The 72,089-nt window shown below is 32.2% G+C and overlaps 1 protein-coding gene and 1 pseudogene across 3 annotated transcripts; both read right to left on the bottom strand.

Moving 5' to 3' along the window:
- Window positions 1-11,557: 11,557 nt before the first annotated feature.
- LOC143082497 (uncharacterized) lies at window positions 11,558-13,609 on the bottom strand (annotated as a pseudogene).
- A 24,383-nt stretch (window positions 13,610-37,992) lies between these two features.
- LOC143082496 (ankyrin repeat domain-containing protein 49-like) lies at window positions 37,993-44,209 on the bottom strand. 3 transcript variants are annotated; one of them, XM_076258190.1, is made up of 4 exons: window positions 44,068-44,209; window positions 42,287-42,377; window positions 39,356-39,516; window positions 37,993-38,350 (listed from the first exon to the last, which is right to left on the bottom strand). In XM_076258190.1, the coding sequence occupies exons 1-4, from the start codon at window positions 44,119-44,121 to the stop codon at window positions 38,030-38,032; spliced, it is 627 nt and encodes a 208-aa protein (XP_076114305.1). In that variant the 5' UTR covers window positions 44,122-44,209; the 3' UTR covers window positions 37,993-38,029. The 3 variants fall into 3 exon arrangements, with proteins under 3 accessions (XP_076114305.1, XP_076114307.1, XP_076114306.1); XM_076258192.1 differs by lacking the exon at window positions 44,068-44,209 and adding an exon at window positions 44,039-44,058; XM_076258191.1 differs by lacking the exon at window positions 44,068-44,209 and adding an exon at window positions 43,485-43,691.
- Between the last annotated feature and the right edge of the window lie 27,880 nt (window positions 44,210-72,089).

Here is a 72,089-nt window from a genome sequence, read left to right as displayed (position 1 = left end):
ATTGTAAAATCGTCCTTCGTCAAAAATGTCTTCTCATTTTATTCATTGACTTTTTTTTATTATGAAAAAAAATATTGCTTGTTTGCTTTACGTCGAGTGACAAATAGCTTGTTCAGGAAGACAATACATGAACAATAGAAATAATAGCTATGATCAGCGAAAGGAAGTTTACCGGAATGGTAGGCTTGAATATTGGAATGCCACTTGATACTAAGGGTATGTTTGATAGGGATAAACAAAAATAATCCTTTGAACTAGCCAAACTTTCCAAAGAGTTGTTGTAAGGTTCCTATCATGAAAAGAATGTGGTACTCCCTCAACCCGAGGCATCGTTATTAGTTCCCCATTTTGTAGGACCTAGCTGTGATTTTTTCCTCCCGCACAGCCGAACACAGCCTCGTTTTGGCGAGGGTTTCACTGTCGGTCGAATGAAAATCAAGGGATGGTTATATTACTATACTCTAGTCAACTACTCTGGTCAATTTTTGAATAGGGAAGGCAATTTTGTCTATTCTTATGTGTGCACAAACACCCCTTGTGAATTTACAGACAAGGCGTATGTCATGACAGTACAAAAACACAATTAATTCTGCTCAGTCCAGCTACCAACAGATTAATTAGTTAAAACAAAGAATCAAAATATGAAAAGCTGGATCAAAATATATTCGCTGCTTCAGAGTGTTGGCAAATGCAGCATCAGCTGTTTGTTGAAAATCTCCAGACAATAAAGTAAATAAATAAAGTTAAGAATGGAAATTGGTATTATGTCAAAAAGACCAAAGAGCAGAAAACTGACAGAGGCCAGCTATGAGTCTTCAACATAGTGAGAAAATCTCACATCCGTGCTGCGCTTCAACTGAATTTTAACAGAAATGTGTACTAGTCCAAAGAAAATGGATGTAATACTAAACACAGAAACATTAAAATAAAACACACACACACACTGGACTAACAAGAACCAGAGGCTTCTAACTTTGGACTGGCGCAACATCGCAGCGGGTTTTAACACATTTTGTGATATAGCAACCATCCCCTTATACTTTTACCCAATGTATAATATAAAAAACATGGCATTACACACAGTAAAACTTATCATAAAAAGGTCCAGGACCGATGTTAAAATATATAAACAAAAGACTACTAGCAGTTACTAACATGCCAGCTACATACCTCAATTAAACTGATTGAAAGATTACGTTTTATATAAAAATATAAAATTAAGCACACTCCCTAACGTTTGGGTTTTAGTATCATATCAGCATAAAATACAATATATATGGTTTTAGAATAAATGTTTTTATTTCCGATGCAAAAACCCTATGAGTAAGTCAATATTAATTCCAAAATATGCCATCTTTCATAATCTAACATAAGTATCGTAACTATATCCCTTATGAATAAGTCTGTTTAAAGGTTTGGTAAGATTTTGTGCTGAATGAAGACATTTATGTGCTTTGTATAGCATATTACTATTTAAGAGTAGAAATACCTGAACGTATAAAAATGTCTGGATGTTGATTCATATATACGAATGATGACCTTGTGTCGATGATAGCATTTAGTAATTAGTTGATATAAGATGATGACAAGGGAACGTCACCGCCTGATTTGAATGATTAATAATAGGATATGAAAAATTATGGAACGCCACAGCTGTCTTATGTGGAACTCTGATATTACTTTATGTTGTATTACTATTACTTGATGATATTTTGTCTTTACTTAATATTGTTTTGACATTACTTAATGATGTTTCGATATTACACGTCATGATTTCATATTGACCTGATATAGTTTTGTCATTGCTCAATATGGTTTGTCATTACTCAATATGGTTTTGTCATTACTCGATGTGGTTGTGTCATTACTCGATGTGGTTGTGACATTAGTCAATATGGTTTCAACATTACTTGATGTGAATGTGACTTAACGTTATGTAGTTGTCTCATTACATGATGTGGTTTTGTTATTTCGTAATGATGATTTGCCTATTCTTTATATGATTTTAACATTACGTAATGATGTTTCAAAATTTGACGATTATACACAAAAGAGGGACGAAAGATACCAAAGGGACAGTCAAACTCATAAATCTAAAACAAACTGACAACGCCATGGCTAAAAATGAAAAAGACAAACAGAAAAACAATAGTACACACGACACAACACAGAAAACTAAAGAATAAACCCCACGAACCCCACCAAAAACTATGGGTGATCTCAGGTGCTCCGGAAGGGTAAGCAGATCACAACTTGATGTGTTTGTTTCGTTATTTGATGTGGTCGTGCCATTACTTAATGAGGTAAAACCACGTGACCAATTAGGAAAAACCTGTTCTATTTTTAGATAGATTTCCATGTTGTATGTGCCTTGGATGATTATGGCCATCCATCGAATTAGAGTTCAAATTAAAGTCCGGGTTACTGTTGAGTTAAACTTTGAGTTAGTCTTCGAATTCGAATTCAGGCCATTATCAGAATTAAAGTTCTTCTTGGCATTGAGTTTCGAGTTGGACTTCTAGTTAGAGTCACATTTAAAGGTAGATTCTAGTTACAACTTTGAATTTGAGTCACTTTTTGAGGTAGAGTTTGTGTGAGATTTGAATTTAAGTCTCATGTAGATTAATTAAGATTTCGAGTTGAGTTCGAGCTATCTTGTATGAGTTTGTAATTAAATTTTCTATCGCGGACAAGGGCTTTTGCTGGGGCTTCCAAAAAGAGGGCTCTGGGGTATGCGTACAAAAGATAAACAATGTAACATTATACAAAACGCAACATATAAATTGAAATGAAGTTAGATGTGGTGTAATTGCCAATGAGACAACTATCCACCAGAGTCTAAATGCAGTGGGTATAAGAAATCATATATAGGCAACCGTACAGCCTTCAACACAGCGTATAGTCAGCTACAAAAAAACACCATGCACCATGTGAAGAAAATCAAACGAAAACACTTACGGTATAATTTATAAATAAACAAAACCTACAAAAAACAAATATGACACACATGATACAACGACGACAATTGAACGTCATGCTCCTGACTCGGGCAGGTACATACAGAAAGTGCACATGGCGGAGTTTAACATGTATGTGACCGATAAATCCTAAACTAACATCGGACTGTTACAGTAGTGTAACAGCACAGCATGAGAAAAATATGTAAACTAGACAAAGTGATACCCCCAGCACCCCTCTCTAAAGTAGCTGTATTATAACAAAGTCAATTTAGGACTTTCTCTGAGATATAATTGTGCCTGGGAGACACAACTGATGCCCCCACAGATGCAAAGAGTTATTTTAGAATAACTATAACATTTAACCGCTTATACCCCAAAAATGACAAAGTTTAACTATTTTCCAAAAGAGCAAATATTTTAAAAAAAAAAAAAAAAAAAAAAGACCACATGCACACCTTCAATATATGAACAAACAGACAGTAAAGAGAAAACTTCCTATAATTCAAATTGTAGGAGGAGTTACTAGTATGCGGAATAACTATATACTTTCAGTTGCAGGGGCATAAAAAAACGTTTCAATTGGCTGACTCAATAGATCGATATGATTGGGTAATACAAATGCATCGGGGGGAGGGGATATCGGGTGCTCAAGTGTTCAAGAAAGGTAAGGAGATTCTGCCCAACGAGTGGCACCCGTCGGGTAATTTTTGAAAGAACAAACCCAGTGGTTTTATTTGGTAATTCACATTGGAGGAAGAGATGACAGTATTTAGGTTACGGAAAAATATCCGTCGTCACATGTGAAACAGATATTTCAAACAGTTTTTTTTTCAATTAGTGCGAGGTAGATCAGAAAATTCAATTGCTAAAAATAAAAGATTTATTTTCGAATATGTTCAAATGATCATTCACACTATAAAACATCGGAGAATTCTTATTTTATAGTATTGATGCTTTGTTGATTAGTCCGAGCCCAACCCCTTCCCTCCCCCTTTTCCCTGTTACTTTAGTGTGAGTTGATTTAAAGTGTCTAATTTGTTAACAATACAGTACAAGTCTTTTGATTTGTGTCCTCAATATCAAGAAAAAGCAGAAAAACTTTATTTTATTTTGTTTTTACCGATAAATGTATCGATAAATGTACAGCCGGTTAACATTACGCTTTTGCACTGACATCGACAATATCAGGCGAGACACAGGGTTCCGCGGAATATTTTACGAATTTATTATAATACTGCTTCCATTTGAAAACTAAGAGAGAAAAAAACGGCAGAACCAAGTTGTTAGGGGATATCCCAACTATGTCCGAAATACTGTAATATTTTTAGTACTTTTTTCCTTATTATTGAGCCAAAATATTATTCAAATATCAAAAACTGCTATTAAATGCATGTATCATATATTGTTTTATTGGGTCTTTGTTGATTTCAATCATAATAATACAGAAACAGGTCTGCAGTAAGTGGTGCACAGTTTGTCCCATTGGAATTCCGACAACTTGATGATATTCGGAGACTCCATTGCGAACAAAAATGTTATCTTGTAAAAACTCAAGTGCATGTATCGTATCAAAGCAAGCCCAATTGACATGGTTTTTTGTTGTTGTTGTTACTTGAAATTGGCCTTACAATGTTCATATTGAAAACAGTAACGAAATTTAAGTTATATATCAGTCTGCGTTAAATACTGATATTGTTAACTATAAATACTGAAGATAGCCTTTAAGTATAATAAGATATCAGCATATTTTGTATTATTTTATTTTGTAATAAGTACATTCATGTTTTATTACACAACATTTTTTATCTTCATTTTCAGAAATATGAACATCTAAATATTTAAAAAAAACTTATATTCCAGTGACCTATATAATGTTTTATTCAATGAACGAGATTGAAGAATTAGATTGAAAGCAGTTCGAGACCCACAGAAGGTTCAACTCTAATTTGCCATCTCTGACTCATTGTGGTAAATTGGTGAAAGACCAAAACATGTGTAACTGTGCAATAGTCATTTTTGTTTTTTTTTTCTTTCATGTCTGCTTTTGGGTTTTGTCTATTTGCCATTTTGTTTTTCTTTGTTGGGATATTTGGTTTATTTTTATAGTTATTAAGATTATAACACAATATTGACCGCTATTCTATTGTTTACATTTTTTTGTACACAAATATATAACGGAATTGTATACGACTGTTGCACAAGTTAAAAGTTAAGCTAGCTATATAACCAGGTTAAATTCACTATTTTCTACATAAGGAAATGCGTGTACCAAGTCGGGTATATGACAGTTTTTATCCATTCGTATGATGTGTTTGAGCTTTCGATGTTGCCATGTGATAAGGGACGTTCCGTTTTAAATTTTCAAGGGGTGTTGTATTTTTTATTCTTTTGTATATAACACAAATGAATAACAACTGATAATTTAGCAAATAATTATTTGAGTAAAATTAATCTACCAAATATAAAACCATTTCTTTACATACTATTAGATGGGCACTAGCTGTCAAATTCATGTTCATCTATTTGACTCAAATTCTAATATTTGATTTATAACCATGTTAAACATTTATATAAATTATAAAAAAAAGTCTGAACTAAACTTAAAGGGCATGGGCTCGATAATATTAAGTCTTGTTACGTGTGTATTTTAGTCTTGACGCCATTTCACTATCGAGTTGACCTCCGAAGACGTCCGATAGTTATATAAACAATATAAACATTATTAGAGATATAAAAAAGAAAGCAAACTCGCTTAATTATGTCTGTATAATTTCATATTATATATTGAAAATATATGTTAATCACCGTTTTTACCTAGATAAGAAGGATTTTAACCGTTGTTCATCTCTAGTTCAGGGGTTAAATTGACGTTCATATGTATACGGATTCATAAGGTCAAATTATTCACTTGCAAGTGAATAATTCAACAGCAATGTTTCTTATATTAGTTCGACAAAATTTAAACATACTGGCTGCTAAAAGCGAATTTGTATTTCACTATTTCACTTTCATTGATTATTGAACCAAAACAATCATACTTTAGATTTTTTATATCTCGTAGCAAGTGCCCCTTTAAAGAAAAGCTTTCATAAAGTAAAGCCATTATCTATAAAAATTGGAATCCAAAAGTCAATTTCCAGTTCCAATAACTGATAAGTGTACCAACAAAAAGTAAAATCACAAAAATTGTGAACTCCGAAGAAAATTCAATCGGAAAGTCCCTTATCTCATGGCAAAATGAAACGACAAAACACATCAAACGAATAGACAACAACTGTTATACTTCTGACTTGGTACAGGCATTTTCAAATGTAGAAAATGGTGGATTGAACCTGATTTTATAGCAAATGAAAATCATACATTACGTTTTAACTAATTGATTAACAAATAATATTAATCCACAATATGTAAGAAACAATACCCACATCATGATCAATATAGAGAGAATGTGCTATATATAAAAAAAAATGATTATTTGAAGGTAACTGGAAGAAAGTCACAAATTTGTTAGGAAATAGAAAACACAGTAGGTTTTTAAAAAAGTCACAAATTAAGTTAGAAACAATGTTCAATTTTATGTATAAAGGCAAAAAGTCTGTGAACAAAAAATTGATAACTACTAGAACATTTGTGTAATACAATGAGTTAATAAAAATTGTTTATTTCAGAATTTTTTTAAAATTATTTTGATTAAAAACAGTGTAAAGGATTGGTTTGAATGTCATACAGCTTTCTAATTTCAATATCAATAAGTTGTTTTAAGAGTCTCATGTTTTAATGTACCTGTAATTTTTTCTCTGAGTTAACTTATACAGATAGAAAGGCTGCTCTTTCATCTATTAATGTTTATATTGAATAAATTTATCGATCTTGTCTTGATCTTACTTAAATATGATGATTCATTCCATATACCAAATACAGCATTGTATTTGCTTATATGCAGTATATGAGAAACTGACAAGACCAAAAACATTTACATTGACATATAAAACATGAAAATGAGGTCAAGTTCGGTCGAAACTGACAGGTGAGTATGAACAATTACTATTTGAGTCATTCCGCACAACAAATATAGTGAATATGTTGATAATAGTATCTGATGTTCGGGTTTGGTCACGAAAACTGAACATTGATAACTGATCCATGAAATAAGATTGAGGTCAAGTGAACCATGTCTGACGGATATGTACACTTTGAAAACATCTAATATACACAATATATTACCCTATAACTCGCAATAAAAGAGTATTTTGCAGCGACAAAACAACTAAAAGTAGCATTCTGAAAGTTTTGCAAGTCAATTACCCTACCAACTAAAAATTCATTGTAATTCATTGTAATGGAGCAATTAACTTTGATCTATAACTTGTCACGGTGTCAAACTATACAATTAATATCAAATCAAAATATTCAAGCATGACAAAAATAAGTGTGGAAAACTGATTATTTGCCTGCATTGTCTAAGTCCAATAAACATTCGAAATAACCCTACAAACCAAATCGAATTTAGATTTAATCTCGAACTTGTAATGGCAACACTGTATACTAAATATCAATCTATATCTTCTTACATGACAAATGATATGCGGAAACTGATTATTTGCCTAAGCCAACTGAATCTTCACACAGACTATTATTTTATATCCCCCTTATTTATTGACACATGCAAATAACTTTCTCAATTCAGTTCTAAAATTTTGATCGAAGTAACTGTATATAAAGGGATTAACAATGTGGTTTAGAAACACAAAACGAGAAAGGTAGATAATTAGAAATGCTGCCTCTCTTGACAAAGAAATGTAATTGAAATCAGGGAGAGTATATACTACAATAAAAATGATACAAGTAGGAATATAAGATAAAACATAAGCAACAATAATGACAAAAAACATAATCGTTATTCTTCTTGTTGCTTTTTCCTTCCTTGTTCTTTCGCTGTCCTCTTTCTTTAAAGTATTTACTGATTTATTAATATCAAGATCAGCACTCAAAGAAGAGGAAACGTCAATGCTTGGATTTGAGCTAGATATTTTCTGGATCTGAATTCCTTGAAGTTTTCCTTTACAATTGTAGAGCTCTATATCTTTTGTTGAATCATTATTACTAGGTGTATTTCGATGTTTGAATGTCTTACGCCAACTTCTGAATTTCCCAAGAAAAGAGAGTTTTATCCTTTTCAACACTAATATGAACAAAGTTATGGTCATCAAAATACTGATAATAATTAGCAGTAGAAGACAGCTAATGTACGCTCTTATATTTGCTGTAATTTCTGCTGTGAAAAATTTACAGACTGTTATCTTTAGTGTATGATTTTGAAACGTTTTGGATGATGTTTTAATTCCTGATATTGCAAGAAATGGTGCAGATAATGCCAAAGAAAACAAGCATACGACAACAATGGCAATCCTTTTCCAGCGTGACGTCATCCTTGGTCCGTGAGGTTTGCAAACTAACAGATATCTTTGAACACCAATAATGACTAGTAGACTAGCCGATATTCCTGGCACAAGCAGCTGCAAAAAAATCAGAACACGACACATCAGATCATAGGGATAATTCAATAAAAACTTATTATCCATAATGTAGAACACAGAACTTGTTATACACGCAACTAAATCTACGACTGCCAACACTGGAATAAAATAACGCTGTCCTCGTTCCTGAATCCGAAAGAAGTAACATATTATAACTGAACAATTCCCTAGAATTCCAACAATACCTCCGATAATTGTCAGAATGGTACTGCTTACAGCGACGTCAGAGTATTTCAGTTCCCAAAGAATCTGAAGATAATCAGTGTTATTCGTCATACCTTAATCACGTTTGTGTCAAATAAAAAATATGGTGAAATATACGATTGTGTATTTGTTTTACATAACTTTGTATCCTTTCTTAAAATATTTTTTTTATTACAACTTCCGAATGATTTCACTTATTACAGATTGACGGATGTAACGAATAGAAGATTTGTAAAAGTAGTAGGAGAACAGTCGAAAATCTAGTACATTTTTTTGTGTATGTTGGTATTAGTAGGTGTATGTTCCGTTATTTTATTGATCTCATTTTTTCAGTGGGCAGCTGCCAAAAATTTACTTTATATTTAATATACGTTGTTTTCAGGATATTTCCTTAAACCTCATTCTATTATTTAACCTGTATAAAAAGCAACACATAACGTACGAATCCATTTGAATGTGGATTTGTCAGTACAAAGATTAATTATATTGCACAAATGAATCCTAACACACTATATAGTTTACAATGCGATAAAAAAAAAAACACGCAATTTTTCGTTACACAAACTAGCTTCATCAAGCATGCATCTTTCCAGTTGAAATCGGATGTAGATAAGAAAGTCATTGTAAATGAGTTGAGTTGCCTTGTAAAGAATTCAAAATTTGGATGACCTTCACAACATAGTTGGTTGGAGTTTGCAACGTCCATTTGCCAACATTACAGGATAAATAGGAAGCTGATGTGTACATTAGTCTTTATCTTTCCTGAATCTTTTCTCGTCTTTTTTATTAAGATCATCAGGTTCTGAAGTGTGGAGCTGGTGGATCCAAAAGTCTTCTCTTTTCATTTTCGCCGTTGTGTCCCACTCGGCGTTGACTTCTTTGATTTGGAAAGTAGTATTATCAATTGTTTCTTTGAGCGATGATAACTTGTGAGAGAACAGTTTTTGTTGGTTTTGCACCATGAACGATGGTTATTTACTAGCTGGCTATTAAAATTTTCAATTGTTTCTCCTACATACAAGTGTTAAATATAAGTATCTCAATTGAGTTCTTCATCTTAAGTTGGAATCTGAGTAAATGGTATATCCATGTTTTTTAAGAAGTTGATGAAAGAGGAAAGCACCTGAGGTTACCCCCAGTTTTAGTATTAAGTTTTCTATGTTGTGTCTTGTGTATTGTTGTTTGTCTGTTTGTATGTTTCATTTGTGGCCATGGTGTTGTCAGTTTTATTTCGATCTATGAGTTTGAATGTCCTTCTAGTATCTTTCGCCCGCTTTTGTGATGGTAGCTTTACAACATAAGCAATTCCTTTTGTCACATTATTTGTAGCAACCGAGAGGTTGCTTGTTTATGCAGCTGTCACTTATTGATTTTTAAGTTTTTTTAAGGTCATCACTGGTGGGGAGGAACATACTTTTATTTCAAAATGGGGGTCAGCTATTGTACATGTCCAATGCTTTTGATAAATGGATGAAACATTTGTAAGATCAGGATGGTAAGTACAAGAGGTGTTCTATTGACTCCTCTTAACTTTGTACTTGTCGACAAGTTCCGTTTGTTCTTTTGAAAGCTGTTTCAGGGCTGTTTTTATTGTATCCTCGAACAACTAAATGTTTAAGTAGTTATCTAGGTATAGCATTTTGTTTATTTTCAGTAGAGCATAATTATTCTTTAGTTTTGCAATGCCTGGCTGAAAGGGATACCATAGAAGCAGTGTTTATGATGGCAAATTTTAGGAGAGATAAATTGATGTTTTTTTTCGATTCCTTCGTATGGGGATTAGCTATAATGGTTCCATTCTGGATGCAACTCGTAGTATAAAAGAGGGACGAAAGATACCAAAGGGACAGTCAAACTCATAAATCTAAAATAAACTGAAAACGCCATGGCTAAAAATGAAAAAGACAAACAGACAAACAATAGTACACATGACACAATATAGAAAACTGAAGAATAAACAACACGAACCCCACCAAAAACTAGGGGTGATCTCAGGTGCTCCGGAAGGGTAAGCAGATCCTGCTCCACATGTGGCACCCGTCGTGTTGTTTATGTGATAACAAATCCAGTAAATAGTCTAATTCGGTAGGCCACATTCATGAAAGGGAAGGGGATTGTAATTACGACGTAAGGAACATTTCCGATATCATTTGTGAAACGCTTATTCCATAACGGTCAAACAACTCGTGATGGCGTCCGTAAAATTAACGAAGGGATGATTTCAACTTCACCATTTGGAACTCTTGGTTTAATAGCTTCCTTGTGAGCAGCAACCCTCTATAAAAAAAATCATGATAGGAAATGCAAGCACGGGAATATCGTATCAATTGGGAGATATATACCCCGTATGTAGGTGCTGCTGGAATGTTGCTACTTAGAAATGGAAAGTTCACCATCTCTTTTGTCGTAAAGTTTTGTTTTCAACCAACCCTCATTGTCAATTTCTAGATGTAAGTCAAGATATGAGGCCGACTTAACTGTATCTGTAGTATCATTTATCTCTAGTTTGATGGGAATGATGCGTTCCACATAGTCACCAAATTTTGAATTATTTAGTGAAAGAACATCATCTATATAGAGGAAAGAAGAGTTAAAGGATATTGCTAACTTCTTGTGAAATCACAAAAAATACTGAATTCCGAGGGAAATTTAAACTGGAAAGTCCCAAATGGCAAAATCAAAAGCACAAACACATCAAACGAATGGACAACAACTGTCATATTCCTGACTTAGCAGAGGCATTTTTTTAAGTAGAAAGGGTTACATTGTTTTAGAAATTCATTCAGATAGTCTTGTGATTCTGTCCATTTAAAATCAATAAAATATCATAAATGAATCGAAAAATTACTGGTACAATTTTATGAGAAAAAGATGATAACTCTGTCCATTTAAATTCAATATCGTCAATAAATAGTTATTTAGAAATCAATATCATCAATAAATCGAAAAAATTCTTTGTACAATTTTTTTGAGAAAAAGAAAATAACTTGTACAAATTATTATTCTTCCGTGGCATATTTGATGTTCACAACTATCTTTCCCTTTAAACAAATAATGTATTACTATTTGTAAAGGTATACAAAAGTGTGGAAGCTGATCAATTGCGTGCAAGGACATTTACTCTGCCCATTCTTCATAATTTTTCACAAAAATTAGTGGTTTTTTTTTGTTTTTTTTTTTATGTTAAAAACCCTTTACATCATAGTAAACACTGTAATCTAATGTAATCATGATTGATTTACAGAAAGTAATCTACTGTATTAAAGGTCGTCGGTCACTTTTTAGGAGTAAATGTAATGTTATTTATTTCATGAGATTAGCAAATTAATTGTAATTTTATAAATTACTTTTTAAAGTAATCAACAACATTCCTGACGAGTATTCGCACCAAAAATCGAACCATTGAGTACAAATTCAAAACTCGGATACTCGAATAAAATGTTCTCGACATACCTCTCACAGAAATATCTCCAACTTCATTTTTTATTGTTTGAAATGATTCCCTTAAAGCAACATAGAAAGAGTTAACGTAAACGTTGACAGAAAGTTGGTTATGATATCAAAATAAGTCAAAATGCGTCCAACAAATTAAGCAGCGAAATTGAGTAACTTTAAATTTTGTTAACGTGTTTATGATTGATTACATTGGCTATTTTTTTTCAATCTAACTGCGTCTTTACATTTTATTTATCATTTTGTACTATATAGTATTTTTTACTATAGAGTTGTATATGTAAATAACTTTCTCAATTCTGTTCTAAACTTCTCATCGAAGTAACTGTATATAAAAGGATTCACAATGTGGTTTAGAAACACAAAACGCGCAAAGTAAATAAAAACAAATGCGGATTCCCTTGAAATAGAACCGGTACCGATATTAAGATCGTCATCAGCATATATTACAATCAAAGTTATCAAAGAAGGAATATAAGATAAAACATAAGCAGCAATGATGACAAATAACATAATTGTTATTTTTCTTGTTGCTTTTTCCATTCTTGTTTTTTCACTGTCCTTGGTTGTGAAAGTATTTACTGGTTTATTATTATCCAGATCATCTATCAAAGAAGATGATCTATGAATGCCCGAAATGGAGCTAGATTTTTTCTTGATCTGAATTTCAGGATTTTTTTCCTTCGTATTTTCCCAGTTCAATATCTGTTGCTGACACCGAATCAGTATTAAGTGGTGTATTTCGATGTTCACTTGCCTTACGCCCACTTCTGAATTTCCCAAAAAAGGAGAGTTTTATCGTCTTCAAAACTGGTACGAACAAACCCATGGTTATCAGAATAATGATAATCGATAACATAAGAAGGAAACCTAAGTACGCTGTATTCTGAACTGAAGTTTCTGCTGTTGAAAACTTACAGACTTTAATTTGTACTGTATAATTCTGAAAAGTTTCATATGATGTTTTAATTCCAGATATTGCAAGAACCGGTGCAGAGTAAGTCAAAGTAAACAAGCATGTAACACCAATGGAAATCCTCTTCCAGCGTAAAGTCATCCTTGGTCCATGAGGCTTGCAAACTAACAGATATCTTTGAACACTAATTATCAGTAATAAACTTGCGGAAATCGCTGGCACAAGCAGCTGCAAAAAAATCAGAAGACGACACATCAAATCATAAGGATAATTGAAAAAAAATGTATTATCCATAACGTAGAAAATAGAGCCTGTTATACAAGCAACTAAATCTACAACTGCTAACACTGGAATAAAATAACGCTCTCCTTTGTCCTTGATACGAAAAAAGTAACATATAATAACTGAACCATTTCCTAGGACTCCAACGATACCTCCAATAATTGTCAAAATTGTACTACTTAGAGCGACATCGGAGTAGTTTTTATCATAAAGAACCTCCACATAATTGGTGTTATTCGCCATACTTTAATTTACGTATATATATGTAAGAACGAAAAATGTGGTTAAATATACAATACCGATTATATTTGTTATAGATGTTTCCTTTACTTTAAAACTTTTTAAATTAGAATTTCCGTATCTTTGACTGATTATACATGTAACGGAAGTATAACGGACAGTAGATGTGTAAAATTAGTAGAAAAAAATCGGCAAACCCGTGTAATCAGTGCCCTTTTGAATAAAAAAAACTTGGTAAAACTTTTGTTTACTAGCTGCTACGTAACCTTGTGTTTACAGTTCTTTATCCTGCAATCGACGTTTCTACTGTAGAGGTAACATTTTGACAGACAAGGAACATGAAGCTTTACACATATTGGACTATCAATGTATTTGTTCAACTGATAACGTTTAAATTTCGATAAGGACAGTCTATTTGAAGATGTGTGTTAAAGGAATGATTCTTGCTATATTTATTTTTTAGCTCAGTTGTAATCAACTATCAGTTTCACCTAATGGATATACAATTAAAGAACTGAGTACGAGCTGGAAAAGAGAATATTTCGAAATTTATAAGACTAAAAACAAAACAAAAACATTAAGGTCGAGATATCATTTGCCACTTATCCTTGTGCCCCTCCAAACAAAGCAAATCCATTTGGAATGAAAAGGAAAGGAACAAAGTATATCAAAACCTTACAGAATAACGACTTATGCCTTTTAACTATCGTCGTCATAGTTATACTTTCATATACACAATTTTCAGACTCCGCTTTACAAGAATATAAACGACTGTGTCTCCTATTTACTTTGCGAAGACACATAAATTGTTTAAATGATTAATCGGATCAATGACAATAACTAGACATGTCATTGATGAGTTTATCACAAAACACAAGTATATGGATAGACTAGTCAAAGAAAAGCGAATCGGTTAAACCCCGCCAAGTCATGTGAAATTAATCAAGTACTAGTTACAATTATTTAAGTCTCCTAGTTACCCGTTCTTGTATAAGCGACCGGTTATTTTAAAATTACTGTTTATTATACAGTTCAATTTCATGTCCTCTTTCCTGTCCGCGATCAAAAGTCATTTCGATTTCACTTCATATACCAATTCAACGTTTAGATTGGAAAAAACTTAAACATCTAAGTTCAATGTTAAATTGCAGTATCAAATTAAATTTAGTAATTGTGCAGGGTAAGAAATTTTAAATTTTCCGGCACTGCATGAATATTGTATATGTAAACTACGTGAGAATATATAATTAAAGTCTATTATTTCTATAACGCATGTAAAATATGTACATTGGTTTTGAAGTGTTGGGAACACTGTCGTTAAACTAACATAGCAATCGAAAACATTTACGTCTTTAATCTTGAAATAGCTAATAATTGTTGGATAATTGCTTTAATTTTATTAGGTGGTTCAGTTGTATTTCTTCGAAAACCTTGAGAATGGAAAAGATTACAGGTTATTGTCATATAATCGTAGTAATGTGACAGGAAAAGGAATGAATACTTTAACAATTCACAGAATGAAATGTGTGAAATAAAAATATATCGATAAGAAGAGAAATTTCGACAGAAAGAAGTAAAAATGGAACATCAAAATTTCTTTAATACCTCATTCTATTATTATAACCTGTATAGATAGCATCACATGATATATAGAAAATATTTAAGTGTGGATTAATCAGTACAAAGATTATTTCAATTACACAAATGAAATTATAAATTGCCTAACAATGTAATTTTGACACACTATTTAGCAAGTACATATCAGAAGGTTTAGATTGAAATTAAAATAAATGCATAATTTTGCTAGTCAAAGTTGAAATCGCATGTAGATAAGATACTTTTGCAGCTCAGTTTACATGGATTTAGCTGCCTTGTAAAGAATTTAAAATTTGTTAGTTACAAAATTGGTGATTGGAGTTTGTAACGCCCATTGGCCAATATTACAGGATAAATAGGATGCTGATGTGCACTAAATTATGCTTTATCTTTCCTAAATCCTTTCTCGACATTTTCATTGAGACTGTCAGGTTCTTAATTGTGGTGCTGGTAGATCCAAACGTCTTCTGTTCTCCTTCTCACCGTGGTGTCCCTCTCGGTGGTGTCGATTCCTATGATTTGGAAAGTAACAATATCATTTTTTTTCTTTGACCGAATTTGTCAAGTGAAAATACAGTTCTTGTTGGTTTTGTACCATGAACGATGGTTATTTAGCCAACTGTTAAATTTGTCTTTTGTATCTCCCACATACTGAATGCCACAAGTGTTAAATGTCAATATATCAATTGAGTTCTCCATTTTAAAGTTGAAAATCTGATTAAATGGTAGAAATTATTCATTTAAGAAGTTGATGAAAGATGAAAGCACCTGGGATCAACCCCAGTTTTAGTAGGTTTCGTGGAACTTAGTATTTAGTTTCCTATGTTGTGTCTTGTGTACTGTTGTTTGTCTGTTTGTCTTTTTCACTTTTGGCCATGGCGTTCTCAGTTTGTTTGTTATCTATGAGTTTGAATGTGCCTCTAGTATCGTTCGCACCTCTTTTGTATTGGTAGCTTTACAACATAAGCAATTCCGGGAGGTGGAGTAGGTTGTTTGTTTATGCAGCTGTCACTAATTCGTCACGGGTGATTTAAGGTCTCCTTAATGTCATAACTGGTGGTGAGGAAAATATATTTGTTTTTAAATTGGGGTCAGCTTCTTTAATTTTCCAATGCTTTTGAAAAATGGATGATACATTTTAAAGATCAGGATTGTGAGTACAGGAGGTCTTCTATTGATTCTTTCATTTTGTTTCATTGCACTTGTCGGCTAGTTCAGTTTGCTCTTTTGGTATCTGTATCAGGGCTGTTTTTATTGTATCCTCGAACAACTAAATGTTTAAGTAGTTATCTAGGTCTAGCATTTTTTTTTATTTTCAGCTGAGCATATTCTCTAGACTTGCAATGACTGGCTGAAAAGGATACCACAGTAGCAGTGTTTAGGGTGGCAATTTTGAGAAAAGAAAAACTGATGTTTGTTTGATTCCTTCGTATGGAGATCCGCTATAATTGTTCCGTTCAGGATGTAACTCGTAGTAAAAAGGAAATGTGTTTTCTGTGTTGTTTCGTGTGTAAAATGCATTGAATCGTGCAAAAACAAAATCACAAAAAGTACTGAAATGGAAAATTCAAAAGCTCAAACACATCAAGCGAATGGACGACAACTGTCATATTCCTGAAATTTTCTTATATATAGAAAGAATTACACGTGTTAATTTCATTCAGATGGTCTTGTGATTCTGTCCATTTAAAATCCGTATCATCAATAAATCAAAACAAATTTCTTGTACAATTTTTAGTGAGAAAAAAGATAATAACGTGTACAAATCATTATTCTTCCTTGGCCTATATCATTTTCAAAACAAATCTTTTCCCTTCAAACAAATAATTTATTTTGTTTTGTAAAGGTATACAAAAGTGTGGAAGCTGATCGTTTGCATACAAGGACCATAACTCTGCACATTCATCAGATCAGAACAAAACTGCCTAAAGTTTTCTCTATAACAAATTAATATATTTCAGGCAAAGTTTAGACAAATAATACTGTAAAGAACTTTATTAATAATTGTTATAGATATCAATTTTATTCAAAAATAGTTTCTTCCTTAAATATACGTGGTAGAATTAATGTTCTAAATGCTTAGTTTTATGTACACTTAACCTACGCAAGGCCTACATTGACTATCGACTGCATGTAGACTAATTTAAAATGATTCAAACTGCATGTACAAATTGCGTTTTATCAATGGGAACGTAATTGTGTTTAGTTTACGTGTGAGTTACACTAACACATCACCGAGTTTAGATCAATGTGAACACGGCCTTAGTTAACTTGTTTCAAATAGAATAATTAAACTCACTTTGTTAATTTAGCTGTGTCTTCACATTTTATTTTTCATTTTGTACTAACCAGCATTTGTTTATCTGTGTTAATAGCTTTCTCAATTCTGTTCTAAACTTATCATCGAAGTAACTGTATATAAAGGGATTGACAATATGGTTTAGAAACACAAAACGCGCAAAGTAAATAAAAACAAATGCTGACTCCCTGGATATAGAGCCGATATTGAGATCGCCATCAGCATATACTACGATTAAAGTTATTAAAGAAGGAATATAAGATAAAACATAAGCAGCAATGATGACAAAAAGCATAATTGTTATTTTTCTTGTTGCCTTTTCCTTTCTTGTTCTTTCGTTGTCCTCGGTTGTGAAAGTATTTACTGTTTTATTTATATCCAGATCATCTATCAAAGTAGAGGATGATGTATTGATGCTTGGGTTTGAGCTGGATTTTTTCTGGATCTGAATTTCAGGAGTTTTTCTTTTGTATCTTCTAAGTTCTATATTATGTTTTGGCACCGAATCATCATCAGGTAGCGTATTCCGACGTTTTCGTCTGAATTTCCCTAGAAAGGAGAGTTGTATCTTTTTCAAAACAGGTATGAACAAACTTATGGTTATCAGAATACTGATAATCGTTAACAGAAGAAGAAACCCGAAGTAAGCTGTTGTCATAGCTGAAGTTTCTGCTGTTGAAAATTTACAGACATTAATTTGTACTGTATAATTCTGAAAAGTTTCATATGATGTTTTAATTCCAGATATCGCAAGAACCGGTGCAGAGTAAGTCAAAGTAAACAAACATGCAACAACAATGGCAATCCTCTTCCAACGTAATGTCATCCTTGGTCCGTGTGGCTTGCAAACTAACAGATATCTTTGAACACTAATTATAAGTAATAAACTTGCGGAAATCGCTGGCACAAGCAGCTGCAAAAATATTAGAATACGACACATAAAATCATTGGGATAATTGAAGAAAAATGTATTATCCATAACGTAGAAAATAGAACTTGTTATACAAGCAACTAAATCTACAACTGCTAACACCGGAATAAAATAACGCTCTCCTCTTTCCTGAATACGAAAGAAGTAACATATAATGACTGAACCGTTTCCTAGGATACCAACGATACCTCCGATAATTGTCAGAATGGTACTGCTTAGAGCGACATCGGAGTAGTTCTGATCATAAAGAACCTCGACATAATCGGTGTTATTCGCCATACTTTGATTTACGTTTATATGTCAGAATGAAAAGTGTGATTATACGATTATTTTTGCTTTTTAATATAGCTTTGTTTCCTTTCCTGTAATACTTTTTAAGTTATAATTTCCGTAACCCTTTCACTGATTATACATGTAACGGAAGAATAACAAAAAAGTTGATTGATTTTAAATGCTGGTAACTGTTCCGTTGTCTCTTTTTTTTTAAGTAGGTATAAACCAATTAACCTTTCGGGATTTTAATGATGTCTGCTATTTGGTCGGGTTGTTGTCTCTTTGACATATTCTCCATATCCAATCGAGCGGTTTTCATTTCACACATCTCTTTCTGTGAATTGACAACAAATTCTATGGTTTTGAATTTAAACTGGAGTTAAAGTCTTCACCCCTTTTTCCTCACACTATGCTTATCTGTCATTAACCTGTCATATTTTCCTTTCTCAAGTTTTTCAGAGAAATATAGCTTAATCACATTTGTTTAAGTAGGTTGAAGCCAAATTAACCTTTTGAGATGTTTATGTTGTCTGATCTTTTGTCGGGATGTTGTCTCTTTGACATATTCCCTATTTTCTTTCTCAATTTTATTATTATTATGTAAATATCACGGCTGGTAATCTACACACGCAGAACATTTGGTTCTGCAATGAAAACCGTGAGAGGATTTTCCGGTTGTGCTTGAGTGGAGTAATTGTCACCGCTTCAAAAGGAATGTAAATTTCTAAATCTCAATTTTCTTATTCAACTGATCAAAATATTGAAAATCAGAGAATGCTATGCTGTGGTGAATACTTTAACGAAGAAATACATGTATTATTTACTGTTGTACGTAGAGTTGAACTCTTAGAAAATCAGTTGCCCCACGAGAAATCGCCTAAAAAAGTGACATTTCAATTTTAAAATGGTTCTATTTACAGACCTACAAGTTCAAATTTAGTTTTTTTTAGGGCAATGGGTATGAATGTTGTTTTTGGCGGCGTGTACGCTGTCCGGTGTTGATAGACGTCTTAATAATTCCAAAAACTACATTTTTTCATTAAGTCATGCGTGAGGGGATCGGTTCTGATTGAGGACATCGTGAATGCGTGAGGGGAAGTACAGAAATTTTGTTTAATCTTTGGCTTTGTGACTTTTGTTGACCCAATAAATGTGATCAATGCTGATTAAAAATCATCACAGATTTGTCCTTATACTTTAACAGATGTAAACTGATCACTGATTCAATGAAATCAAACTATTTAAAATTGTTTGCTCAAATTCAGAAAATGCCATTATTCAAAGGTAAAAGGAAAAGAAGACTAAAATTGACTCTCTACAAAAAGCCATGGAGATAAAAGTTATCCCCGCCCTCGAAGCGAACTAAACCCTGTGGGAGTAGTCCTGTCGTCAAATATACGTCACAGAGATCACCACATATATTAAAGAAAAGTATATCGCCGATCAAAACTTCAACACCTATATATATTAGACGTAATCTGTTCACCCAAAATCACGAAATTTTCGAAACAAAAAGGGCAGATATACAGAATTTATTATTCACGAACATCGATGTAAGCCAAGATAATCTCGAGGAAGACCATAAGGAAGAGCATGTATTAGACAACGAAGAAGACATAGAAGAAGACCACGTAGTAGACCACGAGAAAGACCACATGGAAGACATTGAGGAAGAACATAAAGTTTTTCAAAGTGCTTTAGATAAACTCTCAGACGAAGGGAAAAGGGAAAGATATTTGATTTTTTTGTCATGAGTGGACGTTTTCCTTTAAAACAACATTGCATTCGACCTGTTTTTGGACATTGTTGAGTGGTTTGAAAAGGACGAATCAAGATGAATGAGATACTCCCCAACAACTCTGCAGTATTTTTGGTTATCGTTGACAACATTTTTTGTTTTTATTCTTCGTGAAACATATTATTAAACCCTAGGTTCCAACAATTTATTTCAATATCAATCTCAGTGACTTTTTTAGCACACGTTATGTGTTTTTTCATGAACAATGTAGCCTTATTTAGGTAAGTTTCAACGACTCATAGCTTGAATATAAAGATATGATTTGTACTTCCCCTCACGCATTCACGATGTCCTCAATCAGAACCGATCCCCTCACGCATGACAAATCTGTGATGATTTTTAATCAGCATTGATCACATTTATTGAGTCAACAAAAGTCACAAAGCCAAAGATTAAACAAAATTTCTGTACTTCCCCTCACGCATTCACGATGTCCTCAATCAGAACCGATCCCCTCACGCATGACTTAATGAAAAAATGTAGTTTTTGGAATAATTAAGACGTCTGACAATCCCGGACAGCGTACACGCCGCCAAAAACAACATTCATACCCATTTTCCTAAATAAAACTAAATTTGAACTTGTAGGTCTGTAAATAGAACCATTTCAAAATTGAAATGTCACTTTTTTAGGCAATTTCTCGTGAGACAACTGTTTTTGTAAGAGTTCAACTCTACGTACAACATTAAATGATATATGTATTTCTTCGTTAAAGTATTCACCACAGCATAGCATTCTCTGATTTTCAATATTTTGATCAGTTGTATAAGAAAATTGAGATTTAGAAATGTACATACCTTTTGAAGCGGTGACAATTACTCCACTCAAGCACAACCGGAAAATCCTCTCACGGTTTTCATTGCACAACCAAATGTTCTGCGTGTGTAGATTACCAGCCGTGAATATGTATTATTCTTTTTAAAGACATTTTATGCTTGTACCAAGTCAGGAATATGAAAATGATAAGATACACACCTGAGGGTAAATGATTAGATACACACATAAGGGTAAATAATTAGATACACACCTGAGGGTAAATGATTAGATACACACATAAGGGTAAATAATTAGATACACACAAGAGGGTAAATGATTAGATACACACATCAGGGTTAATGATAAGATACACACCTGAGGGTAAATGATTAGATACACACCAGAGGGGAAATGATAAGATACACACCCGAGGGTAAATGATTAGATACACCCCTGTTGGTAAAGCTTAGATACACACCTGAGGGTTAATGATAAGATACACACCTGATGGTAAATGATGAGATACACACCTAAGGGTAAATGATTAGATACACACCTGAGGGTAAAGGATTAGATACACACCAGAGGGTAAATGATAAGATACACACCCGAGGGTAAATGATTAGATACACCCCTGTGGGTAAAGCTTAGATACACACCTGAGGGTTAATGATAAGATACACACCTGATGGTAAATGATGAGATACACACCTGAGGATAAATGATTAGATACACACCTGAGGGTAAAGGATTATATACATACCTGAGGGTAAATAATTAGATACACACCCGAGGGTAAATGATTAGATACACACCTGAGGGTAAATGATTAGATACACACATGAGGGTAAATGATTAGATACACACCTGAGGGTTAATGATAAGATATACACCTGAGGGTAAATGATTAGATACACACCTGAGGATGTTAGTCCGATCAGGTGTATCTGATTTATACTATGATATTATGGTAAATGAAAAAAGAGATATTTCATTTATATAGGAGATAATCATTCAGATATTTGACCTTATTTCAGTATGTGGGTAAATAATGGAGGATATTCATTAACGAATACATATGTATCAAAAATAATAGATATAGTCAGGATGTAAATAACATCCTCAAAAGTACATGATAGATATTGCAGTTTCACTCTCATATTTTTTCATGTTTGATTTTTAAAAATATATGTCACTAACTAATGTAGCAAACATAATGTCCTCATTTAGGTACACGTTTAAAAGTCATTTAATTTCGCTTCAGATACAAATTCAACGAGAAGATTTGAAAAAACTTATACGTCTAAGTTCAATGTTAAATTGCAGTATTGAATTAAATTAAATAATTGTGCAGGGTAAGAAATGTTTTATATTTTCCGACGCTGCACGAATAGCGTATATGTAGACGACATGCAAATATACAATTAATGTCTATTGTTACTTTAACCATGTAACATATGTACATTAATTTTAATGTTTTGGTAGCACTGTTAAACTAACATAGAAATCGAAATAATTGACGCCTTAATCTTGAAATGGTTAATAATTATTGGATTATTGCTTTAACTTTCTTAAGCGTGGTTCAGCTATATTTCTCTGAAAAATTTGAGAAAGGAAATGATGACAGATTATTGTCAGATAACCCTGGTGTGAAGAAAAGGGGTGAAGATTTTAACTGGTTCAAAACCATAGAATTTGTCGTCAATTCACAGAAAGAGATGTGTGAAATGAAAACTGCTCGATTAGAAGAGAAACTTCGACAGCAAGGAAGAAAACTGGAGAAGCATGAGTCGAAAATCGACGACATTAAATCTGTGCTTAAAAACCTTGAAGTTGTTATTTCGTCTAAAAAGATAGCACGTATCACGAAGAATCAAGACCGGCTTCAATTGAAAAATAAAACACTTATCGACAAACTTGCTTCTCAAGAAAAAAGACTGGATCTGTATGATAAAAATCAAATTAAAATCAAATTGAACCAGGACAAAATTATGAGTGACATATCTTCATTAGAAAAACGCCTTTCTGTTCCAGTAAAAAGACCAATTGTTGCGTTTTCGGCTTTTGCACACAGTCAATCCAATGTTGATCCTGGGGCGACAATAAAATTTTTGGAAGTCAGATCTAATAAAGGGAATGCTTTCAATCGTTTGACATCCGTTTTCACCGCTCCGTTTTCTGGATCTTATGTTTTTATGTGTTCAATTTTAACTAAGTCTGGGTCTGCGTTAGAAGTCTTCCTGAAAGTTAACGACACTTATAAAATGCTCGTATATCCTGATGCTCGGAAAGCAAACTGGAATCACGCTATGAATGCAGTCATTCTCAATCTGAAGAAGGGGGATCGTGTGTGGATGGAAAAGAACAAAAACTACGGACAGAGACCATTTTATGTCCACTGGGGATTCAGTACATTTTCTGGATTTTTTATTGGATAATAGGGTATAAATGTTATTTTTCGGGCTTTGCATCGCGAATTTTTTTGTTTGTTATATAGCATCGTCTTTCTATACGAATCCTTGGCTCATCTCAGAAATTCGTATTATTACATGCATTGTTTTGAAAAACCTTTAAGCAATACGTAATATGTGTATTAATAAAATTAGTAGAATAAAACAGGACTACATTATTTCATCATTTGTTTTAGTTACGGTATCTTATTCTTTATTGTCAGGAGTATTTAATCAATACAAATGTAACATCTGATTATTATCACTATATCTAAATAAGAAGATCAGGTACGATTCCAATGAGACATCTCTACACCCGAGACCAAAAAAGGCGTTGAACTTTAATCAATTGTACGGCCTTAAAAATAGGCAAATTCCATCTACGGTTGTATAGTGGGCTAAAAGAGGCATCAAAATTGCAAATATAAAACAATTCTAAAGATAACATACATAGTATTGAGGTTTATTTACAAAGGGAACTAACCTCTTTTTATCGAATTAGATCTTGACATATTGTATAGACGCCTGCTTGTTGTTGAAGACTGTATGTTGCCCTCTTGGTATTTTGAAGGGTGTTGTTGTCTTTGTGTTTCTTTCTCATTATATTGATCCCCGCATTTATGTCCATTCATGCGATGCGATAACTTATGTATCTTAGAACTCGACCAACCCCACAAAACTAAATGTTGTCAAATGAACCATCAAATTAAGCTCGAGTTCAGATGAAAGCTACCATTGTACATGTACACCTTACGTAGATACAAGTATCTTGTCTTAGGGAGGGATAAATCCTACTTTGTAAAGGATCACTCTGATTAAAACATTTTTTTTTCTTAAACTGACATTATCAAGATGCTTGATTTCGGAGGGCGTGTTTTTTTTCCAATGGGAACCAATTGTGCCCCCTTCTTGCCGACTTGTTTCTTTATTATTATGAGGCTGACTTCATACAGGAACTTCTTAGGAAGAAAGATAAGAAGTTAGCAATATCCGCTATATAGATGATGTCCTTTCACTAAATAATTCAAAATCTGGTGACTATGTTGAACGCATCTATCCCATCGAACTAGAGATAAAGGATAAAACAGATACAGTTAAGTCGGCCTCATATCTTAACTTACATTTCTAGAAATTGACAATGAGGGTCGGTTAAAAACAAAACTTTATGACAAAAGAGATGATTTCAGCTTTCCAATTGTGAACTTTCCATTTCTAAGTAGCAACATTCCAGCAGCACCTACATACGGGGTATATATCTCCCAATTAATACGATATTTCAGTGCTTTCATTTCCTATTATAATTTTCTTGAAAGAGAGTTGCTGCTCACAAGGAAGCTATCAAACCAAGAGTTCCAAATGGTGAAGTTGAAATCATCCCTTCGTAAATATTACGGACGCCATCACGAGTTGGTTGACCGTTATGGAATAACCGTTTCTCAAATGATATCGGATATGTTCCTTACGTCGTAACTACAATCTCCTTCCCTTTCATGAATGTGACCTACCGAATTATACTGTTTACCGGATATGTTATAATATAAGCAACATGACGGATGCCACATGTGGAGCAGGATCTGCTTACCCTTCCGGAGCACCTGAGATCACCACCAGTTTTTGGCGGGGTTCGTGTTACTTATTCTTTAGTTTTCTATGTTGTGTCATATGTGCTGTTGTTTGTCTGTGTCTTTTTCATTTTTAGCAATGGCGTTGTCAGTTTATTTTCGATTTATGAGTTTGACTGTCCCTCTGGTATCTTTCGTCCCTCTTTTACAATGATTTTATACACCAAATATAGTAAACCCATTGCTCGTAGTATCTACGATACTGCCCAGACCACGAAAACTTACCCTTGAACTCTTATCCATGAACTAAGGTCAAGGTCAGGTAACCCCTGTCTAAAAGACAGTTAGATCTTGCAAGACAACCATACTCCAAACATAGTTATCCTATTACTCATAAACAGTCAGTTTTCACAAGACAGTCGACTTCAAACGGTATCTACAGACAAGGTATGAAGCATCCATGTCTTCTACTTTATGAAATATAAAGTAGAAATAAACCAACTATGACATATATATCAAGAGATGTGGTATGATTGCCGATGAGACAACAATTCATCAAAGTTCAAATGAAGTGAATGTAGACAACCATATGGCGTTCAACATTCCGAAACACCCATATCGTAGGGTCGTCTATAAAAGGCCCAGACATGAAAAAAAATGAACCAATTGAATTGAGAAAAATAGTCGCCTAATTTAAAAACAGTTAACAACAAGCAATCTGTGAGTATGGCATGGCAATACATAGTCCCCTACGGGTTCAAAATTCAATGGCAGTTGTTATCTTATAGTTCGTTTCTGTGTGTGTTAAAACCAGGTTCAATCCACCATTGTGTACATTTGAAAATGTCTGTAACAAGTCAGGAATATGACAGTTGTCCATTCGTTCGATGTGTTTTATCATTTGATTTTGCCATTTGATGAGGGACTTTCCGTTTTGAATTTTCCTCGGTGTTCAGTATTTTTGAGATTTTACTTTACATTGTCGTTTGTTTTGTTTTGTTTTTTTTTGTTCAATTCAGTGTTTCTGTTGTTTCGTTATTTTCCTCATATAGCTCATGTGTTTTCCTCGGTTTAAGTTTGTAACTCGGATTTGTTTTTTGTCTATCAATTTATGACTTTCGAACAGCGGTATACTACTTTTGCCTTTATGTATTGGAACAAAATTGTAACTGTATCTATAACTTATCATGGTCAAAACTATATAATAAATTTCCAGTCAATATCTTCAAGCATGACGAAAAAAAAGTGTTGAAAAGTGATTATTTAGGTGAAATCCAAGGACCATAAATCTGCACAAAATCATTAGACCGGAATGAATTGGAACTTAATCTATAACTTGTCATGATAAAACAGTATACCAAATATCATATTAATATCTTCAAGCATGAAGAAAAACAGTATACCATAAGAACACTCTAAACAAGAATGTTTCCAGAAAACACGGATGCCCTACTCGCACTATCATTTTCCATGTTCATTGGGCCGTGAAATTGGGTTCAAAACTTTAATTGGAATTAAAATTAGAAAGATCATATGATAGGGAACATGTGTACTAAGTTTCAATTTGATGTGACTTCAACTTCATCAAAAACTACCTTGACCAAAAACTTTAACCTGAACTTTGCATTATCATTTGCTATGTTCAGTGGACCGTGAAATTGGGATCAAAACTTTAATTTGGCATAAAAATTAGAAAGATCATATCATGGGGAACATGTGTACTAAGTTTCAAGTTGATTGGACTTTATCAAAAACTACCTTGACCAAAAACTTTAACCTGAAGCGGGACAGACGGACGAACGGACGGACGCATAGACCAGAAAACATAATGCCCCTCTACTATCGTAGGTGTATCGTAGGTTGGGCATAAAAAGAGAGGTGTTCAACTATGGTGTGAAGATATACCAAATTAATTGGTTTGGTTTCAATCCTTTGTAAACCATAAGAGCTATAGTGTTGATATATTTGGCTTTTAGACATCCTTAAAGTCAATCATTTACAAGGCATTCTGGGCGTGTTGATGGCAAAAAATAGTTCCCTACGGTTAAAAATTCTGGAACCCGCAAATGCTTACTAGTTCCATAACATAGCATGGTGTAAACTATATAACATGTGTCAAGTCAATATCTTAAATCATGGCAAAAAAAGTGTGAAAAACTGATTAACTAAGTTAATTTTCAAAGTACAAGTCATACAAAAATCATACAATGGTGACACTTCATAATTTATTCTCTTCAGTTTTTTTCGGGAGAATATAGATAAACAACCTAAACCATATGATTGTCATGTAAAACGGAGCTTTTAGAAAAGTTGTTGCTGGTCATAACACATAGTCGTAATGAATGATATTATGCGATGTATTCAATAAAAAATAAACATCATGGCTTCATAAATGTTATGTTTTCAATATTGTATAAAAAATCTGACCGTTAAACCTTGGTACAGTATATATACGTTCCTTGTTCAAACCATAATAAAATAAGTTCCCATAAAATCGAACAGCTACAAATCATCATATTGAATTAAAATTGTAGCAAAAAAGCCGCATCCACTTATAAGATATATACAGTTATGACCAGCAACAACTTTTCAAAAAGCTCCGTCTTACATGACAATCATATGGTTTAGGTTGTTTATCTATATTCTCCCGAAAAAAAGCTAAAGAGAATAAATTATGTCAAAAAGAAGGATATATGTCAAAAGATCAAGTAGGCAGCTATTTCACTCATAAATCTTAAAAACCTTCTTGCTTTCGACAAGACGACAATAATTGTTTTCTTTTTGTCTAGGGAGGGGGGAGGTCTTTTTTCTATAGTATTTGTAGTATAACCAAAAAAAATCGCATTTAGAATCATTTTTCTACCTACTAACGTGAATTTTCTGACACAAAAATAAATATACGACAGAACTGTTCATTAAAAGTATGTAATCAAAATTAATGCCAAACTATATATATATATATATATATATATATATATATATCAGTGTTTAAAACTGATAAACACCAGTTCCTTTCTCCAAAAAGTTGTCACCCGAAACACTGCTCCAGGAATATACCTTACAGTCAAGCCATCAGACTAAAGTGAATTTGCTCCTCGGAATCCAAACTTAACTATCGTTTGGGACAACTAAAAACACAGCTGAAATCAAGAGGATATAAAACCAAAAACATCACAGATGCTTTTGATATAGCCCAAGAAAATGATCGAGCTAGCCTCATCGAATACAAAGATAAGACGACCCGTGCAGATAGAATTCCGTTTGTTGTAACCTTCCATCCCGATTTGACAAATATTTCATCTACTATCCGAAAGCACTGGCGTCTTATCGAAAATGACTCTTCCTTGAAAGAAATTTTTCCATCACCTCCTGTTATTGCCTATCGCAGACCCAAAAATTTCAAAGACATACTTGTGACATCAAAAGTAAAGAAACAAGAAACTTCTAAATTTGGGTGTTACAAACAATGCGGTAGAAGCAATTGTAAGTGCTGTAAAGCCGCCAACACTGACCACTCTTTCAGCCTCACAGTAACAAAGCAGCGATACAACATCTATGTTACATCTAATTGCAAAACGGAAAATAGTATTTATATTCTTACTTGTGGAACTTGCAAGCTGCAGTATGTTGGTGAAACAGAAACTAAATTCAACACCAGACTTAACAATCACCGGTCGTTCTATACAAAAGGAAGAAACTGTCCAATTACGAGACACCTCTTAAGAACAGGACATACTTTTGATAATATCACCTTTCAAATAATTGAGGTAAACCAAAATTGGGACACCGAAAGGAGAAAACAGAGAGAAAGGTTCTGGATGCATCAGCTATGTACTCTTGAATCTGATGGACTTAATGAGAGGGGTGTAAAACAGTTCTACCCAAAACCAAAGGAATAAATCCTGAATTTCATTTTATTTAACTAAAACAACTGTTTGTTTAGATTTAAAAATTGTTATGTACAATAAACGGCAAAAATATGTTTTATATACCCCATCAATCAATATGTTAAACTTTTACACAAAGGAGTAGGTCCGGTAACAGGGGCGGATTTAGGCGGGGGCGTGGCGGGCGTGCGCCCCCCCCCCTAAAATTTGCAAAGCATGGGTTGTCCCCAGCTCAATAAAGTATCTGAACAGACGACGAAACATAATGTCGTCGCATTGCAATCTGTTTTATCATTCAAAGAAGTATATAAAACAGTTAATTTAACAGAACCAATGTGATTACTAATATACTGACCTACGGTTTATCTATAAGTTCTATCATAAATATGGTATACTTCAAAGAAAGGTGTCAAACGCGGTGCTGCGTTTGATGACACATATCATAGGCTTTAATTGGCAGTTAGAGTAAAACAATTTATAAATTATAAACAATTTCTTTGATAATCGAAACTCCAAAACATCACAAACTCACTTTCCAACGAAGTAGGTGAAAGTGCCCTACCCGCGGTTGGGTTGGGTATTTCATCAATGCACAGCGAAGAAAACAGGCAAGGTAACTGGTTAAATTCTTTCTTAATGAAAGATAGAAATACTGGTTCAAGCGAAAGAGTTTTTATTAATTTGTATCAATATTTAATATATCTGTATCAATATATGTTTCTCACTTAATTGCAACCTGTAAAGTTTGCCGAAGCATGCATAAACGATCAAGGCTCCAACTCGTATTTCCGTATTACATATAGGATCCCATGAAAATAAAGATCTCATTTTGAATTTAGTGGTTTGCTGTAAAAAAATGTACATAAAAAGTTTGGCACGACCTCCGAAAACAACAAAAAATAATAATGATAAAAAATTGTGAAAAGACAATGAAAAATCGCTGGCAAAAGTGGACCGTTATTTTTATAAATCTAATATTGGTCAGTTGAGCTGAAACTTGCACATTTCTTGTTAATTATGGTGATTGTAGATTGACAGGGGTGGATTTATGCGGTTTTAGCTTGAAACTTTAATTTCTCGCTTATTTTAACACAAAATATTCGCCACGTTTTGCTTGCCATGCAAGATATCTACATTACACCCTCTTTAGAAGAATATTCCAATAATTTCGATAAGTATACCTCAAAAAAATTTGTTTTTAACATTGCCCCCCCCCCCCTAATCTGAAATCCTGGATCCGCCCCTGGGTAAGGACCGATTTTGGCCTCAAATTTCAGGTTCATCTGACGAAAGATTTTGACCTCTTTTTAAACACTTAAGTGTCCAGTTCATTTGATTCAGTTAGTTTTTGTGAAAGATTTTAACTGATTTAGTCATTAAAAACGATCCGATTCAAGCTCAAAATGAAAAATCTACCAAATTTGTTAAAAAATGTCACTTTTCAGATGGTTTTTGTCAAAAATGAAAGTGGCCGCATCCGTGTTCATCCTAAACCTTTATAAATGTTATGTATTATCATAAAATACAAATCTCATTCCAATATTAAGGATGAACACGAATGCGGCCACTTTCGTTTTAAGCGAAAACCGTCTAAAATTTAACTAAAATGATAGAATTGTGAAGATTTCAGCAATTTAGCATGACTTAGTGGTGCTAGTACTCGATATATGTGCATTGTATTGTCAAAAACAGCCCATTTTTATGTAGCAGAAGCATTCTACTGTCCAATAAAAAACTAAAAGTTTACATTTTAACAATTTGGTAAAACTGCTATATTTTGGGGCCAAAAAGGGGTCTTACCGGACCTTCTCCTTTTGTGTAGCCGTCAAGCTACAAAGATATTTTTTGTCATGCATCCGATTTCACCTAGATAGATGCACACGCCCGATGAAGCTAATTTGTTTAGCGAAATATTGCTTGAATAATATATAAAATATAACAACTAATTTTATAACACTCATTAGTGTGTTAAAGTTACATTCTTAGACACTTATATAATTTAATTTAGTAACTGCATCAGTTTATTTACAAACTGATCCACACCTAGATAGATTGAATGTTGATTGTTGCTATTTTTAGACACTATATATATATATATGTGTGTGAAAATTTACTTTCTGAAGATACAACAAAAAAATATAAAGAATTTTTTTTCTGTTTAAGATAATAAATCTCATGAAATTAACTAGATATTCTGTATACAATATTATGTATGCTTCACAATATATCAAAATAAAATGCTGAACGACCCAGATCCCCCTCCTTTCAAAAATTGTCAATATCCGATGCATTTGAATTAAGCACAAAAAAATTATGTAAATACACGCATGCAATCAGGGCTAGCATTTTGAACATATATGTTAATGGTACCTAACTGTCAGAACATGATTACGATTATTAAGGGTATATTAATTGTCTCTAACTGTCGCCTGGTGAGATTACTAGTTTAAGGTAAAACTTTATGATACCATATGGCCTAGGTGTTGATTGACTTTTATTTTTATGACCTAAGATCAGTTCCTCAGATATGGTAATGAAATAGCACCCGTACCTTCTTGAAAATACAGCTAGACGATCTGCTAAGTGGACATCACAGCATGAATCTGTCCATTTTTGCGTGAAGGTAACACTCAAAGTGAGGGGACATATATCAAACTGTTCCTTTTGTAATTAAGATTAATTAACATAACGGTCAAAATAGTATGTTTTGATATGTCAGTGGAATCTTCAGCTTTAGAATAATGTAACTTTTGTATTTATAAAAGATATAAAGTAGTATTTGGTTTTGAAAGATACTTAGATTTTCATTGTAATGTATCTATATTAACAAAATTGCGTAACGGTACACTTAGATTAAATGTTGAAGTTGGTCGTTATCTGTATACTCAAAGAGAAAAAAGAATATGTATATGTTGCAATATGAATGTTTTGGAGGACGAATATCATTTTGTTTTATCATGTCCAACGTATAGATCTGTGCGTATAGAATTTTATATTTATTCTACTATTCTTGGCCAAATCGGCACAAGTTAGATAATTTATTCTAAATCTCTGACAGTAAAACTATGCATTTATTCAAATGCAGCCGCCTGGAAAATTAGATCACATATAATGTCATAATATTATTGTATACTCTGTAACTTCTGTTCTCTGCTGCCTTTTGTTTGTCATATGTTGTATATATTTTCGTTTGCCATAGCATGTCAAAATAATGCATTAATCTGTCGATCTGATAAATCAATAAACTGATAATGCCCCCAGTTTATCAAATCTCGTATCTAATTAGTCGATAACGCAAAATCACGATCGATCTTGCACATGCGCATTGTTTCCCTGAACTAGAGTATTAAATAATTGTGTAGGGTAAGACATTTTATATTTTCCGACGCTGCACGAATATTGTATATGTAGACGACAAATATGCAAATATACAATTAATGTCTATATTATTACTATTACCCTGTAACATATGTACATTGATTTTGAAGTTCTGGTAGCACTGCTTAACTAACATAGCAATCGAAATAATTGACGCCTTAATCTTGAAATGGTTAATAATTATTGGATAATTGCTTTAACTTTCTTAAGCGTGGTTCAGATATGTTTCTCCGAAAAAACTTGAGAAAGGAAAATATGACAGGTTATTGTCAGATAATCCTAGTGGGAAGAAAAGGGGTGACGAGTTGAACATGTTCAATTCACAGAAAGAGATGTGTGAAATGAAAATGGCTCAATTAGAAGATAAACTGCGACAGCAAGAAGTAACAATGAAGAATCATGAATCGAAAATCGACGACCTTAAATCTTTGGTAAAAAACCTTCAAGTTGTGATCTCGTCTAAAAAGATAAAGCGCATCACAAAGAATCAAGACCGGCTAGAAAAAAAACTGGAAAAAATCAATGTGAACCAGCACAAGATTATGAATGACATCTCTTCAAAGGAAAAGCGCGTTTTTTTTCCTGAAAAAGAAAAAAGATCGATTGTTGCATTTTCTGCATTTGCACAAAGTCAACCCAATGTTCACCCTGGGGCGACAATACAATTTGTTGGTGTAAGATCTAATGAGGGACTTGCTTTTAATCCTTCGACATCAATGTTTACCGCTCCGTTTTCTGGATCTTACGTATTTATGTGTTCGATTCTAACTAAGTCGGGGTCTGCGTTAGAAGTGTTCCTGAAAGTTAAAGGGGCACTAGCTATCAAATTCATTGTAACCGATTTGACTCAAATTCTCATATTTGGTTTATAACAATGTAAAACATTTATCCAAACGATCAAAAGTCTAAAATAAACAGTTTACAGAGCATGGGGTAGATTATATATAGGTTCGTTTCGTGTGTATTTTAGTCCAGACGCCATCTAATCAACTATCGATTTGACCTCAGATGACCATATAAGCGATGTAAACAAAAAAAAAGATACGAATAGATTAAACCAACACGTGCAATTGTATTTTTATAGGTCTGTTTGATTTTATTTTATAGATTAAAAATAGATGTTTCTCATTCTTTTTAACCATATAAGAATGATTTTATGTGCATCGAATTAGTAATCAAATGGTTTACCGTAGTTTCACTTTCATTGTTGACATTCTTTTTCTTTAAATAACCTGTACACGTACAATGCATGCGTTGTCAATCTCTAGCTAGGGGTTAACTTGAAGTTCACATGAATACCGGTTAGAATGATGATGACGTTTTCACTTGCAAGTGAATCAGTCAAAAATTATGTTTAATCGCTTATTTCAACAAAATTAAAGGAAATTGATTGCTAAAAGCAAATTATTATTTCATTATTCCAATTTGATTAATGATTGATCTAAAAAAAATCATACTTTATTTTTTTATATATATCGTAGCTAGTGCCCCTTTAACAACACTTATAAAATGCTTGTATATCCTGATGCTCGAAATGGTAACTGGAATCATGCTATGAATGCAGTCATTCTTTATCTGAAGAAGGGAGATCGTGTATGGATGGCAAAAAATGGTAACTACGGACATAGACCATTTTATGTCCACTGGGGATTCAGCACATTTTCTGGCTTTTTTATTGGATAAAATACTATAGAAATATATATACGTTGTGATAAAATTATTTTTAGAGCTTTGCTTAGTTTATTCAAGAATTTATATAATACCGGTGGTATTGTCTTACTATACAAATCCTTGGCTTATCTCAGAAATTTGTATTACTAAATTCATTGTTTTGCAAAACTTTCATGTACGACATTTATTTTTTTAATGAGGCAGATAAAACAGGACTGCATTATGCCATAAATTTTTGTAGTTGCGGTATCTTATTCTGTTGGTCATAAGTATTAAATCAATGCAAATTTCACATATGATTATTACCATAATATTCAAAAAACGAAGATGTGGTATGATTGCCAATGAGAACTCTCTCGACCAGAGACCAAATGACGTCGAAGGTTACAACTTTATGTCATTGTACGGCCTTCAAAACGAGCAAAACCAATAATCGTTCGCATAGTAAGCTACAAATGGCAAATGGAAAACAATTCTAACGAGAATGAACATATTATGAGGTACATCAATATATCCAAATGGAACTTTTATCGATTCAGGCCGATGTAGATCTTGACATATAGTATAGACAATGCTTGACATTTAAGACTGTATGTTGCCCTCTAGATGTTATTTTTTGTCTTTGGGTTTCTTTCTAATTAACTTTCATCCCACATTTCCTTCTATGCATAGTTGGGAATGAAACAATAATTTATTGAAAATTCTCCCCAGCCAATGACTGTAGTTACATATTTCAGGAAACTACTTAAATACTTACAATGTCTATTCAAAATAAATGAAATACATATATTATTCACACACACAAAAATGTTGCATGTCTTGTGACGTTTTCCATCAGCACTTTTCAGTACTGTTTCGTTCAGTAATTTAGGTTCAATTACATAAACATTATAGTCTTATCATTAATTTGTTAGGTTTTTTGAAGTGGCTACAGGTAAAAAAAAGAAGTAATCCTACTTTTAAGTAGGTTTAATAAAAGTTAAGGGCACCAACCATCTCTTTTTAACTCATTGCAGTTACTCAAAAGGTTATACATGATGGAAGATCAGTTATTTTACAAGCCTAAGTATATGTTATATTGACATATTTTGCTACATTAATATTCAAAAGTTAGTCTGTTTAAACACAAATAAGATGTGGTATGATTGCCAATGAGTCAACTGTCCACTAGAGTTCAAATGATCTATTAGCTGGCATAAGCAATTAGAGGTCACTATACAGCCCAGCCTTCAATAATGAACAAAACACATACTTTATAGTAAGATATAACAATGGCCCCCACATGAAAACTGTAACCCGAATAAGCTAGTCGTTATATTTCACTCACTTTGATCACTATTTTATGAAAGTAAGAGGAACCCTGTTAGACAGACATTTTCACCATACAATCATTACACACATCAAATTTTTGAACAGAGGTATACTACTGTTGCCTTTATTTACCTATCGCTTATAATACATGAGAAACAGACCAAACCCCATATTCTTAAAACCATCAATCAACTATGAAAAGGATGTAAAGGTTATATGAAACCTGGCAGGCTGACATTTAAACCTTACATTCAATTCACACATCAAATATCATGGACTTATGGCTTTAAGTACCTGAGAAACAGATCAAATCCAAAAAATTTCAACATTGATCAATGAACTATGAAAATGATACCAAGGTTATATGAAACCTGCCAGACACACATTTACACCTTACAATAATTACCAACACCAAGTATAAAAGACCTATCGCTTAAAATACCTAAGAAACAGTTCAAACCCTAAAATCTTAATATTGATCAATGAACCAAGAAAATCATGTCATGGTTATATGAAACCTCTCAGACAGACATGTACACCGTACAATCATAACACACACCAAACAAAATCAACCTATCGCTTATAATACATGAGAAACCGATCAAACCACAAAATCTCGATCAATGAACCATGAAAATGATGTCAAGGTTATATGAAGCCTGTCAGACAAACATGAGCACCTTACAATCATTACACACACCGAATAAAATGAACCTACCGCCTATAATACCTAGGAAACAGATCAAATCCAAAATCTTTATATTGACCAATGAACCTTGAAAATTATGTCAATGTTATATGAAACTGCCAGACAGACATGTATATCTTACAATCATTACACACAACCAATATAAGAACATATGACTCACAGAACCTGAGTAACACATCAAACCCCATCTTCTCTTTGATCAAAGAACCATGAAATGATGACAAGGTTGTAAAATCTTGTAAGACAGACATGTACACCTTACAATCATTACACACCACATATAATGAACCTATCGCTTATAGTGACTTATAAACATATCAAACCTCACATCTTAACATTGATCAATGAACCTTGAAAATGATGTCACGGTTATATGAAACCTGTCAGAGGACATGTACATCTTACAGTTATTACACACACCAAATAAAATGAACATATCGCTTATAATACAGGATAAATCGACCAAACCACAAATTCTCAACACTGATCAATCAACCATGAAAATGATGTCAAGGTTTGAAGGTTATATAGAAACTATCAGACACACATTTACACCTTACAATCATTACACACAGCAAATATAATGAACCTATCGCTTATAATACATAAGAAACCGATCAAACAACAAAATCTCACAATTAATCAATGAACCAAGAAAATGATGTCAAGGTTATATGAAATCTGTCAGACAAACATGTACAATGTACAATCATTACACACACCACATATAATGAACCTTTTACTTATAGAACCTGAAAAACAGATCAAATCCCAAATCTTAAAATTGGTCAATGAACCATGAAAATGATGTCACGGTTATATGATACCTGTCAGATGACATGTACACTTACAATTATTACACACACCAAATATAATTGACCTATTAGTTATAGTACCTGAGAAACCGATCAAAACCCCAAAATCTTAACATTGATCAAAGAACCTTGAAAATGATGTCAAGGTTATATACCTTACAATCATTCCATAGACACAAAATGTCAACAGTGCAAGACCCTCATGGGTAGTCAATGCTGTTAAGAAAAACCTTGTTGTACACAAAATATAGGGGCTGTATAGCTTTATATGTATCAAAGCAATCGACCAAACCACAGAAATTAAATGCTATCAAATGAACCATGAAATTGAGGTCAAGTTCAGATGAAAACTGTCAGTTGAACATGTACACCTTACAATCATTTTATACACCAAATATAGTTGAGCCATTACTAGTAGTATCTGAGATACTGACCTGACCATGAAAACTTAACCTTGATCTCTAATCCATGAAATGAGGTCCAGTTCAGTTAACCCCTGTCTGAGAGACATTTCGACCTTGCAAGGAACCTATCTAAAATTAAAATGTGGCAAAAAAATGTATTGTTTTGGTGGGAGAGTTGGTGAAAAAGAAAATTGACCAAGGAAAACCCTGGCCACAACTAGTATTTATAGCAGTGGCATGCAACACTGTCACAACTAGTAATTACATTGGTCCGCCCTAGTTCGAACACTGCCTGTTTGCATATATATTTTGCAGTATGGTGTGAACAACAGACAGCAAGCAATGGCAATATACCTATCATTTGCCTGGGCTGATCTAGCCATATTTAAAAGGGGGAATGTTCCATCCTAGGAGAAAGGGGGATTCCAAATATATGTCCCCAAAAAAGGTGGGTTCCAATAACAGGCACTCCTCCCCCTTTTCCCACCTGGATCCGCTACTGGTTTGAAACTGAAATTTTTTGCTCCTGGCTATAATTCTACAGACACATATAAATAGTATTATCTGTTAAGATTTTGTAGTAAATTATTACACATACTACGTTTTTATTTCGTCATATAGTTTACACAGTGCACTTGTTCTTTTACAAATTGTCTCTGCTGTTTCACCAAGATTGTTTAAAATAGTCCTATCTGTGTTTGGATTGGATAATAACAATGTTAATGTTTCCCGAGTATCTTTACATGAGGAGGCTAGATGTAGCGGTGTTTGGCCCCCATTTGTCTGTGAATTTATATCTGCATTATGTTCTAGTAAAACTTTAATAACTTCTGACTGATTCCATCGTGCAGCACTGTGGATAGGTTGCCATCCATCTGATGTCTTAGCATTAATATCTCCATTATTTCTTATCAGCAACTGTAAAAAAGTAAAAATATACATCTTTAAGGGCCTCTGTTCAACTTATTTACCTTACTTGTCATATACATCTTTACGAGCCTCTGTTGAACTTATTTACTTGACTTATCATATACAGATTACGAGCCTCTGTTGAACTTATTTACTTGACTTATCATATACACCTTGTCTATTGTTGATGTCAGGTTTTTGTGTTGTTTGGTTTTCTGTCTTATATGTAATAAGAGAAGAGCAGACTGAATCGATTATGAACAGAGCAAATAGCAATTGTACTTTAAAACTATACAAGTAATAGACCACTTTAGAAGTTATTTCCTTCATCATTTACCAGATAGAGGGGATTGCCTGTCTGCCTGTATCCCTGTACTACTGAAGTTCAGCAAGCGTTGTGTGATCACCATTATGAACGCTAATCTAGATACAATGATTGTTCCTTAAGCATTTAATGTGTTTGAGCTTTTGATTTTGCCATTTGATTGAAGACTTTCCGTTTTGAATTTTCCTTGGAGTTCAGTATTTTTGTGACTTTATTTTTAAATCACTATTACCTTATGACAGCAGTGCTGATTATTGATTATAAGAATTTAATTTGCTGAATAATTTTAAATAATATTTTTTTAAAAAGATACACGTAGCTCATAAAGATTTTAATTTGGAGTTTAGTATGGTGTTCATTATCACTGAACCAGTATATATTTGTTTAGGGGCCAGCTGAAGGATGCCTCCGGGTGGGAGAATTTCTCGTTGCATTGAAGACCTGTTTGTGACCTTCAGCTGTAGTCTGCTCTATGGTCAGGTTGTTGTCTCTTTGGCACATTCCCCATTTCCATTCTCAATTTTATTTAAATTTGGTTCAGATTTGTAATGTAGTTTCAGAGATTTCTTCCCCCTAAAAATTAAAATTTACTCTTGGTTAATGCATTTCAGGTTTAAATTTGTCAGCCTTAGGATTAGAAACAATATACATGTAAATGTTCAAATAATCTTTTTTCATGTTTTTTATACCTTAACCATATCCACATGACCATTATAACATGCTCTATGTAGTGGAGTATACATGTCATCATCACAAGATTTGATTAATTCTAGGTCAGACTGTAGAATTGATTCTGCTATGTCTAAAAGATTGTTTTCTGCTGCCCATAATATTCTTTTCTTTGGATTATCTGAAAATTTGGATAAATTATATATGTCATTTTTTACAATTTCAAATATGACGTCACTTGGCGTTGAGGTTTAAACATATTCGAATGTGTCTACATATTGTGTTGCAAATGTCTGGTTATGTAATGTATTTCAGTTGTTTCCTGTAATTAGTTAATATTTCAGTTTTATCATGTACAGCTTTTGTTTATTAATTTTATAAATTTACTGTTTGCAAAAGTATAAATTATTCTAAATGATAAGGATGTTCTGGTAACTAACAGAAAACCCTGGCCGCTTTTGGTCCTCGATGCTGTTCGACTTTGTGCTTGTTTCGGCTTTCAAACTTTTGTATCTGGGCATCACTAGTAGATCTTGTGTGGATAAAATGCTCTTCTGGCGTATTAAAATTTTCAACTTGTTGCCTTTTGTTGGCTATTGTTCGTGTGTTTCTTTGTCAATTGTATTCTCCAATTTATTTATATTGTAGTCCTGTAGTGTTGAGTTGTCATCTTAATGTAATATTTCACATGGCTATAAAAGGGGAAGTTTGGCATGCCACAAAACCAGGTTCAACCCGCCATTTTTTTCTTTAAAAATGTCCTGTACCAAGTCAGGAATATGGCCATTGTTATATTATAGTTCGTTTCTGTATGTGTTACATTTTAACGTTGCGTCGTTTGTTTTCTCTTATTTTTAAGTGTAAATTCACATTGCGATAAGACGTGTCACGGTACTTGTCTATCACAAATTCATGTATTTGGTTTTGATGTTAAATTTGTTATTCTCGTGGGATTTTGTCTGTTGCTTGGTCCGTTTCTGTGTGTGTTACATTGTAGTGTTGTGTCGTTGTTCTCCTCTTATATTCAATGCGTTTCCCTCAGTTTTAGTTTGTTACCCCGATTTTGTTTTTTGTCCATGGATTTATGAGTTTGAACATCGGTATACTACTGTTGCCTTTATATAGGCTCAACATCAAAACTAAATATTCAAATTCAAATCATTTATTTTCAATCAAAGAGCAGATTGCTCTGTCAGAGGGATACGATTGCCATTGTTTTCATTGACACATGTAGTTGGATAATATTATTTTCAAAACTAATTCAACTGCACATGTAAAATGTAATTTACGTGATCTGAATAGTTACAAAATAGCCAATCCTGGTTAAAAGTGTATGAACGTATGAACAATGTACTTAGGCCTATTGTGTTTTATTTTTGTACTATCAATTCAAAGTTTACTTTCCACACCTATTTTCCTACATTAATTCTAGGTGGAACCCCATTCCTAACTCTTTAAATATTTAATTTCCTTTGGGTCAGTGATCATGACTCCTTTCTGTACACATTCCTCGGTTTAAATTGCGATAATTTTTAATATAATAGGACGTTTATCGACAGAACGAGTTAATTTTTCTCAAAGTAATGTTTTGATTCAGAATTCACGGAAGTGACTTCCGGAAAGGAGACAACTCGAAACGATAATATGGAAGACTCCATTTCGCCTGAAGGGGTGATGAAAATAAACCTTAACAATGTGGACTAATTTATTTTAATTTAAATGATGCATATGATTTAAAATTATGCAACAACAATAACCCTCAATAGCAGACATACATAGAAAGGATCCCATGAGTTATAAATTAATCAGTCGAGTGGGAATCCAGAGCAACCATTTAACCTAGTACCCATTGAAGTCAAGAAAACTATATGCATGCGCATAATTACCTAAACAAACCCTGTAGTAAGAACGTATATTAAACCTAAATGGTTCTCTATTTTTTATGGAAGTACAATATCAAATATCAGTTTAATAACAGTGACATATAAGTAAAACTCCACTTCAGTTCTTACATGACAGAAATAGATTTATCGGAATTCAGAGAACTCTCGCATTTTTATCACAACTGGGGAATTCCCTCTGACGTGTTTGTAAATTTATAAAAACACTAAACATAAATAATGCTTGATTCTGATTTTCCGTATTGTTAAAAACAAGCTTATAAGTCAAGGGAAATATCAAACATGAAGATTATGAAAAGAACATTATAGGAAAGTTGTTTAAGTTCAATCCCTTTGTTTGATTTTACCTTTTAAACCAAGACAATCATAAGAATCTGAGATGGTCCTTAATGTTTAGAATAAAACGGCTGACGTGAGGCATTGTCCTGAGCCACTGGTATAAGTCTACAGATTGCTTGAAAGCAATTGTATCCCAAAAAAACAGATCCATATAAATCAATCTTTATCTCTGACATTTGGTTTTATTCTTCTTCTGTGATTGCATCTTTAGTTAACACATACAAATTAGAGCTTGAAAATTTCCAGAATTTAGTGTTAATGTTCAGTTTTTTGGAATTCAAACAATATAGTAAGAGTTTCATTGTTGGTTTTCTAATGAGGTCTCCAAAGACATATTCAATACCCAATCATTTTCAAGTGGCAGTTCAAATTTCCTGATCTTCATCACAAACAGACTCTGTTATAGGACCTAACTATTCATTGTATTTAGTTTAAAATTATTTATTCCTGAACATGCTTCATATTGCATGAAATATTCACCACTGGATGTTAAGCAACCAATAATCAGACAGTCATTACATTTTTGTAACAAATGATGTGACCTTTACATACTCCATTTGTACTCATGTTTTGTTAGGGGGCTTTCTCATTGATGTTTCGTGCATGCATACGCAATGTCCCTTTTCAATGGTGATGAAATATATATTTAATGGCATTTTTTTCCAAAAAATACTCATAAAATAATGTATTACTAAGCTATAATTATATTACTTTGTATTTCTTCTTCATTTTCTTCATCATCATCCTCGTCTGATTCTCCAGGGAACATAAAACCTCCCATTGCCTGCTGATGCTGCAGCATCTAATAAGGATAAATAATGTTACTACATTGTATATATGATATTATGTTCTAAAAAAGTTTTCAATTTAAGAGTGAAACTGCTAGGAGAAAGGCAAAATCTCAAATGACACAATTGAGTGAGCAAGACAAATTTGACTAAATTTCACACATTGGAAACCTGAGAAATAAATGAAATGTATCCAATAAGTCTGTAATAATGTGGATAATGGTCTACCAATAAATGGTAAATGGAGTATTTATTTCTGTGATCTACATTTATTTAAGTTATTCTATTTAGCTTTGTCACTTACAATGTACAAATGTAGCTGTAAAACTTTAGCTTTTATGACCTTTTGATATTTTTTGACAATTTGCAGACCCCCCAAAATGAAAAAATAAAATATAATAAGGACCATAAGAGTTACAATTCCACAGCTACATTTAGTATAAGTGACTAAGTCACAACTGACATACAGTACATGTACATTGTATATCACCGTCAATTTAATTATTGTCAGTTTATTGTTTCAATTGTACTATACTGTTAGTGTATACCATAACCATTTAGTATTAATGTATCATTTGTCCAGATTGAAATATGTAAATTATGATGTCAATGTCATCATGGTCATGATTGTTGAAAGTGAAAGTATTTGTTTATAATTCAAGAAAGTGAAAGTAGGATAAAAAAAGCCTTCTTGATTTGTCCAAGACCCAAATTAACCTTTGGGTGAATACATGGCTCAAGAGATAATCATTAATGTAGTGATTGATTTTATACAGACATGCATTTTTCTTGATATTTAAAATTTATTTTATTAAACCACAAATAATAAATCAATATGGGGACGAAGTCCCCTATTACAGTAGAAAATTCAATAAATTTTTATTTTTTTTTAAATCGGGAAAATAATTTTCATTCTACCATGTCTACTAATGAACTCAAAATCGTTCAAACTTTTTTTTGTTATGTTTTGAATTCCCGCGTTGTGCAGAACGCAGAAATCTACTTCCTTCTCAGGTCTTGTTGTCGTGAGACTTTGAGTTGTCAAGTAAAATATAGGAAATTAAGGAACACAATACCAATTTCATTTTTAATAATTCTTCTTTGATATGAATAAACTTTACCTGATGATTGTATTTCTTTGTTTACATTGAACATGACTTCATAACTTAAATAACGTCACAAGTAAAATCCCTAACAACAGAACCAAAATCAGAAACATTACGGTATTTCCGTTTCTTTTTTTAACATGTTTGAATTAAAAAAAAATAATACAGAGTTCGTCCCCTTTCACAGGTTATGCCTGCCTCATATTAGAATAGATTAAGCGAAAATAATGCACTAGTTAATCAATACATATAAGTTGACATGCTTACTATATTTTATTTTCTAAATGAAAAGAAAAAAAAGTGTATTGACTATAATTTGTATAAACAATATAGCTGCGGAACCGTAGCTCTTAGGTCCTTATGTTATTTTTTGACTATTTGCGGACCGGTCCGCAAAATCAAAAAAAAATTAAAAAAGGACCATAAGAGTTACGGTTCCGCAGCTATAAACAATATTGATAGTTGTGGTAAGGGCTAGGACGAGACTTTTCTTATTTCATTTTCTGGTGCAGGAATAATGACATTACGGACGTATTCAAAAGTGTTAATTAAATTTCGTTCATTGTTGCCTATATAAATTTCAATAACGAGTAAATACAGCAGCAAACAGTTCAGGTGTCATTCCTATCCCTATTTCGTTCATTTCGTCCATTGCTCTTATTCTGTGTAAAGGTAGCAGATCAAACAGGGATCAGATAGTAAACTTCCGGTCAATAGCGGTTTTGCTAAAAAGGGTCATGTAGATTCCCAGAAACGGCCCATATTTCCAAAATCGGAAGAAAATGGTATCAATGACATCAATAGATAAAAATTACAAATAGATTTGATAACGATTTAATATATCATTCATAAAATATAATGTCTAAAAATAGCAACAATCAACATTCAATCTATTTAAGCGTGGATCAGTTTGTGAAAATAAAGTGATACAGTTACTGAATTAAAATTATATAAATGTCTAAGAATATAACTTAAACACGCTAATTAATACATTAAAAAGTTCTTTTAGATTTTAAATAGAAATACGCAATATTTCGCTAAACAAATCAGCTTCATCAGGCGTGTGCATCTCTCAAGGTGAAATCGGATGCATGACAAAAAATATTTTTGTAGCTTAATCTATACAAGATTTGAGGAAAAGTGTAACATATTTATTGATGTTGCATAAAATATGTTTGTAGCTACAACTACATATATACATATATAAGTACGTCTGAGCCAGTGACAACTCTTCAACTGACGTGGAAAGGTAACACCCGGCCACCGAAAGCTTCATTATATCATCGGAGCCCAGGTGGTCGTGTGGTCCAGCGGGACGGCTTCAGTGCAGGTAATTTGGTGTCACGATATCTCAGTAGTATGGGTTCGAATCCCGGTGAGGGAAGAACAAAAAATTTGCAAAAGCAAATTTACAGATCTAACATTGTTGGGTTGATGTTTAGACCGAGTTGTATATACATAATGTATACAGCCATGTATCACCATCATTGCTGGTGATCCGATGGATAAATCTGTGTTGAGTTGTCACTGACTCAGACTTTCTTATATAAGTGACAAATCAGGAAAAGTCGCTTAGTTAAGGAGTTTAATGGACCGAAATACCTCACGACTGAAAATTTAAATAAAGATAGAGTTAACATTAGCCCTGAAGAGTTTTCCCACGGTGCAGTTTTTTTTGTAAATTGCGATAAAAGTGTGACTTTCCGATTTTCTTCTTTTTCATTTTCAAAAACGGGAACGTTTATAACTAATTCCCGAATGAAGATATCATCACAAAAGTTGTTTTCAGATGTATGACTAATGTATCAGCTTTAATTTGATATCATCCAAACGTTCTTATCAATATGAACATATAAATTAAGTGAATTGGACGATTTTCAAATGTTTATGTCATTTTTTACAATCTTACCGTCTGACAAAGTATATAACATTTCTTATATATATCACCAGTGGTACATTTTCACAAAAAAATAGTATAATAATCAATATGCAAGAAGTTTTAATACCTAGAATTTCAAAAAAGCATGAAAATTAAGTTTTTAGGGCCGTTTACCTTAGTAGCAACATACCAACTTCACCTGCATATGGAATATACATTTCCCAACTTATTCGGTATTCAAGAGCTTGCAGCTCCTACTCAGACTTTGTAATACGACACCAGTGTCTGAGCAGAAAGTTGATGAACCAGGGGTATGTCAAAGAACGTCTCGTCCTTTTTCTAAAAAAGTTCATAGGAAGGTACCCAGAACTTGTTGATAAATATTCCGTATCAACTTCACAAATAATACACGATGGTCTTGAAGTTATAGATTTTGCGTACTGACGTTGTTTATCATCTTAATTACGTGTTATATTATCCTTTTATTTGTCTTGATTAATATTACTTTTACTGTTGTCTGTTTTTAGAGATATCCTTTTGACGTAACTCTGTGCTTATGTATCCCATCATACTTTGAACGACAAAATTATTTTATGATGTGACTCTGTACCTATGTATCTTGTCATACTTTGAATGACAAAATTATTTTATGATATGACTCTGTACCTATGTATCTTGTCATACTTTGAATGACAAAATTATTTTATTCATTAATATTACTTTTACTGTTAACCTACTTTTTTTGTGATATACATTTTACGTGACTCTGTACTTATGTATAACGTCATACTTTGAACCACACTATTATTTTATTTATTATTATTACTTTAACTGCTAAGTCAGTGTTTGTTATATCTATTTTGCGTGACTGTATTTATGCATCCCGTCATACTTTGAACGACAAAATTATTTCATGTCTACCTGGGCGAATTTCAAACGCGCAATTTTACACCAGTACCCATACCCTCCTTCCTTGATGGGTGCATTTTACATAGACAAATATAATCGTATAATATAATCAAAATGAGGATGTTAATTTGATGTATGCCTTTTTGTGCTTCTTCGTTACATTTGTTGTTTTTATAGTGATTAAGATGATAACACAATGTTGACTGCTGTACCCCTATTTTTGACATTTTTACCTATTATGTCTGTTTGCTTTGTTCACGCATCGGTGACTATATAACGGAATTTGATGCGACTGTCATACAAGTGAGAGGTTTAGCTAGCTATAAAACCAGGTTCAATCCACCATTTTCTACATTTGAAAATGCCTGTACCAAGTCAGGAATATGACAGTTCTTGTCCATTCGTTTTTGATGCGTTTTGTTATTTGATTTTGCCATGTGATTATGGACTTTCCGAATTGATTTTCCTCTGAGTTCAGTATTTTTGTGATTTTACTTTTTATAATACTTATCATATAGCAGTTTTACTATTCGATTTTCACCTCAATAAGTCGTGTTGCTTTCCCTTTTCCTATTTTCCCTGACTTGTGATTTGCTGTGTTTTTACAGAAAATAAAACTGTATTTTCTTTATTTTCATTTATAATAAGACATATTTTTATCAATGTCTATGTCTAGTTTTTGACTAAGTATACAGATTTTATATGTTAGTGTTTTTTTATGTGTTTTATTTCTTGTTGATTTTGTTGAATAAACTAATTTTAAACCACATTGGTACACCCCCGAAATAACTCGGAAAATAATGGACACGAGTCCTGTTAAGTTTGCCCACTCAGTTCCAAAAAAGAGTAAGCTTAAGGTAGCAATACACAGTTAGGAAAAAAACTTAAAATTGACACTCATAATTTTTAAACACCCTCTTTCCCCTTCTGTCTTACAAAGAAGGCTTTATATGTGTGTTATGCATGTATATACTTATAGAAAGAGAATCTTCCATAGATTTCATTTCTAATGGTCATAAGGGTGAACTATAATCCCTCTTGGGTGTAACCATGGCAACAATCTGCATTTCTTCGATACAAAATATAGCAAAAAAGGGGGGTGAACATGTCACAAAAGTCTCCAAAATTTGATCTACAGGAAAATTTCAATCAATTACAGTAATACCTTTCCTGAATCCATAGGTTTATATCTATCAAGTGGTCCCAAAAAAATCATATGCTTATCTGCTCGTTTTTCCATAAAATTGAATTGAAAAGATCGAGCGCAAAATCTTTGTTGATAAACACTACAATAATGTATGGACCTATGAACGGTACGGATAGGAAAATACGGACTGTCAATCATATAAATGGCCTATAAAACATGTTAAAAACAATCTTAATGTTCATATAAACCCACTAAGAAGGCTATATTATTCTTCAATTATCTAAAAATCAATTTTATTGTACAAAAACTTTCATATTTAAAAAATTCACAGGGGCCATAATGCGAAACTAAACTTCTAACTGTGTATTGCTACCTTAAGGATTAACATTTTTTTTCCCAATTCCACTTTAAATGGATTTCTGTTTTCTACTAGCTAAAACGAGCAAATTGGCCTGCTAGTTTTGAAAATCGGTTCAGAAATAAATATTTTATGAAGGTTAGCAGATGACACTGAAATGCAACAAAAAAGTGATTTTATGAAACATGCCATGTCAAAGTGCATTTTCTCCTTTTTTAGTCAAATTTCTAAAACTATACCTTCTAAGCCTGTCTTTTCTTGTTTAAAAACTTAAATTAACCTTAACAGTAGACAGATTTTACAAGTTAAAGCTATTTTAAAGCTCTAGAATGTCAATTTTGTTGTGTATTACCATACCAAAGCCTTGGTTAAAATTTAGTAAATACTGAATTCATTTATAATAGCGGGAAAAAATTTAGGCTTAATTCATGCTAAATTGTGACTTTATACTTGCTAAAATAATAAATTTGATTTAGTCGCATGAAAAAATATAAAGCGTTCCCTTCTAAGGTTTCTACATAACGCGCAATCTTCTTTTCCAAGGGGTAGCCAATAAAGTTTCAATTTATGACGGAACCAAGTCTTTGTGTCAAAATGTCTATATTGGTTGCTAAGGACAATAAACAACAAAACTAGCATATATTGTCATTCTAAAGGTTGTTTCTCCCTCAGAATTGTATCTATAACCTAGTTATCAATAGATTTGTGGTATGATTTGTCTAAAAAAAAGCAATTCTTTGCTTTGTCAAATGCCATAAGGTAGCAATACACAGTTAGGAAAAAAACTTAAAATTGACACTCATAATTTTTAAACACCCTCTTTCCCCTTCTGTCTTACAAAGAAGGCTTTATATGTGTGTTATGCATGTATATACTTATAGAAAGAGAATCTTCCATAGATTTCATTTCTAATGGTCATAAGGGTGAACTATAATCCCTCTTGGGTGTAACCATGGCAACAATCTGCATTTCTTCGATACAAAATATAGCAAAAAAGGGGGGTGAACATGTCACAAAAGTCTCCAAAATTTGGTCTACAGGAAAATTTCAATCAATTACAGTAATACCTTTCCTGAATCCATAGGTTTATATCTATCAAGTGGTCCCAAAAAAATCATATGCTTATCTGCTCGTTTTTCCATAAAATTGAATTGAAAAGATCGAGCGCAAAATCTTTGTTGATAAACACTACAATAATGTATGGACCTATGAACGGTACGGATAGGAAAATACGGACTGTCAATCATATAAATGGCCTATAAAACATGTTAAAAACAATCTTAATGTTCATATAAACCCACTAAGAAGGCTATATTATTCTTCAATTATCTAAAAATCAATTTTATTGTACAAAAACTTTCATATTTAAAAAATTCACAGGGGCCATAATGCGAAACTAAACTTCTAACTGTGTATTGCTACCTTAAGGATTAACATTTTTTTTCCCAATTCCACTTTAAATGGATTTCTGTTTTCTACTAGCTAAAACGAGCAAATTGGCCTGCTAGTTTTGAAAATCGGTTCAGAAATAAATATTTTATGAAGGTTAGCAGATGACACTGAAATGCAACAAAAAAGTGATTTTATGAAACATGCCATGTCAAAGTGCATTTTCTCCTTTTTTAGTCAAATTTCTAAAACTATACCTTCTAAGCCTGTCTTTTCTTGTTTAAAAACTTAAATTAACCTTAACAGTAGACAGATTTTACAAGTTAAAGCTATTTTAAAGCTCTAGAATGTCAATTTTGTTGTGTATTACCATACCAAAGCCTTGGTTAAAATTTAGTAAATACTGAATTCATTTATAATAGCGGGAAAAAATTTAGGCTTAATTCATGCTAAATTGTGACTTTATACTTGCTAAAATAATAAATTTGATTTAGTCGCATGAAAAAATATAAAGCGTTCCCTTCTAAGGTTTCTACATAACGCGCAATCTTCTTTTCCAAGGGGTAGCCAATAAAGTTTCAATTTATGACGGAACCAAGTCTTTGTGTCAAAATGTCTATATTGGTTGCTAAGGACAATAAACAACAAAACTAGCATATATTGTCATTCTAAAGGTTGTTTCTCCCTCAGAATTGTATCTATAACCTAGTTATCAATAGATTTGTGGTATGATTTGTCTAAAAAAAAGCAATTCTTTGCTTTGTCAAATGCCATAAGGTAGCAATACACAGTTAGGAAAAAAACTTAAAATTGACACTCATAATTTTTAAACACCCTCTTTCCCCTTCTGTCTTACAAAGAAGGCTTTATATGTGTGTTATGCATGTATATACTTATAGAAAGAGAATCTTCCATAGATTTCATTTCTAATGGTCATAAGGGTGAACTATAATCCCTCTTGGGTGTAACCATGGCAACAATCTGCATTTCTTCGATACAAAATATAGCAAAAAAGGGGGGTGAACATGTCACAAAAGTCTCCAAAATTTGGTCTACAGGAAAATTTCAATCAATTACAGTAATACCTTTCCTGAATCCATAGGTTTATATCTATCAAGTGGTCCCAAAAAAATCATATGCTTATCTGCTCGTTTTTCCATAAAATTGAATTGAAAAGATCGAGCGCAAAATCTTTGTTGATAAACACTACAATAATGTATGGACCTATGAACGGTACGGATAGGAAAATACGGACTGTCAATCATATAAATGGCCTATAAAACATGTTAAAAACAATCTTAATGTTCATATAAACCCACTAAGAAGGCTATATTATTCTTCAATTATCTAAAAATCAATTTTATTGTACAAAAACTTTCATATTTAAAAAATTCACAGGGGCCATAATGCGAAACTAAACTTCTAACTGTGTATTGCTACCTTAAGGATTAACATTTTTTTTCCCAATTCCACTTTAAATGGATTTCTGTTTTCTACTAGCTAAAACGAGCAAATTGGCCTGCTAGTTTTGAAAATCGGTTCAGAAATAAATATTTTATGAAGGTTAGCAGATGACACTGAAATGCAACAAAAAAGTGATTTTATGAAACATGCCATGTCAAAGTGCATTTTCTCCTTTTTTAGTCAAATTTCTAAAACTATACCTTCTAAGCCTGTCTTTTCTTGTTTAAAAACTTAAATTAACCTTAACAGTAGACAGATTTTACAAGTTAAAGCTATTTTAAAGCTCTAGAATGTCAATTTTGTTGTGTATTACCATACCAAAGCCTTGGTTAAAATTTAGTAAATACTGAATTCATTTATAATAGCGGGAAAAAATTTAGGCTTAATTCATGCTAAATTGTGACTTTATACTTGCTAAAATAATAAATTTGATTTAGTCGCATGAAAAAATATAAAGCGTTCCCTTCTAAGGTTTCTACATAACGCGCAATCTTCTTTTCCAAGGGGTAGCCAATAAAGTTTCAATTTATGACGGAACCAAGTCTTTGTGTCAAAATGTCTATATTGGTTGCTAAGGACAATAAACAACAAAACTAGCATATATTGTCATTCTAAAGGTTGTTTCTCCCTCAGAATTGTATCTATAACCTAGTTATCAATAGATTTGTGGTATGATTTGTCTAAAAAAAAGCAATTCTTTGCTTTGTCAAATGCCATAAGGTAGCAATACACAGTTAGGAAAAAAACTTAAAATTGACACTCATAATTTTTAAACACCCTCTTTCCCCTTCTGTCTTACAAAGAAGGCTTTATATGTGTGTTATGCATGTATATACTTATAGAAAGAGAATCTTCCATAGATTTCATTTCTAATGGTCATAAGGGTGAACTATAATCCCTCTTGGGTGTAACCATGGCAACAATCTGCATTTCTTCGATACAAAATATAGCAAAAAAGGGGGGTGAACATGTCACAAAAGTCTCCAAAATTTGGTCTACAGGAAAATTTCAATCAATTACAGTAATACCTTTCCTGAATCCATAGGTTTATATCTATCAAGTGGTCCCAAAAAAATCATATGCTTATCTGCTCGTTTTTCCATAAAATTGAATTGAAAAGATCGAGCGCAAAATCTTTGTTGATAAACACTACAATAATGTATGGACCTATGAACGGTACGGATAGGAAAATACGGACTGTCAATCATATAAATGGCCTATAAAACATGTTAAAAACAATCTTAATGTTCATATAAACCCACTAAGAAGGCTATATTATTCTTCAATTATCTAAAAATCAATTTTATTGTACAAAAACTTTCATATTTAAAAAATTCACAGGGGCCATAATGCGAAACTAAACTTCTAACTGTGTATTGCTACCTTAAGGATTAACATTTTTTTTCCCAATTCCACTTTAAATGGATTTCTGTTTTCTACTAGCTAAAACGAGCAAATTGGCCTGCTAGTTTTGAAAATCGGTTCAGAAATAAATATTTTATGAAGGTTAGCAGATGACACTGAAATGCAACAAAAAAGTGATTTTATGAAACATGCCATGTCAAAGTGCATTTTCTCCTTTTTTAGTCAAATTTCTAAAACTATACCTTCTAAGCCTGTCTTTTCTTGTTTAAAAACTTAAATTAACCTTAACAGTAGACAGATTTTACAAGTTAAAGCTATTTTAAAGCTCTAGAATGTCAATTTTGTTGTGTATTACCATACCAAAGCCTTGGTTAAAATTTAGTAAATACTGAATTCATTTATAATAGCGGGAAAAAATTTAGGCTTAATTCATGCTAAATTGTGACTTTATACTTGCTAAAATAATAAATTTGATTTAGTCGCATGAAAAAATATAAAGCGTTCCCTTCTAAGGTTTCTACATAACGCGCAATCTTCTTTTCCAAGGGGTAGCCAATAAAGTTTCAATTTATGACGGAACCAAGTCTTTGTGTCAAAATGTCTATATTGGTTGCTAAGGACAATAAACAACAAAACTAGCATATATTGTCATTCTAAAGGTTGTTTCTCCCTCAGAATTGTATCTATAACCTAGTTATCAATAGATTTGTGGTATGATTTGTCTAAAAAAAAGCAATTCTTTGCTTTGTCAAATGCCATAAGGATTAACATTTTTTTTCCCAATTCCACTTTAAATGGATTTCTGTTTTCTACTAGCTAAAACGAGCAAATTGGCCTGCTAGTTTTGAAAATCGGTTCAGAAATAAATATTTTATGAAGGTTAGCAGATGACACTGAAATGCAACAAAAAAGTGATTTTATGAAACATGCCATGTCAAAGTGCATTTTCTCCTTTTTTAGTCAAATTTCTAAAACTATACCTTCTAAGCCTGTCTTTTCTTGTTTAAAAACTTAAATTAACCTTAACAGTAGACAGATTTTACAAGTTAAAGCTATTTTAAAGCTCTAGAATGTCAATTTTGTTGTGTATTACCATACCAAAGCCTTGGTTAAAATTTAGTAAATACTGAATTCATTTATAATAGCGGGAAAAAATTTAGGCTTAATTCATGCTAAATTGTGACTTTATACTTGCTAAAATAATAAATTTGATTTAGTCGCATGAAAAAATATAAAGCGTTCCCTTCTAAGGTTTCTACATAACGCGCAATCTTCTTTTCCAAGGGGTAGCCAATAAAGTTTCAATTTATGACGGAACCAAGTCTTTGTGTCAAAATGTCTATATTGGTTGCTAAGGACAATAAACAACAAAACTAGCATATATTGTCATTCTAAAGGTTGTTTCTCCCTCAGAATTGTATCTATAACCTAGTTATCAATAGATTTGTGGTATGATTTGTCTAAAAAAAAGCAATTCTTTGCTTTGTCAAATGCCATAAGGTAGCAATACACAGTTAGGAAAAAAACTTAAAATTGACACTCATAATTTTTAAACACCCTCTTTCCCCTTCTGTCTTACAAAGAAGGCTTTATATGTGTGTTATGCATGTATATACTTATAGAAAGAGAATCTTCCATAGATTTCATTTCTAATGGTCATAAGGGTGAACTATAATCCCTCTTGGGTGTAACCATGGCAACAATCTGCATTTCTTCGATACAAAATATAGCAAAAAAGGGGGGTGAACATGTCACAAAAGTCTCCAAAATTTGGTCTACAGGAAAATTTCAATCAATTACAGTAATACCTTTCCTGAATCCATAGGTTTATATCTATCAAGTGGTCCCAAAAAAATCATATGCTTATCTGCTCGTTTTTCCATAAAATTGAATTGAAAAGATCGAGCGCAAAATCTTTGTTGATAAACACTACAATAATGTATGGACCTATGAACGGTACGGATAGGAAAATACGGACTGTCAATCATATAAATGGCCTATAAAACATGTTAAAAACAATCTTAATGTTCATATAAACCCACTAAGAAGGCTATATTATTCTTCAATTATCTAAAAATCAATTTTATTGTACAAAAACTTTCATATTTAAAAAATTCACAGGGGCCATAATGCGAAACTAAACTTCTAACTGTGTATTGCTACCTTAAGGATTAACATTTTTTTTCCCAATTCCACTTTAAATGGATTTCTGTTTTCTACTAGCTAAAACGAGCAAATTGGCCTGCTAGTTTTGAAAATCGGTTCAGAAATAAATATTTTATGAAGGTTAGCAGATGACACTGAAATGCAACAAAAAAGTGATTTTATGAAACATGCCATGTCAAAGTGCATTTTCTCCTTTTTTAGTCAAATTTCTAAAACTATACCTTCTAAGCCTGTCTTTTCTTGTTTAAAAACTTAAATTAACCTTAACAGTAGACAGATTTTACAAGTTAAAGCTATTTTAAAGCTCTAGAATGTCAATTTTGTTGTGTATTACCATACCAAAGCCTTGGTTAAAATTTAGTAAATACTGAATTCATTTATAATAGCGGGAAAAAATTTAGGCTTAATTCATGCTAAATTGTGACTTTATACTTGCTAAAATAATAAATTTGATTTAGTCGCATGAAAAAATATAAAGCGTTCCCTTCTAAGGTTTCTACATAACGCGCAATCTTCTTTTCCAAGGGGTAGCCAATAAAGTTTCAATTTATGACGGAACCAAGTCTTTGTGTCAAAATGTCTATATTGGTTGCTAAGGACAATAAACAACAAAACTAGCATATATTGTCATTCTAAAGGTTGTTTCTCCCTCAGAATTGTATCTATAACCTAGTTATCAATAGATTTGTGGTATGATTTGTCTAAAAAAAAGCAATTCTTTGCTTTGTCAAATGCCATAAGGTAGCAATACACAGTTAGGAAAAAAACTTAAAATTGACACTCATAATTTTTAAACACCCTCTTTCCCCTTCTGTCTTACAAAGAAGGCTTTATATGTGTGTTATGCATGTATATACTTATAGAAAGAGAATCTTCCATAGATTTCATTTCTAATGGTCATAAGGGTGAACTATAATCCCTCTTGGGTGTAACCATGGCAACAATCTGCATTTCTTCGATACAAAATATAGCAAAAAAGGGGGGTGAACATGTCACAAAAGTCTCCAAAATTTGGTCTACAGGAAAATTTCAATCAATTACAGTAATACCTTTCCTGAATCCATAGGTTTATATCTATCAAGTGGTCCCAAAAAAATCATATGCTTATCTGCTCGTTTTTCCATAAAATTGAATTGAAAAGATCGAGCGCAAAATCTTTGTTGATAAACACTACAATAATGTATGGACCTATGAACGGTACGGATAGGAAAATACGGACTGTCAATCATATAAATGGCCTATAAAACATGTTAAAAACAATCTTAATGTTCATATAAACCCACTAAGAAGGCTATATTATTCTTCAATTATCTAAAAATCAATTTTATTGTACAAAAACTTTCATATTTAAAAAATTCACAGGGGCCATAATGCGAAACTAAACTTCTAACTGTGTATTGCTACCTTAAGGATTAACATTTTTTTTCCCAATTCCACTTTAAATGGATTTCTGTTTTCTACTAGCTAAAACGAGCAAATTGGCCTGCTAGTTTTGAAAATCGGTTCAGAAATAAATATTTTATGAAGGTTAGCAGATGACACTGAAATGCAACAAAAAAGTGATTTTATGAAACATGCCATGTCAAAGTGCATTTTCTCCTTTTTTAGTCAAATTTCTAAAACTATACCTTCTAAGCCTGTCTTTTCTTGTTTAAAAACTTAAATTAACCTTAACAGTAGACAGATTTTACAAGTTAAAGCTATTTTAAAGCTCTAGAATGTCAATTTTGTTGTGTATTACCATACCAAAGCCTTGGTTAAAATTTAGTAAATACTGAATTCATTTATAATAGCGGGAAAAAATTTAGGCTTAATTCATGCTAAATTGTGACTTTATACTTGCTAAAATAATAAATTTGATTTAGTCGCATGAAAAAATATAAAGCGTTCCCTTCTAAGGTTTCTACATAACGCGCAATCTTCTTTTCCAAGGGGTAGCCAATAAAGTTTCAATTTATGACGGAACCAAGTCTTTGTGTCAAAATGTCTATATTGGTTGCTAAGGACAATAAACAACAAAACTAGCATATATTGTCATTCTAAAGGTTGTTTCTCCCTCAGAATTGTATCTATAACCTAGTTATCAATAGATTTGTGGTATGATTTGTCTAAAAAAAAGCAATTCTTTGCTTTGTCAAATGCCATAAGGTAGCAATACACAGTTAGGAAAAAAACTTAAAATTGACACTCATAATTTTTAAACACCCTCTTTCCCCTTCTGTCTTACAAAGAAGGCTTTATATGTGTGTTATGCATGTATATACTTATAGAAAGAGAATCTTCCATAGATTTCATTTCTAATGGTCATAAGGGTGAACTATAATCCCTCTTGGGTGTAACCATGGCAACAATCTGCATTTCTTCGATACAAAATATAGCAAAAAAGGGGGGTGAACATGTCACAAAAGTCTCCAAAATTTGGTCTACAGGAAAATTTCAATCAATTACAGTAATACCTTTCCTGAATCCATAGGTTTATATCTATCAAGTGGTCCCAAAAAAATCATATGCTTATCTGCTCGTTTTTCCATAAAATTGAATTGAAAAGATCGAGCGCAAAATCTTTGTTGATAAACACTACAATAATGTATGGACCTATGAACGGTACGGATAGGAAAATACGGACTGTCAATCATATAAATGGCCTATAAAACATGTTAAAAACAATCTTAATGTTCATATAAACCCACTAAGAAGGCTATATTATTCTTCAATTATCTAAAAATCAATTTTATTGTACAAAAACTTTCATATTTAAAAAATTCACAGGGGCCATAATGCGAAACTAAACTTCTAACTGTGTATTGCTACCTTAAGGATTAACATTTTTTTTCCCAATTCCACTTTAAATGGATTTCTGTTTTCTACTAGCTAAAACGAGCAAATTGGCCTGCTAGTTTTGAAAATCGGTTCAGAAATAAATATTTTATGAAGGTTAGCAGATGACACTGAAATGCAACAAAAAAGTGATTTTATGAAACATGCCATGTCAAAGTGCATTTTCTCCTTTTTTAGTCAAATTTCTAAAACTATACCTTCTAAGCCTGTCTTTTCTTGTTTAAAAACTTAAATTAACCTTAACAGTAGACAGATTTTACAAGTTAAAGCTATTTTAAAGCTCTAGAATGTCAATTTTGTTGTGTATTACCATACCAAAGCCTTGGTTAAAATTTAGTAAATACTGAATTCATTTATAATAGCGGGAAAAAATTTAGGCTTAATTCATGCTAAATTGTGACTTTATACTTGCTAAAATAATAAATTTGATTTAGTCGCATGAAAAAATATAAAGCGTTCCCTTCTAAGGTTTCTACATAACGCGCAATCTTCTTTTCCAAGGGGTAGCCAATAAAGTTTCAATTTATGACGGAACCAAGTCTTTGTGTCAAAATGTCTATATTGGTTGCTAAGGACAATAAACAACAAAACTAGCATATATTGTCATTCTAAAGGTTGTTTCTCCCTCAGAATTGTATCTATAACCTAGTTATCAATAGATTTGTGGTATGATTTGTCTAAAAAAAAGCAATTCTTTGCTTTGTCAAATGCCATAAGGTAGCAATACACAGTTAGGAAAAAAACTTAAAATTGACACTCATAATTTTTAAACACCCTCTTTCCCCTTCTGTCTTACAAAGAAGGCTTTATATGTGTGTTATGCATGTATATACTTATAGAAAGAGAATCTTCCATAGATTTCATTTCTAATGGTCATAAGGGTGAACTATAATCCCTCTTGGGTGTAACCATGGCAACAATCTGCATTTCTTCGATACAAAATATAGCAAAAAAGGGGGGTGAACATGTCACAAAAGTCTCCAAAATTTGGTCTACAGGAAAATTTCAATCAATTACAGTAATACCTTTCCTGAATCCATAGGTTTATATCTATCAAGTGGTCCCAAAAAAATCATATGCTTATCTGCTCGTTTTTCCATAAAATTGAATTGAAAAGATCGAGCGCAAAATCTTTGTTGATAAACACTACAATAATGTATGGACCTATGAACGGTACGGATAGGAAAATACGGACTGTCAATCATATAAATGGCCTATAAAACATGTTAAAAACAATCTTAATGTTCATATAAACCCACTAAGAAGGCTATATTATTCTTCAATTATCTAAAAATCAATTTTATTGTACAAAAACTTTCATATTTAAAAAATTCACAGGGGCCATAATGCGAAACTAAACTTCTAACTGTGTATTGCTACCTTAAGGATTAACATTTTTTTTCCCAATTCCACTTTAAATGGATTTCTGTTTTCTACTAGCTAAAACGAGCAAATTGGCCTGCTAGTTTTGAAAATCGGTTCAGAAATAAATATTTTATGAAGGTTAGCAGATGACACTGAAATGCAACAAAAAAGTGATTTTATGAAACATGCCATGTCAAAGTGCATTTTCTCCTTTTTTAGTCAAATTTCTAAAACTATACCTTCTAAGCCTGTCTTTTCTTGTTTAAAAACTTAAATTAACCTTAACAGTAGACAGATTTTACAAGTTAAAGCTATTTTAAAGCTCTAGAATGTCAATTTTGTTGTGTATTACCATACCAAAGCCTTGGTTAAAATTTAGTAAATACTGAATTCATTTATAATAGCGGGAAAAAATTTAGGCTTAATTCATGCTAAATTGTGACTTTATACTTGCTAAAATAATAAATTTGATTTAGTCGCATGAAAAAATATAAAGCGTTCCCTTCTAAGGTTTCTACATAACGCGCAATCTTCTTTTCCAAGGGGTAGCCAATAAAGTTTCAATTTATGACGGAACCAAGTCTTTGTGTCAAAATGTCTATATTGGTTGCTAAGGACAATAAACAACAAAACTAGCATATATTGTCATTCTAAAGGTTGTTTCTCCCTCAGAATTGTATCTATAACCTAGTTATCAATAGATTTGTGGTATGATTTGTCTAAAAAAAAGCAATTCTTTGCTTTGTCAAATGCCATAAGGTAGCAATACACAGTTAGGAAAAAAACTTAAAATTGACACTCATAATTTTTAAACACCCTCTTTCCCCTTCTGTCTTACAAAGAAGGCTTTATATGTGTGTTATGCATGTATATACTTATAGAAAGAGAATCTTCCATAGATTTCATTTCTAATGGTCATAAGGGTGAACTATAATCCCTCTTGGGTGTAACCATGGCAACAATCTGCATTTCTTCGATACAAAATATAGCAAAAAAGGGGGGTGAACATGTCACAAAAGTCTCCAAAATTTGGTCTACAGGAAAATTTCAATCAATTACAGTAATACCTTTCCTGAATCCATAGGTTTATATCTATCAAGTGGTCCCAAAAAAATCATATGCTTATCTGCTCGTTTTTCCATAAAATTGAATTGAAAAGATCGAGCGCAAAATCTTTGTTGATAAACACTACAATAATGTATGGACCTATGAACGGTACGGATAGGAAAATACGGACTGTCAATCATATAAATGGCCTATAAAACATGTTAAAAACAATCTTAATGTTCATATAAACCCACTAAGAAGGCTATATTATTCTTCAATTATCTAAAAATCAATTTTATTGTACAAAAACTTTCATATTTAAAAAATTCACAGGGGCCATAATGCGAAACTAAACTTCTAACTGTGTATTGCTACCTTAAGGATTAACATTTTTTTTCCCAATTCCACTTTAAATGGATTTCTGTTTTCTACTAGCTAAAACGAGCAAATTGGCCTGCTAGTTTTGAAAATCGGTTCAGAAATAAATATTTTATGAAGGTTAGCAGATGACACTGAAATGCAACAAAAAAGTGATTTTATGAAACATGCCATGTCAAAGTGCATTTTCTCCTTTTTTAGTCAAATTTCTAAAACTATACCTTCTAAGCCTGTCTTTTCTTGTTTAAAAACTTAAATTAACCTTAACAGTAGACAGATTTTACAAGTTAAAGCTATTTTAAAGCTCTAGAATGTCAATTTTGTTGTGTATTACCATACCAAAGCCTTGGTTAAAATTTAGTAAATACTGAATTCATTTATAATAGCGGGAAAAAATTTAGGCTTAATTCATGCTAAATTGTGACTTTATACTTGCTAAAATAATAAATTTGATTTAGTCGCATGAAAAAATATAAAGCGTTCCCTTCTAAGGTTTCTACATAACGCGCAATCTTCTTTTCCAAGGGGTAGCCAATAAAGTTTCAATTTATGACGGAACCAAGTCTTTGTGTCAAAATGTCTATATTGGTTGCTAAGGACAATAAACAACAAAACTAGCATATATTGTCATTCTAAAGGTTGTTTCTCCCTCAGAATTGTATCTATAACCTAGTTATCAATAGATTTGTGGTATGATTTGTCTAAAAAAAAGCAATTCTTTGCTTTGTCAAATGCCATAAGGTAGCAATACACAGTTAGGAAAAAAACTTAAAATTGACACTCATAATTTTTAAACACCCTCTTTCCCCTTCTGTCTTACAAAGAAGGCTTTATATGTGTGTTATGCATGTATATACTTATAGAAAGAGAATCTTCCATAGATTTCATTTCTAATGGTCATAAGGGTGAACTATAATCCCTCTTGGGTGTAACCATGGCAACAATCTGCATTTCTTCGATACAAAATATAGCAAAAAAGGGGGGTGAACATGTCACAAAAGTCTCCAAAATTTGGTCTACAGGAAAATTTCAATCAATTACAGTAATACCTTTCCTGAATCCATAGGTTTATATCTATCAAGTGGTCCCAAAAAAATCATATGCTTATCTGCTCTTTTTTCCATAAAATTGAATTGAAAAGATCGAGCGCAAAATCTTTGTTGATAAACACTACAATAATGTATGGACCTATGAACGGTACGGATAGGAAAATACGGACTGTCAATCATATAAATGGCCTATAAAACATGTTAAAAACAATCTTAATGTTCATATAAACCCACTAAGAAGGCTATATTATTCTTCAATTATCTAAAAATCAATTTTATTGTACAAAAACTTTCATATTTAAAAAATTCACAGGGGCCATAATGCGAAACTAAACTTCTAACTGTGTATTGCTACCTTAAGGATTAACATTTTTTTTCCCAATTCCACTTTAAATGGATTTCTGTTTTCTACTAGCTAAAACGAGCAAATTGGCCTGCTAGTTTTGAAAATCGGTTCAGAAATAAATATTTTATGAAGGTTAGCAGATGACACTGAAATGCAACAAAAAAGTGATTTTATGAAACATGCCATGTCAAAGTGCATTTTCTCCTTTTTTAGTCAAATTTCTAAAACTATACCTTCTAAGCCTGTCTTTTCTTGTTTAAAAACTTAAATTAACCTTAACAGTAGACAGATTTTACAAGTTAAAGCTATTTTAAAGCTCTAGAATGTCAATTTTGTTGTGTATTACCATACCAAAGCCTTGGTTAAAATTTAGTAAATACTGAATTCATTTATAATAGCGGGAAAAAATTTAGGCTTAATTCATGCTAAATTGTGACTTTATACTTGCTAAAATAATAAATTTGATTTAGTCGCATGAAAAAATATAAAGCGTTCCCTTCTAAGGTTTCTACATAACGCGCAATCTTCTTTTCCAAGGGGTAGCCAATAAAGTTTCAATTTATGACGGAACCAAGTCTTTGTGTCAAAATGTCTATATTGGTTGCTAAGGACAATAAACAACAAAACTAGCATATATTGTCATTCTAAAGGTTGTTTCTCCCTCAGAATTGTATCTATAACCTAGTTATCAATAGATTTGTGGTATGATTTGTCTAAAAAAAAGCAATTCTTTGCTTTGTCAAATGCCATAAGGTAGCAATACACAGTTAGGAAAAAAACTTAAAATTGACACTCATAATTTTTAAACACCCTCTTTCCCCTTCTGTCTTACAAAGAAGGCTTTATATGTGTGTTATGCATGTATATACTTATAGAAAGAGAATCTTCCATAGATTTCATTTCTAATGGTCATAAGGGTGAACTATAATCCCTCTTGGGTGTAACCATGGCAACAATCTGCATTTCTTCGATACAAAATATAGCAAAAAAGGGGGGTGAACATGTCACAAAAGTCTCCAAAATTTGGTCTACAGGAAAATTTCAATCAATTACAGTAATACCTTTCCTGAATCCATAGGTTTATATCTATCAAGTGGTCCCAAAAAAATCATATGCTTATCTGCTCGTTTTTCCATAAAATTGAATTGAAAAGATCGAGCGCAAAATCTTTGTTGATAAACACTACAATAATGTATGGACCTATGAACGGTACGGATAGGAAAATACGGACTGTCAATCATATAAATGGCCTATAAAACATGTTAAAAACAATCTTAATGTTCATATAAACCCACTAAGAAGGCTATATTATTCTTCAATTATCTAAAAATCAATTTTATTGTACAAAAACTTTCATATTTAAAAAATTCACAGGGGCCATAATGCGAAACTAAACTTCTAACTGTGTATTGCTACCTTAAGGATTAACATTTTTTTTCCCAATTCCACTTTAAATGGATTTCTGTTTTCTACTAGCTAAAACGAGCAAATTGGCCTGCTAGTTTTGAAAATCGGTTCAGAAATAAATATTTTATGAAGGTTAGCAGATGACACTGAAATGCAACAAAAAAGTGATTTTATGAAACATGCCATGTCAAAGTGCATTTTCTCCTTTTTTAGTCAAATTTCTAAAACTATACCTTCTAAGCCTGTCTTTTCTTGTTTAAAAACTTAAATTAACCTTAACAGTAGACAGATTTTACAAGTTAAAGCTATTTTAAAGCTCTAGAATGTCAATTTTGTTGTGTATTACCATACCAAAGCCTTGGTTAAAATTTAGTAAATACTGAATTCATTTATAATAGCGGGAAAAAATTTAGGCTTAATTCATGCTAAATTGTGACTTTATACTTGCTAAAATAATAAATTTGATTTAGTCGCATGAAAAAATATAAAGCGTTCCCTTCTAAGGTTTCTACATAACGCGCAATCTTCTTTTCCAAGGGGTAGCCAATAAAGTTTCAATTTATGACGGAACCAAGTCTTTGTGTCAAAATGTCTATATTGGTTGCTAAGGACAATAAACAACAAAACTAGCATATATTGTCATTCTAAAGGTTGTTTCTCCCTCAGAATTGTATCTATAACCTAGTTATCAATAGATTTGTGGTATGATTTGTCTAAAAAAAAGCAATTCTTTGCTTTGTCAAATGCCATAAGGATTAACATTTTTTTTCCCAATTCCACTTTAAATGGATTTCTGTTTTCTACTAGCTAAAACGAGCAAATTGGCCTGCTAGTTTTGAAAATCGGTTCAGAAATAAATATTTTATGAAGGTTAGCAGATGACACTGAAATGCAACAAAAAAGTGATTTTATGAAACATGCCATGTCAAAGTGCATTTTCTCCTTTTTTAGTCAAATTTCTAAAACTATACCTTCTAAGCCTGTCTTTTCTTGTTTAAAAACTTAAATTAACCTTAACAGTAGACAGATTTTACAAGTTAAAGCTATTTTAAAGCTCTAGAATGTCAATTTTGTTGTGTATTACCATACCAAAGCCTTGGTTAAAATTTAGTAAATACTGAATTCATTTATAATAGCGGGAAAAAATTTAGGCTTAATTCATGCTAAATTGTGACTTTATACTTGCTAAAATAATAAATTTGATTTAGTCGCATGAAAAAATATAAAGCGTTCCCTTCTAAGGTTTCTACATAACGCGCAATCTTCTTTTCCAAGGGGTAGCCAATAAAGTTTCAATTTATGACGGAACCAAGTCTTTGTGTCAAAATGTCTATATTGGTTGCTAAGGACAATAAACAACAAAACTAGCATATATTGTCATTCTAAAGGTTGTTTCTCCCTCAGAATTGTATCTATAACCTAGTTATCAATAGATTTGTGGTATGATTTGTCTAAAAAAAAGCAATTCTTTGCTTTGTCAAATGCCATAAGGTAGCAATACACAGTTAGGAAAAAAACTTAAAATTGACACTCATAATTTTTAAACACCCTCTTTCCCCTTCTGTCTTACAAAGAAGGCTTTATATGTGTGTTATGCATGTATATACTTATAGAAAGAGAATCTTCCATAGATTTCATTTCTAATGGTCATAAGGGTGAACTATAATCCCTCTTGGGTGTAACCATGGCAACAATCTGCATTTCTTCGATACAAAATATAGCAAAAAAGGGGGGTGAACATGTCACAAAAGTCTCCAAAATTTGGTCTACAGGAAAATTTCAATCAATTACAGTAATACCTTTCCTGAATCCATAGGTTTATATCTATCAAGTGGTCCCAAAAAAATCATATGCTTATCTGCTCGTTTTTCCATAAAATTGAATTGAAAAGATCGAGCGCAAAATCTTTGTTGATAAACACTACAATAATGTATGGACCTATGAACGGTACGGATAGGAAAATACGGACTGTCAATCATATAAATGGCCTATAAAACATGTTAAAAACAATCTTAATGTTCATATAAACCCACTAAGAAGGCTATATTATTCTTCAATTATCTAAAAATCAATTTTATTGTACAAAAACTTTCATATTTAAAAAATTCACAGGGGCCATAATGCGAAACTAAACTTCTAACTGTGTATTGCTACCTTAAGGATTAACATTTTTTTTCCCAATTCCACTTTAAATGGATTTCTGTTTTCTACTAGCTAAAACGAGCAAATTGGCCTGCTAGTTTTGAAAATCGGTTCAGAAATAAATATTTTATGAAGGTTAGCAGATGACACTGAAATGCAACAAAAAAGTGATTTTATGAAACATGCCATGTCAAAGTGCATTTTCTCCTTTTTTAGTCAAATTTCTAAAACTATACCTTCTAAGCCTGTCTTTTCTTGTTTAAAAACTTAAATTAACCTTAACAGTAGACAGATTTTACAAGTTAAAGCTATTTTAAAGCTCTAGAATGTCAATTTTGTTGTGTATTACCATACCAAAGCCTTGGTTAAAATTTAGTAAATACTGAATTCATTTATAATAGCGGGAAAAAATTTAGGCTTAATTCATGCTAAATTGTGACTTTATACTTGCTAAAATAATAAATTTGATTTAGTCGCATGAAAAAATATAAAGCGTTCCCTTCTAAGGTTTCTACATAACGCGCAATCTTCTTTTCCAAGGGGTAGCCAATAAAGTTTCAATTTATGACGGAACCAAGTCTTTGTGTCAAAATGTCTATATTGGTTGCTAAGGACAATAAACAACAAAACTAGCATATATTGTCATTCTAAAGGTTGTTTCTCCCTCAGAATTGTATCTATAACCTAGTTATCAATAGATTTGTGGTATGATTTGTCTAAAAAAAAGCAATTCTTTGCTTTGTCAAATGCCATAAGGTAGCAATACACAGTTAGGAAAAAAACTTAAAATTGACACTCATAATTTTTAAACACCCTCTTTCCCCTTCTGTCTTACAAAGAAGGCTTTATATGTGTGTTATGCATGTATATACTTATAGAAAGAGAATCTTCCATAGATTTCATTTCTAATGGTCATAAGGGTGAACTATAATCCCTCTTGGGTGTAACCATGGCAACAATCTGCATTTCTTCGATACAAAATATAGCAAAAAAGGGGGGTGAACATGTCACAAAAGTCTCCAAAATTTGGTCTACAGGAAAATTTCAATCAATTACAGTAATACCTTTCCTGAATCCATAGGTTTATATCTATCAAGTGGTCCCAAAAAAATCATATGCTTATCTGCTCGTTTTTCCATAAAATTGAATTGAAAAGATCGAGCGCAAAATCTTTGTTGATAAACACTACAATAATGTATGGACCTATGAACGGTACGGATAGGAAAATACGGACTGTCAATCATATAAATGGCCTATAAAACATGTTAAAAACAATCTTAATGTTCATATAAACCCACTAAGAAGGCTATATTATTCTTCAATTATCTAAAAATCAATTTTATTGTACAAAAACTTTCATATTTAAAAAATTCACAGGGGCCATAATGCGAAACTAAACTTCTAACTGTGTATTGCTACCTTAAGGATTAACATTTTTTTTCCCAATTCCACTTTAAATGGATTTCTGTTTTCTACTAGCTAAAACGAGCAAATTGGCCTGCTAGTTTTGAAAATCGGTTCAGAAATAAATATTTTATGAAGGTTAGCAGATGACACTGAAATGCAACAAAAAAGTGATTTTATGAAACATGCCATGTCAAAGTGCATTTTCTCCTTTTTTAGTCAAATTTCTAAAACTATACCTTCTAAGCCTGTCTTTTCTTGTTTAAAAACTTAAATTAACCTTAACAGTAGACAGATTTTACAAGTTAAAGCTATTTTAAAGCTCTAGAATGTCAATTTTGTTGTGTATTACCATACCAAAGCCTTGGTTAAAATTTAGTAAATACTGAATTCATTTATAATAGCGGGAAAAAATTTAGGCTTAATTCATGCTAAATTGTGACTTTATACTTGCTAAAATAATAAATTTGATTTAGTCGCATGAAAAAATATAAAGCGTTCCCTTCTAAGGTTTCTACATAACGCGCAATCTTCTTTTCCAAGGGGTAGCCAATAAAGTTTCAATTTATGACGGAACCAAGTCTTTGTGTCAAAATGTCTATATTGGTTGCTAAGGACAATAAACAACAAAACTAGCATATATTGTCATTCTAAAGGTTGTTTCTCCCTCAGAATTGTATCTATAACCTAGTTATCAATAGATTTGTGGTATGATTTGTCTAAAAAAAAGCAATTCTTTGCTTTGTCAAATGCCATAAGGTAGCAATACACAGTTAGGAAAAAAACTTAAAATTGACACTCATAATTTTTAAACACCCTCTTTCCCCTTCTGTCTTACAAAGAAGGCTTTATATGTGTGTTATGCATGTATATACTTATAGAAAGAGAATCTTCCATAGATTTCATTTCTAATGGTCATAAGGGTGAACTATAATCCCTCTTGGGTGTAACCATGGCAACAATCTGCATTTCTTCGATACAAAATATAGCAAAAAAGGGGGGTGAACATGTCACAAAAGTCTCCAAAATTTGGTCTACAGGAAAATTTCAATCAATTACAGTAATACCTTTCCTGAATCCATAGGTTTATATCTATCAAGTGGTCCCAAAAAAATCATATGCTTATCTGCTCGTTTTTCCATAAAATTGAATTGAAAAGATCGAGCGCAAAATCTTTGTTGATAAACACTACAATAATGTATGGACCTATGAACGGTACGGATAGGAAAATACGGACTGTCAATCATATAAATGGCCTATAAAACATGTTAAAAACAATCTTAATGTTCATATAAACCCACTAAGAAGGCTATATTATTCTTCAATTATCTAAAAATCAATTTTATTGTACAAAAACTTTCATATTTAAAAAATTCACAGGGGCCATAATGCGAAACTAAACTTCTAACTGTGTATTGCTACCTTAAGGATTAACATTTTTTTTCCCAATTCCACTTTAAATGGATTTCTGTTTTCTACTAGCTAAAACGAGCAAATTGGCCTGCTAGTTTTGAAAATCGGTTCAGAAATAAATATTTTATGAAGGTTAGCAGATGACACTGAAATGCAACAAAAAAGTGATTTTATGAAACATGCCATGTCAAAGTGCATTTTCTCCTTTTTTAGTCAAATTTCTAAAACTATACCTTCTAAGCCTGTCTTTTCTTGTTTAAAAACTTAAATTAACCTTAACAGTAGACAGATTTTACAAGTTAAAGCTATTTTAAAGCTCTAGAATGTCAATTTTGTTGTGTATTACCATACCAAAGCCTTGGTTAAAATTTAGTAAATACTGAATTCATTTATAATAGCGGGAAAAAATTTAGGCTTAATTCATGCTAAATTGTGACTTTATACTTGCTAAAATAATAAATTTGATTTAGTCGCATGAAAAAATATAAAGCGTTCCCTTCTAAGGTTTCTACATAACGCGCAATCTTCTTTTCCAAGGGGTAGCCAATAAAGTTTCAATTTATGACGGAACCAAGTCTTTGTGTCAAAATGTCTATATTGGTTGCTAAGGACAATAAACAACAAAACTAGCATATATTGTCATTCTAAAGGTTGTTTCTCCCTCAGAATTGTATCTATAACCTAGTTATCAATAGATTTGTGGTATGATTTGTCTAAAAAAAAGCAATTCTTTGCTTTGTCAAATGCCATAAGGTAGCAATACACAGTTAGGAAAAAAACTTAAAATTGACACTCATAATTTTTAAACACCCTCTTTCCCCTTCTGTCTTACAAAGAAGGCTTTATATGTGTGTTATGCATGTATATACTTATAGAAAGAGAATCTTCCATAGATTTCATTTCTAATGGTCATAAGGGTGAACTATAATCCCTCTTGGGTGTAACCATGGCAACAATCTGCATTTCTTCGATACAAAATATAGCAAAAAAGGGGGGTGAACATGTCACAAAAGTCTCCAAAATTTGGTCTACAGGAAAATTTCAATCAATTACAGTAATACCTTTCCTGAATCCATAGGTTTATATCTATCAAGTGGTCCCAAAAAAATCATATGCTTATCTGCTCGTTTTTCCATAAAATTGAATTGAAAAGATCGAGCGCAAAATCTTTGTTGATAAACACTACAATAATGTATGGACCTATGAACGGTACGGATAGGAAAATACGGACTGTCAATCATATAAATGGCCTATAAAACATGTTAAAAACAATCTTAATGTTCATATAAACCCACTAAGAAGGCTATATTATTCTTCAATTATCTAAAAATCAATTTTATTGTACAAAAACTTTCATATTTAAAAAATTCACAGGGGCCATAATGCGAAACTAAACTTCTAACTGTGTATTGCTACCTTAAGGATTAACATTTTTTTTCCCAATTCCACTTTAAATGGATTTCTGTTTTCTACTAGCTAAAACGAGCAAATTGGCCTGCTAGTTTTGAAAATCGGTTCAGAAATAAATATTTTATGAAGGTTAGCAGATGACACTGAAATGCAACAAAAAAGTGATTTTATGAAACATGCCATGTCAAAGTGCATTTTCTCCTTTTTTAGTCAAATTTCTAAAACTATACCTTCTAAGCCTGTCTTTTCTTGTTTAAAAACTTAAATTAACCTTAACAGTAGACAGATTTTACAAGTTAAAGCTATTTTAAAGCTCTAGAATGTCAATTTTGTTGTGTATTACCATACCAAAGCCTTGGTTAAAATTTAGTAAATACTGAATTCATTTATAATAGCGGGAAAAAATTTAGGCTTAATTCATGCTAAATTGTGACTTTATACTTGCTAAAATAATAAATTTGATTTAGTCGCATGAAAAAATATAAAGCGTTCCCTTCTAAGGTTTCTACATAACGCGCAATCTTCTTTTCCAAGGGGTAGCCAATAAAGTTTCAATTTATGACGGAACCAAGTCTTTGTGTCAAAATGTCTATATTGGTTGCTAAGGACAATAAACAACAAAACTAGCATATATTGTCATTCTAAAGGTTGTTTCTCCCTCAGAATTGTATCTATAACCTAGTTATCAATAGATTTGTGGTATGATTTGTCTAAAAAAAAGCAATTCTTTGCTTTGTCAAATGCCATAAGGTAGCAATACACAGTTAGGAAAAAAACTTAAAATTGACACTCATAATTTTTAAACACCCTCTTTCCCCTTCTGTCTTACAAAGAAGGCTTTATATGTGTGTTATGCATGTATATACTTATAGAAAGAGAATCTTCCATAGATTTCATTTCTAATGGTCATAAGGGTGAACTATAATCCCTCTTGGGTGTAACCATGGCAACAATCTGCATTTCTTCGATACAAAATATAGCAAAAAAGGGGGGTGAACATGTCACAAAAGTCTCCAAAATTTGGTCTACAGGAAAATTTCAATCAATTACAGTAATACCTTTCCTGAATCCATAGGTTTATATCTATCAAGTGGTCCCAAAAAAATCATATGCTTATCTGCTCGTTTTTCCATAAAATTGAATTGAAAAGATCGAGCGCAAAATCTTTGTTGATAAACACTACAATAATGTATGGACCTATGAACGGTACGGATAGGAAAATACGGACTGTCAATCATATAAATGGCCTATAAAACATGTTAAAAACAATCTTAATGTTCATATAAACCCACTAAGAAGGCTATATTATTCTTCAATTATCTAAAAATCAATTTTATTGTACAAAAACTTTCATATTTAAAAAATTCACAGGGGCCATAATGCGAAACTAAACTTCTAACTGTGTATTGCTACCTTAAGGATTAACATTTTTTTTCCCAATTCCACTTTAAATGGATTTCTGTTTTCTACTAGCTAAAACGAGCAAATTGGCCTGCTAGTTTTGAAAATCGGTTCAGAAATAAATATTTTATGAAGGTTAGCAGATGACACTGAAATGCAACAAAAAAGTGATTTTATGAAACATGCCATGTCAAAGTGCATTTTCTCCTTTTTTAGTCAAATTTCTAAAACTATACCTTCTAAGCCTGTCTTTTCTTGTTTAAAAACTTAAATTAACCTTAACAGTAGACAGATTTTACAAGTTAAAGCTATTTTAAAGCTCTAGAATGTCAATTTTGTTGTGTATTACCATACCAAAGCCTTGGTTAAAATTTAGTAAATACTGAATTCATTTATAATAGCGGGAAAAAATTTAGGCTTAATTCATGCTAAATTGTGACTTTATACTTGCTAAAATAATAAATTTGATTTAGTCGCATGAAAAAATATAAAGCGTTCCCTTCTAAGGTTTCTACATAACGCGCAATCTTCTTTTCCAAGGGGTAGCCAATAAAGTTTCAATTTATGACGGAACCAAGTCTTTGTGTCAAAATGTCTATATTGGTTGCTAAGGACAATAAACAACAAAACTAGCATATATTGTCATTCTAAAGGTTGTTTCTCCCTCAGAATTGTATCTATAACCTAGTTATCAATAGATTTGTGGTATGATTTGTCTAAAAAAAAGCAATTCTTTGCTTTGTCAAATGCCATAAGGTAGCAATACACAGTTAGGAAAAAAACTTAAAATTGACACTCATAATTTTTAAACACCCTCTTTCCCCTTCTGTCTTACAAAGAAGGCTTTATATGTGTGTTATGCATGTATATACTTATAGAAAGAGAATCTTCCATAGATTTCATTTCTAATGGTCATAAGGGTGAACTATAATCCCTCTTGGGTGTAACCATGGCAACAATCTGCATTTCTTCGATACAAAATATAGCAAAAAAGGGGGGTGAACATGTCACAAAAGTCTCCAAAATTTGGTCTACAGGAAAATTTCAATCAATTACAGTAATACCTTTCCTGAATCCATAGGTTTATATCTATCAAGTGGTCCCAAAAAAATCATATGCTTATCTGCTCGTTTTTCCATAAAATTGAATTGAAAAGATCGAGCGCAAAATCTTTGTTGATAAACACTACAATAATGTATGGACCTATGAACGGTACGGATAGGAAAATACGGACTGTCAATCATATAAATGGCCTATAAAACATGTTAAAAACAATCTTAATGTTCATATAAACCCACTAAGAAGGCTATATTATTCTTCAATTATCTAAAAATCAATTTTATTGTACAAAAACTTTCATATTTAAAAAATTCACAGGGGCCATAATGCGAAACTAAACTTCTAACTGTGTATTGCTACCTTAAGGATTAACATTTTTTTTCCCAATTCCACTTTAAATGGATTTCTGTTTTCTACTAGCTAAAACGAGCAAATTGGCCTGCTAGTTTTGAAAATCGGTTCAGAAATAAATATTTTATGAAGGTTAGCAGATGACACTGAAATGCAACAAAAAAGTGATTTTATGAAACATGCCATGTCAAAGTGCATTTTCTCCTTTTTTAGTCAAATTTCTAAAACTATACCTTCTAAGCCTGTCTTTTCTTGTTTAAAAACTTAAATTAACCTTAACAGTAGACAGATTTTACAAGTTAAAGCTATTTTAAAGCTCTAGAATGTCAATTT

This window comes from Mytilus galloprovincialis, chromosome 7 (assembly GCF_965363235.1).
Source record: "Mytilus galloprovincialis chromosome 7, xbMytGall1.hap1.1, whole genome shotgun sequence".
In the NCBI taxonomy this organism is placed as follows: domain Eukaryota; kingdom Metazoa; phylum Mollusca; class Bivalvia; order Mytilida; family Mytilidae; genus Mytilus; species Mytilus galloprovincialis.
Note: the sequence above shows the minus strand (reverse complement) of the source record. Positions and strands in the feature narration are given on the sequence as shown.

Coding starts and splice junctions, on each gene's coding strand:
- LOC143082496 (XM_076258190.1), bottom strand. CDS start 44,121: ATGGACGAAATGAACGAAATAGGGATAGGAATGACACCTGAACTGTTT. Junction 42,378..44,067: donor CACCTGAACTGTTTGCTGCT/GTATTTACTCGT, acceptor TATCCTTATTAG/ATGCTGCAGCATCAGCAGGC. Junction 38,351..39,355: donor GTCATGTGGATATGGTTAAG/GTATAAAAAACA, acceptor ACTTTTTTACAG/TTGCTGATAAGAAATAATGG.